We start from the raw sequence: 71,827 nt of genomic DNA on the forward strand, positions 1-71,827 counted from the left end.
AGGAGAAAGAAGAATCGCCTAGTGAGACAAAATTCTTCGTAGGAATTATATTTTCCTTGCTTTCACCCAACATCGCCTATCTCAAAAACAATTTAAAAAAACAGAGCGTGCTGAGTGTATTCTGGATTACTCATAGGACTTTGTTTCCCCCCCCCCCCCTCTGCTCGCAAACCCGTGAGCTGGATTTATAATCGCCCTATAAAGCTCCAGGGGCAGTCAGACACCTGCAAAGGAGCCCCAGCGCTCGGCGGACGAGCGGCCCCCGCGAGCAGCGGCCTCGTGATTCCCCCCGCCGAGCGGGTCCCCGCCTCCCCACTCCGCCCCCGCCTCCCCCAAGCCCAGCGGCCGCCTCTCCTCCCGATCGTTCTCTTCTTCAGGCTCTCGCGTGCCGGACCAGGGATCGTGCAAGCAAGGAAGCAGCCCTGGGGTGACACCCTGCACCTAAGCCTGTGGCAGTGCCGAGACGAGCGGAGGACGCTTCGCGGAGGAGTCGCGGGAGGGTCCAGCTCGCTGTCGCTGAACCGAGGTGGGTAAATACCGGATCGCCCGGACTTGCCAGGGGCCAGCCTTGGCTATTCAGCCCGGTGTCCCCAGTCTGCGTTTTCTTGTCCAACCCTTTACCCCACCCCACCCGCGCGCGCTTGTCGCCCACCGTCCACAGCCGAGGGCTTCCCGCCAGTCCTGTCGCAGCTGTGGTTTGGCGCCCCCTCCCCAGCCCTGGCCCTCCAAGCTCTTGCAAACCTTATCAATTTCATTCGGGAGGACACATAAAGGCTGAAGTGACACCAGAGCCATTTTCACTTGCGCTTCGGGGATCGGAGCTCACGGCTCTCGGAGAAGCGCCTGGGTACAGCGGCAGAAGGTGCGAGGAGCGATAACCTGTTACTTCCCCAGCACCCGCGATCCACCGCCGCCCGCCGAGCTGCGAGAGCGCGCGCGGGGGGACAGATGCTCTGCCCGAGGGACGGCTGGCAGAAGGCGACTGGTGGGCTCGGCTCTGCGGGGTCTTAGATTTACCCAGATTAGCGCTCTCCTCCCGCTCCTCTCATTCTTCTCCCCGTCTCTTCCTCCTCTCTCGACCTCTCTCCCTCAATCTGTCCGCGAACGAACAAGCACCAAATAGGGGAGCCGCGCACTCTCCTATCCTAGATCTCTTGCACCCTAGGCGCAAGTTCGCCAACGGGTGACGTTCTCCTTTTTACCCTCTGCCATCTTCTCTGGCTCAGTGAAACAAACTCTGGGGACTAGGTAGAGTAGAGACAGTGAATCTGGGACGGAGCCTCGCCCTAGGGTTGAAAAAGCTAGAGACGAGGTGGGACTAGAAACTGACCAGGCAGGCTCGACACGCTGCCTTTTGGCTGTCTGGATTGCAAGGTGACTGATTCTTAGAGGGTCAAGTCCTGAGGGGCGGGGGACCTTTTTCTGCTCACCTTGTCTCACCAAAGTCCCTGTCCCCGACGCTGTGAGCCTCCTTCTTTCCAAGGAATTAGCCAGACACAACAACGGGAACCAGACACCGAACCAGACGTGCCCGCCCCGCACGCCCTCCCCCCTCCTCTTCTGCCCGTCCGCCAGGCTGCTGGGAGCCCAATGGGGCTTGTCACGGCTGGGCTGGAATTCGCTCGAGGAGTGCTCCCTAGTGCTCCTAGCCCTATCCTCAGCCCATCCCTCGCGTCCTGCACCCGCCTCCGGCGCCCCTTAGCTGTAAGCCTCACTCGGGGCACCCCGTTGCGCCTGTAGACTTGAGAGTCGCCCGGGGCTACTGTGCCTGCGCCCCAGTCCCGGAGCTAGCGAGCGCCTCCCCACCCCCTCCCACCGACCGCGCACCAGGACCTAGCCAGCTCGCTGCCCTTGGTCTCCCTTCTGTCTCGGAGACTTCGGTGCCCCGGGCCGCAGGACCTAGAAGCTCTCCCGGCACAGCTCTCCCTTCTGTTTGCAGCCTGTTTCTGCGCCCAGTCCGCGGGGGACCCTTGAACAGTAGAGACCCCAAGACCACCGAGCTGATGGCATCTTCCACTCCTTCGCCTGCAACCTCCTCGAACGCGGGAGCGGATCCTAATACTACCAACCTGCGCCCTACAAGTAGGTCCTGCCCCAGTTTCCTATTAAATGGACTGCAGCGAGGGTGGGGGCGCTGGCACTGCGGGAGGCTGCGCTGTCGGAACGCGAAAGGAGAGCGTAGAAATGATGGGGGCTGGGTAACAAATGGAGCCCTACCCCAGGTTCCTGCTTAGAGGTCATTTGGCTGCCAGGTTATTCCCAGGGCCCCGAAGAGCCAGGACTTCACAAGGGCCGAGCAAAAAAGATCTTTGGGGTCTAGAGGGCAGAGACGTGCAAGGCACTGTGTTGTGTTTTCTTCTGACGGGACAACAGGGGTCAGAACAGAGGGGCGGTGTGAAGAACCCGGAGTCTCAGAGTCTCAGCGAGAACGGTTTTCTAGCCCTAGGTTTAAGATGAGACCCGACCTCCTCCTCTCCTTTCCCTCACGCCCCCCCCCGCCCCCAGCGCTGTACTCACAGTCCATAATCAGGGGAAATTTCGACGTTAATTGCAGCTTTTAGAAAACTCTGGGTCCCTAATTGCTCCAAATTTGCGTCTAGCTATTGACGAGTGAGGGCGAAGCCAAGGGCGTGAAAGGTGCACAAAACTGCCTGAGATTCGATTAATTACATCTTAGAGACAAAAAAAGGGCGAGGGAGGGGCACTAGGCATCATCCAGACTGGCAAGGTGGGAGGGGGTGGCAGCTAGCTAGGAGGAGAAGCGGTTTGGCAAACCGGGAGGCAAAAGCATCCCTGTGCTTTTTTTTTTTTTTTCTTTTTTCTAGAGACCTGTCAGCAGGTGACAAGTCTTGGGGAGAATAGGGAGACCAGATAAAAGGGCATTTGTGCTTCCCCATCCATCCGATCTGTCTCTAATTCAGCCTGACTTTCTAACTCTGCACAGAGGACTGGAGTCATGGGATTTGTTTATCTTTTTTTTTTTTCCCATGTCTTTCACCACCCCTCTCCCAAAAATCTGTCAGGTCCAGACAGCTCCGGGCCCCCAGAATCTCTACAGAAGAGAAGCTGAGGGAGATCGATATGGTCGAGGGTGCTTTATTGTTGCGATTTTTATGGCACTTATTGTAAGCCCCGTGGAAACAATAGTTCCCATGAACATAAGTGACAAGAAGAAGGCAGGAAAGCCCTTCCGCCTCAATTTCTTGGTGCAGACTCGTAGGCAAGAGACCCTAAGTCCTCAGGCCACCTTGCAGTTCTCTTAGCAGCCCCGGCTTCCCGCACACAGGCAAGTGACAATTACCCAAAACAATAAAGCTGAGCTCCGAAGAGTCGTCAGTGCCGGCGGCACGTGATCCAGGCCTTGGCGGTGGAGCCAGCGGTGGGAGCTGGCCCCGCCGAACTCGAGGCCTGCGCCCCTTTTGTCTGTAGATTGGGCCTGGATAGATTTATTTTTTCCAGTCCTCCCCACATCCCCCTCCACTCTTTATCCTCCAACACACACTGTTATTTTTTCTGTAAGGTTGGGGGCCTCCCTCCACACTAGACACCCCTACATCTTAGCAGATCACCCCGTAGTCCTCAAATGCCCAACCTCAGCCAAGGCCGAGGCGATGATCTGTGTCCGCCCAAGGCGTGGTGTCTCTGGAAGCCACCTAAACGGAGGCCAGAGATCTAAGCTCCCCTCCCCCCTACTCCACCCCCGCCCAAGCCATGGAAGAACAACCCTTCCCTGGGAACCCCTAACCCTTAACTGATCAGCCTGGGAGCGCTCCTCAACTCTGTCCAATTTCCGTCCTCCCTGGAAGACACACCCCCACCTGCCCAGCTTGCTGTTGGGCTCTGCCTCTGCAGGGTCTCCGGGAAGGCGCCCCTTTCTGCTCCGGTCCACACCCACACCTTACACACCTTATCCCAGCAAGCCCCTGGCAAGCAGGGGCTCTCCTGCCTATCTCCTATAGAAAAAGACATTCTCAACTCCGGCCACAACAAAGGAGCTCTCGACCCAATCTCTCTTCCTTCCTTTTTATTTTATTTTATTTATTTTTTTAAATTAACGCCCAACTTGGGGCGCGGGGCGGGGACGGGGGGATAGCACTGGAATGTTTCTGAACGCCAACCTCAGGCCAAGTGACCTTGAGAAACTGTAGCCTCTGCGCTGAAAAGATTTTGTCACCTGAGTCTTAGACCTACACCCGTTTCCAGGGTTCTTTTGGTGATTAGATGAGATTGGAGTTTAAAGAGAAAGCACCAGATACTGGGTGGAAGTAGCGTACTATTATTACGGGCTTGCGCTTGCACAGATTTCCAGGCTGTCAGTGGAATTCCAACCGTGACATCCTGACTCTCGACGTCAGGCCGGTCCCTCGCCCCTCTGGGGCTCTGTGGTGCCTGAGGTTTAATGGATGTCTCTCTGCTTATCGCACCCAACACTGCCGCGCCGCTGGGGTGGAGGATGGGAGGCGCCTTGCTTGGAGGGCTGGGGAGGGGATTTCTCCTAGGGCCCATCCCAGGAGTCCACCGGAAGGCTTCTCCGGACTGTAGGCTGCCTCTTTGCGTTCTTTGCTGGGAGTTAACGTGAAAGACCGGTAGACCAGAACGCCTTGAGAATGGCCCAGGGAGAAAGGGGAGGAAAGGAAAAAAAGGAAAAAAAAAAAAAAGCCAAGTCCTGCGGTCCGCGTTTCAGACCCGGAGGAAAGGTGCTCACACCAGCGTGCTTTAGACTCTAGAAGTCGGAAGGGTTAATGAGGGGCAGGTTGCGAAGGGGGTTGGGGGAGTGGGCTGAGGCCAGGACGGCTGGCGCACCATTGTCTTCGCGCCTCCCCAGTTTGACTGGAGCAGCCATGCGAGTCCGATCATCTACTCAAATACTATTTTTCACCCAATTAATTCCTGAACTCTTCCGCGACCCCATTTCATGCCAGTTTATTTTAAGCTGCCACTCGGCTGGAGACCCGCCAAGAAATTATGAGACGTTTGGGTCCCAGATGCCTCTGTGTTCCCTATCTGAGTGGTTGTGTTGTCACCCTTCAAGTCCGAGGACTGGGACCTGGGGCTGGGCCTAGCCGGTGGGTACTGGGCCACGCTAGCGCTAAGGTCTGATCTTTGTGCTTTGACGGTAGCCTCTGCTTTGGTTAGGGATCGCTTGGTGGCAAGGTCCGTGGCTGTGAGCCCCAGTTCTCCAAAACATGGTTCGGTACCAGGGATCACTGTCTGAACCTTGCTCCTTCCAGAATAGAGCTTTCCATGTGGTTTTTCATGAAGACCTCCACAGCCCTCACTAATTTCCCTCCTGTCTCTCTGCTCCTAGCATATGATACTTGGTGTGGCGTAGCCCATGGATGCACCAGAAAACTGGGCCTGAAGATCTGTGGTAAGTAACCAGGCCCTCAGAGGATGGGTTTTCGAGGGTGGAGAGACTGAATTTGTAGGAGAGTCCCCCATCCGGAGGGGGACTCAGACCCTTCGGTCTAGTATTCTAACTGCTTTACTGTCCCAGCACGCAGCGGATGCGGCCCCTTGGAGGCTCTGACCCTCCCGCGGCCTCTCTCACTTGGCAGGAGAGGCCTTTTCCTTTGGAGTCCTTATGACCAGAAACCGCATAGTTCTAGGGACTCATTTCACCCAGTATGGCCTCAGAAATTGGGATACAGCACCCCCAAGCGGCAGCCAGGCTCTCCTCTCCGGCGCTGGGCTGCTTGGACTAGTGCGGTCTGCTCTCGAATCTGTAAAATCTCATAAAAAGTGTGAACCGGTCTGACTTTCCCGGCGAACAGAGCAAAGGATCTCTCAAGGCTGGGGCTGACCCTTCGTGATCACTCACTCCATAATCATCCCTCACCTTCATTAGAAATGACTTCCCCAACTTGTGCGGTTTGCACCTAACTGCCACGATAATTCAAATTTCGTTCCTGGGGCTTCGGGGGACCCATGAAAGGAAAAGGGCTGCCTCCAGCTCTGGGTGACCTGTCTAGGGGAGATGCAGGCAGAGCGGGCTAGACCGTTTGCCCTGCAGGTCTTCGACGGCGAAGAACGGAAGGAAGGGGGGCAGGTGCGGAAAGGGGGCTGCAAGGAGGGAGGGAACGTTGGAGAGGGTGATTGTCTGGTACGATTTGCCAGCAGGAAAGAAAAACAGATCCGAAAGCTGGAGAGGAAAAGGAAATCTAAAATGAAAACGCCCAAGGGAAAAAGGGGGGGGGGAGGAGATTTGTTCGAAGGGACACAGATGAGTGGTTCCGGCTGAACAATGAGGACTTGCTTTCCTGACTACATTTCACTGTCTAAAATTCTCTAGCCTTATCGGGCCTGAAAATACGGGTGTCCCCGGGCAGGGGGTGGAGAGGCGGGAGAAGATTAACGAGAGGCTTATTAAAGAGCCATCCGTCAGCTGCTGCGCTCGAGATAGCAGCCGAGCGGACGCGGGGCGCGGAGCCCTCCCCAACCTAGGAAGCTCAGAGAACCCCGAGGGGAGTGGGTGCTGTTGAGGCCTGACCTTCCCGCACCCCCATGCCCCTCCCCCTGCTTCCCGGTCTGTGGCTGTTTCGCATCGCTGGGGAGAGCGGTTATTTAGGGCCTTTGGAAAGCAGCGTCCTTCCTTCCGTGTTTGGGGGTGCAGCGCCCTCCTTGCATCACTGGGGGTCTGGATCCGGGAGTCCAGTAATTGCGAGTGGCGAAGATCTAGTGCATTTGCTCAGTTGCAAGACGTAGTGCATGCATTTTCTGGAAAAGCTTAGCCCTGCGGCCATAGGACCCAGAGCTTTGGGGACGTGACCCAATCCCTGGCGCTCAAAACTGGTGGGCAACACCAGAAGCGTCTCTACGTCGTCGACAGCCCCGAGCTTTGTTCTATTAATAGCCTCTTCCCACTCCCACCCAGCCATTCCTGGCTTAATGGTCCGTTTCCTGCCTAGTCCCTTTCGGCCCTCGCCTTCTGCCTCTGTCGCTGGGAGACCGAGTGGCAAGCAGACCGGAAGGAGCCCGGGGGGGTCTCCAGGTGAAGGCTACTTTTCTTAGAGGCTCCTGGCCTGTGGGAGAGGGTGAGTAGGGACAGTCGGCATCCTCCTGCCTCCTGATGCTCTTGCTACTGGTTCTTGGAAGACAAGGTCCAACCGGTCCTGTTGGGAACAAACCGGATGTCCTGAAAGGAAAGGGGGCCAGGATAAAGTTAGAGTGGTCGAGACAGGAGTGGAGGCTCATTTTTGGTCTCTTCTGACAACCAGTGTCATGAGGCAGTGGACAAGTGGACATGCAGGTGGGGACTGTCATCCTTAAAGAGATTCCTCTCTGTAACACACACACACACACACACACACACACACACACACATGAAGACAGAGAGGGAAGCAGAGGATGGGACTTTCCAACAAAATAACCTAAGGATTCATTTCCCATGCTTTGGGCCAACCCTGGCTTTCCATTTTAAGCCAGTGGAAGCCAAGTGTACTAATCAACTAATATTGACCCTGACTCTACAGCCTCTGTTCCAGCCCCTTCCCAAACTCACTTAATCCCAGACCTTTCGGTGTTTCACCTTCTAGGCCTTGACAGCCAAGGATCTAGTAGTCTCTTTCTACCCTGGAATCCATCACCCTGGAAGGCCCCCTAAGCATCCGAATACCTTGCTAAGATGCAGTTCTCACCCATGCCCTACCCTGCTTCTTCTTACCCCAGGAAATGAAGCTGCAAGGATGGCCATGGGGGATCACTCACTACTCATGCTCTCAACTCTAGAGGCTGAACCCCAGGGAGTAATCAGTGGGTTCTGTGGAGATCCAGCTGCAGGCACAGCGGCATGACCTAGATAGAGTAAGCAGCAAGTGTGTGGCAAGAACGGGGCTCTGCCCTGGGTCTCCCATCACTTTCCTCTGTAGAGGCCCAGAACTTGCTCCGACCCTCCACATGTGCGTCTAGGTTTTTAATCATTTGCCTATTTTAAAGAGAGAGATATCTCAGGTACTCCGTATCCCTGGTTTCTTAGAAGAAGAAGAAGAAGAAGAAGAAGAAGAAGAAGAAGAAGAAGAAGAAGAAGAAGAAGAAGAAGAAGAGGAGGAAGAGGAAGAGGAGGAGGAGGAGGAGGAGGAGGAGGAGGAGGAGGAGGAGGAAAGTGTAGACAATCTGTAAATACGCTGTGTGCCCATTTAAAAGAGAAGAAGAAGCTCCTTTCTCTAAGTGCTTTGGTGGGGACTTCAGTGTCCCCTCTGCCCAGGGCCATGTGTCTTTAGGCCACACCAAGCTTGGAGCTCCACTTGCAAACAGCTGTCTGGAGCACGCTGCTCTCGGGTCCCACAGGGCTCACTGGGAGAAAGTATGAGGAACAACCATCAGCAGAGGGGAAGTCCTTTGGGGATGGCTCGGCATCTGTGACTTGAACCAATACAACTTCAAGCTCTCTCTCTCCTGGGACAGTTGCAGGCTAGCCCTAAATGCTGGTGGCTGGAGTATAGAACAACAGAGAATATAGGGTGTTCCTGGGAAGTCCCAGGGACCCCTAGCTAGGACCCCTTGCTAGTCAGACCGTTGTGAAAACAGTCATGTAGCGTGTGGTGGCACACGCCTGTAATCCCAGCACTTGGGAGGCCAGAGGCAGGCGGATTTCTGAGTTTGAGGCCAGCCTGGTCTACAGAGTGAATTCCAGGACAGCCAGGGCTACACAGAGAAACCCTGTCTTGAAAAAACAGGCAAAAAAACAAAACAAAACAAAACAAAAACCCAACCCCCCCTCAGTCACTAGTGTTCCCTATTCAGCTTCCTCCCCCTTGGAGAAGTGAATAGTTCTTGGCAGGGCCCCTCTGAGCCAAGAGGAGTTTGGATCATTTTAAAAGATCTCAATAATTAACAACAAAACAATACTTTCCTACATAAGGTGAAAGAAGCAACATTATATATTAAATGTTCACATCAGCAATCTCTAGTATTAAAAGGGGGGGGAAGGGCACAGTTAACATGATCACACCAGTGTTTTAAACACAATTTACAATGTGTTTCACACAGTAGGAATGTGCTGTGTGAAAAATAAAACTGGGATCTAGAGAAAATTCGGATTCTTGCATTACAGGAAAGAGAGCCCCAAATGGCACACAGACCTAAAGTTATGTCTCCCTGTCTCATCAGCACATCTCTGGGTGAGCCTGTATGGAAACCATCTTGGGAGAGGATATCTAAGGCCTAATCTCCCTGCCTCTGGCTTCCAAAGGGGTGCAAGGTAGGAAGATGTGGGGCTCTCAGGAATGAGCCAGAGGCCTGGGTAGACGACAGAGGCCCCAGAGTAGGTCTTAGATGGGCAGGACCACCTTTCACTGGGTTTGGTTTGGTTTCTCCAGCCAGACATACTCTCTAACCATTGTAACGGACAAAGGGAAGCAGTGCCAGGGGCCAGGACCCCGCATCCCTCTAGTAGATGCGTGAGAACTGCCTCCTGCATCTGGACTCCAGAATCTTCACTTCCACGTCTCAAGAATCTTGGTTTCTACAAAGACAGCTTTGGAGTCAGCAAGAAAGTTCATGTTTTCCCTCTTCATCATGCTGCCTCTGGAGCTACATTCGAGGCTGTGTTGGAGCTCTGTCGAGGAAAGAGCAGGGTACAGGGCTTGGACAGGGAAGGAGAGCATGTCCCAAGTTGGCAGGGAACCCCAAGTCCAGCCCATTGGGGTTCAACCCTGCTTCCTGGAGTACTGCTGAGGGTATTTGCACTGTACACCATGGGTAAGTGAGATTTCTCCGTCTCCTTGAGAGGGCAGTGATGGGGTGCGTGGATCCCAGCCTGAGCTCTGAGCTCGGTTCACTATGCCTCTTGGAGAGCTTTCTATCATGGCCGCAGCAGAGGTGGCCAGCTGCCAGACAAGCTTCTGGATGATGGGAGATTGGGCTCACTTCATCCGTCTCGTTCTGAATAAATAACAAACAGCTCTTCTACAAGTGCTCCATAAAGACTTAGAGCTAGGTCCATGTCAAGGCTGGGAGACATTGAGGCCTTCTCGTCTTTTTCTCTGATGCTTTGATCAATGGAGAGAGGTTCAGGAATATGTGCACTGCATATTTAAGTCAAAAAGTATTACACCTGCGATAATTACCTTATCTTTCCTTCCTCTGCTACCCTCACCCTCCTCCCTCTGCTGCCCCGCCCCCATGCAGCTCCTTCAGATGTCCTCCCCTCCCCCTCCCTGCTGTCTTCACTCTACAGTCCTTTCCCTTCCTCCTGCTATTGGGCTTCAACCTCTTCCTTCTTACGTTCTCATCCCCCTGGGTTCTATAGCCCACAAACCCAATGTTGGCAGCATCCTCTCTGGGTCCTTTCTTTCCAAATCCCATCCTGGGGCGGGTTACTGGAGTGGAAGCTGTCCGATCAACTTAATTCTGAGTTTGCTGTCATGTTCAGAGAGGAGATGGGGCTCACTGGCTGCCTTTCTCTCTTGCATGACTGGGCCTGTGCCACTGATGACACTTGACACAGCCCCTCCCGGCTGCAAGGCAAGTCGTGCACAGTCACTGTATATAAAACATAGATACTCGGTGGTTTCTTTTCTCAGCAAAAGCGAAAGCCTTGCTTGAAGGGTTAGGCTGGTTGGCCAGCCTGGTCAGGAAGCCAGCCTTTTGTGGCTGGGTACTTCCCAGTTTCTCTGACCTAGCTTTTTGCACTTTAGGCTTCTTGCAAAGGACCAATAGCTTGGAAGAGAAGAGTCGTCTCGTGAGTGCCTTCAGGGAGAGGCAGTCCTCCAAGAACTTGCTTTCCTGTGAAAACAGTGACCCGGGTGCCCGCTTCCGGCGCACAGAGACCGACTTCTCCAACCTGTTTGCTCAAGGTGGTTCCTCCCCAGGCCCCACCCAGCTCTGCCAGTTTGTCTTGATTTTTCTCCCCCAGAAATTTTGCTTCTTTCTCCAACCAATGCCGTTAGTCCCCGTGAGCCCTCCTGAAACTGCTCCTCTGACGTTTGTGTTTGTAGAGAACAGATTCCCTCCTTTCCTTCTGCCCAGGTCCCTGCTGTTTTGGAAAGTAGTTGAAAGATATCTGTAAATTATTCAATTCTAAAGACACTCCCAGAGGCAAATAGGGACTCACAGAATCTCAGGAGCTAAAGGAATCTTACAATCAGAGGATGGAATAGTTCCTTTATTAGCCTTTATCCTCCAAGATTACCAGCCCAAACCCCAAGGCCCAAACCCCACACCTGCTCCTGGGAAGCTGTGCATCTGAGTCTCATGACTAAACTTGGGAGACTCTGAAGAGATTTCTCGAGATTCTAATGGCTCTGCAATGCAAGCCTTGGGAAGTGTTTTACCAATCTTTCCTTGGTGGCTCTGGGAACTCCCACTTCCCTTAGCTCCCACAGAACCACGGAAGCCACAGCCTCACTGAACCTCTGAGACAGCCATGCGTGAATGGCCACACAGCTTATTCTTGTACACTCCTGGAAACTTCACTCAGGAGACCCAACAGTTCTTCTTCCTGCTCGTCCCCCTTTCTAATTCTGCTCGACAGAGCCTAGAACCCAGGTTATTTCCAGATGCCTTAAAAAAAAAAAAAAATTAAGGCCCCAAAGGATGACGCCAACAGGAAGACAGTGGCCCCTCTGGCACCTTTTGGAGCCCATACCTGTATTAGCCCCAACCTCTGCCATCCACAGATCAAGTAAATCATTAACACCAAGCCAGATGCACAGGGACACCTGGTCCCCAGGAGACCAACAAATGTACTTTACATCGTGTTCCTCCCAGGTGTCCATTCAGCAGATGGACAGCTGCCAGGGTCAGCTGCTCAAGGTTTCCACTCCTCCCCCATCTGAGCAGTCCTGACTATTAGGAAGTATCCGAAGCCCTAGGAATGTTTCAGATATCTGTGGGCATAGTGCATCCTTCTGGGGACTAGCTGTCCAAATCTCAGTGTAGACCCACCTCCTGGAAAGCAACTGAGCCCTCAGCAGGCTGCTGTCCCAGGAAACCCTTGAGCCTCTCTGCAGGCTGACCCAGGAAACCCCTGAGCCCTCTGTAGGCTGACCCAGGAAACCCCTGAGCCCTCTGCATGCTGACCTAGGAAACCCCTGAGCCCTCTGCATGCTGACCTAGGAAAACCCTGAACCCTCCGTAGGCTGACCCAGGAAACCCAAGCAGGTCGTAATCACTGTTTGGCTTCCTCTCTCTGCTTAGATCTGCTTCCGGCTAAGAACGGGGAGGAGCAAACCGTGCAGTTCTTGCTGGAAGTGGTGGACATACTCCTCAACTATGTCCGCAAGACGTTTGATCGCTCCACCAAGGTTTTGGACTTCCACCACCCACACCAGTTGCTGGAAGGCATGGAAGGCTTTAATTTGGAGCTGTCTGACCACCCCGAGTCTCTGGAGCAGATCCTGGTTGACTGTAGAGACACTCTGAAGTACGGGGTTCGTACAGGTAAGAGTAAAAGACGGGTTGACCATCTGCTAGCTGGTTGGGAGCATAGCCAATTCATTTTGAAGAGGTCTCAACCTGGTGATGGAGGGAACCAGGTGGCCAGTGACCACAAGGTCACCATGGGCCACAATGGCTGAAGCAGGTCTGGCAAAAAGTCATCATTTCTTTTATAACTAAAAAAGGTACAGCTATAGGGTGACAGGTTATTTGTTTGTTTGTTTGCTTGCTTGAGTTTTGTTTTAGGCCGTTTGTAACCCAAACAGAGCAGAGTGACCTGTTCCTTTGTCCTTTCTCTGGTCTACCTCATTCTGTTTCATTCTAAAGACCTCTACCTCTATCACCCCTCTGCACTGGGGAACTAATTGCACTTTTCCCTCTGTTTTGGAGTCATTTTCTAAGGGTTGTCATACAAACTACCATAATGGGGATTGGTCCTTTTACAGTTTTGGAGGCCAAGCATTCAAAGGTGTCAGCAGGACCATGCTTTCTTTGAAGGCTCTCAGAGAAGATGCAACCTTGATGTTGTGGCTTCTGATCCCTGTGGGCATTTCCCTTGGCATTACTCAGCATGTGGGTGCCTCACTTCAACCTCTACCTTTCCCACCACATGGCCTCTTCCTTGTGAATGTATGTCCATATTTTCTCTTAGAAAAAGGACACCTCCTCCTTCAGATTAAGGACTACCCCAATCCAGAATAACCTTGCCTAACTTGTTTATATCTGAGAAAAACTCTATTACCAAGTACAGTCATGTTCTACAGGAACAAGAGATTGAGACTTGAGTTCATCTTTTTAAGGAATACAGTTCAATCCAGAACACCCAAAAGAACAGGTCTCTGCCTGCCTGCCTGTCTCTCTCTCCCTCTCTTCCTCCCCTCCCCCTTCTGCTCTTCCCCATCTCTCCCCTTATATTGTATTCCAGATGAGTCACAGTCCTCTGCCCCTCTGTGCCTTTCCCAAGTCCTCTCTAATCAGCAATCCTGGCTTAAGTGGCTACTTTGCAATCACCCAAGTTCAAAGACATTTAAAATCTCTGTCTGAGCTGTTTCTTAGCACCAAAATAAAGATTTGCTGATCAATCTCTTCCCCTCCCAGCCTGGCTTTCCAGGGCCCTTACAGACAGGTCTTCAGGGATTGGATGGTCCTCAGACATCACAATTGCTATCATGGGAGCGGGGAGGAAGCCCCAAGGCAAGGAATGACAACTTACTGTTCTTTTCACTTGTTTCTCTCTCCACTTTTATTTCCCTTCATCCAAACCCCTAGAAGATGATAGATAGATAGATAGATAGATAGATAGATAGATAGATAGAGATCAGAGAGGCTGGTGGCAATAAAGTTGAGCAAGGTAACTGGATGTCAGAAACAAACTGCTATAGAAAACTAATGAAGTTAGCCAAAGAAGCTATTTAAATAAAGAATTCCAAGTAGCTTTTGAGGTTAGCCAACACCGCTGGCCTAAATATAGTTTGATCTTTAAAATTATTTCATAAACCAGACTCACTCGCATGCACAAAGTCTGTTTATTAAAGAATCACTCATCAGTACAGCTCCACTAGCACCACCCGGATCAGATGGCTAACCCATTCCTGAGAAGCAGTGTTCTCCTGGCTTAGAGGAGAATCACAATTCTGTGTTCCAGCTTGATTCGCTTTGGTCAATGTTTTGTGTCCACACACTTTCTCCATGTTAGGAGGCCTATCTTTCATCTATCTATCTTTATATCTTTCTTTCTTTCTATCTATCTTTTTATCTATCTATCTATCTATCTATCTATCTATCTATCTATCTATCTCCTATCCATCCATGCACTAAAGGCCAGAATGCCTATCAAAGAAAACACAGAATTTGGTCACAATAGCATCTCAGCCTGTGGTCAGAGAACACAGACCATTAGCTCCTTGTAGGAACCCACTTCGATGTTTAGTCTGGGGCCATCCGCCTCTGATTAGCACAGCTGCTTCCGGAGGCAGACATTCGCATTTACAGAGTACATAATCTTACATACCACGTGGACCTTTCTGCTGCCCTTCACAGGGTTGGCACTGTCTAAAGGACACCATTGCTGCCCTGTCAAAGCCAGCTCCTGCTTGCTGGTCTGTCATTTGGAGTATACATCCAAACAATAGACTAAGCCCCCAACACACATTTTTGAAAGCCTCCATCAGAAACATTTTGGAGGCTATTAGTGCATTAACAGCCAAAATAATGAATTGGGTTTTAATAAGGAAAGCAGTGTTCCAGCACAGTCTAAGAAGGGAAGCAGTGGCATTTGCGATTGCTCTATGAATGAACAAAGGACCCAGCACACACAGATTTTCCATGGGCCGATGCAGAGATGAGGCAGCCTTCAATCACAGCAGCCATGCATTTCTGGGCTTGTTCTTTTTTTAACTTCTCATTATGGAAAATTTGAACTTACACCAAAGTAGAATTATATAATGAACCCGTGCACCCAACACCATCACTCGGCTCTAACTCTCACCAAAGCCAGCTGACCCCTTCTCTGCACAGAATATTAGTGCGTCAACACATATCTGCACCTTCACGAATTTCCTTTAAAAATCATGTCAGTGTTCTAGATGAAAAAGAACCCACCTAAGTTCCTTGATACTATGAAATATTCAACTGCCTCCTGAATTAAGTGCTTTTGTTGCATACTCTTTTGATTCAGTTGAGTCAGGATCCATTAGTTTATTTGTGAGGAAACCGTACTTTAAAATGACTTTCTCCCCTTACTTGACATTAAACCATGTATTACTCTGTGTCCTGTCGGTCAGAATTAAAACCAAATCTGGCTTTGGACCTGGTGGTACCTGCCTATAAAGCCAACACTTAGATGAGGTCGAGAAGATCTCCAGTTTGAGGACAGTCTGGGCTACATAATTAGACCTTTCTTTTGAAAAACAACAGAAAAAGCAAAATATGAGAAGGGGGACAGAAGGAGAGAGGGGGGGGGAGGGGAGAGGGAGAAAGAGAGAGAGAAGAAATAACCGACATCTAAACTACGTTGCTACACAGTAGACACTCTGTTAGAGCACCCTGGAGGTAGACACTGTAGTCATGTGATAAAGGGTGTTGGGAACCTTTGTGCTTTATCTCCTGTGCAGACTGTTTCACTTTGTTTCAGTTTGTCTCTGTCCTTTGTTCTGCTATGCTGTGAGACTCTAATGCAATATCAAATAAAATAAAATGTGATTGTGCTTATTTATAATCCAATACTAGCTCAGAATGAAAGAATTGTTGTTACTGTTGTTTTAAGTTTTCAAATGGGTGCAGTATATTCAATGGATTTCAACAGAAGTATTTAGGATATCTTATTGTTTGACAATTTCATATGTGTATATAATATATCTTGAATACAGCTGCCCTAATTTGCCCCTCCCACTCTCCCTGGCTCCCCTAAAAATCTCTCCCTGTACCTTCATGTTGTCTTTTTATTTTTTAATAATCTACTGAGTCCAGTTAGTGTTGCCTGAATATTCCTAAGTGGGGGCCTTCCACCCAACTGTGGCACCTACCAGCGGCTATGCTCCGAAGAAAAGCAACTCCTCCTCTCCCAGAACATTGACAGAAGAGCAGATTCTCAGGGAGGGAACTTAGACTAAGGACACTCAAACACTAGGTCTTTGACAGTTATGCACAGACAACAGCAGTTTCTGCTGGAAACACAGCAGTCAGCAAATCTCTGCAACATTGCCCTCTGTCACATATTCCCTGGATAATCTATTGTGGGACTTCCTTCATGACAGTTGAGCCCAGCCTGCTGATGTGGGGTTGAGTCTTTAGTGAACATCAAGTTAGCAAAAACTTAGCAATAGTTGTAAGTTTGCCGAGGGCAGAGCCAGTTAAAATGCACTGTGGGCTGCACTGGACTTTTGAGTCCCAAGACCTAAGTGGTTCTGTGATCAGTAACTGAGAGAGGGATGGTCTGCCTACTCACAGAGAAGACGCTGGGTCAGCTAGCTCTTAATCTGCTTTGCTCCATTACTTTAATGAGCACCTAACTCTAGATGGGCAAAAAACACTGATGCTTGACATCACATTTGCCCCAGAGACTCAGAGAGTGATGGTTGGTCTCCACATCAGGTCTGAGCGGAAACTTCCCCTAGGCTTGGTTTGAGCCACAAAACTCGGAGGACTATAGCCTCTCTCCACTAGCCAATCTCAGCCTGGCACTTAAAGTCCTTGGAATATTGAAGTAAAAGTTGCAATAGATATAAACCAAATAAGAGCTACCACATTCCTCAATAGGGAGTTAAGAAAAGGTCTTACTTTGTAATCCGGGCTGGCCTTGAACTCACAATCCTGTTGCCTCTGCCCTCCCGAAGTGCCAAGATCACAAGCATGCATCACCACACAGGACATTGCCACATCCTTTCTCATAACGGAAGAAATAAGTTTGACAGAGGAGCTCACCTGAAAGTCAACAAATAAGATACTGGAAAGCACGGTTCATTTTACCATTCTCAACTTTGTGTGTATGTTTTTATTTTTAATTTGTATGGATAGATGTTTTGCCTGCAAATGGCACACTGGGTATGCCCATGTACCATGCACATGCAATGTTCTCAGAAGCCAGAAAAGGGCATCAGATCACCTGGGATTGGAGTTGCAGATAGTTATAAGCTACCATGTGAGTGCTTGGGATGGAACCTGGAAGAACAGCCAGCGTTCTTAACCACGGATCCATTGTTCCAGCCCCAATTTCCAATTTTTTCATGTAAATGGATGCTGCCTTAGAAACAGACGTCTGAGGGCACCGTGGTTGTTAATGGTTGGTCAGCTTCCTCCTTCTCCAGGACCCCAGGAGAGTTCTATTGAACTGTAGGATGGAGCTTGTGCTCCAGCCCTTTGCTCTGAAGATAGCTTGAAAAATCCGGCTTTGCGTTAACGCTTGCCTGTTATCTTTCTAGGTCACCCTCGATTTTTCAACCAGCTCTCTACTGGTTTGGATATCATCGGTTTAGCTGGTGAATGGCTGACATCAACTGCCAATACCAACATGTAAGTCTCATGTGCTTGTTTCCTATGCGCACCCATGATATATGTGTAAGTCTCATGTGCTCGTTTCCTATGTGCACCCATGATTATATATAAGTCTCATGTGCTCGTTTCCTATGTGCACACATGATATATGTGTAAGTCTCATGTGCTCGTTTCCTATGTGCACACATGATATATGTGTAAGTCTCATGTGCTCGTTTCCTATGTGCACACATGATATATGTGTAAGTCTCATGTGCTCGTTTCCTATGTGCACACATGATATATGTGGCTTGTGGTTTGAAGGTTTCACTCTAGTGGGTCTGTTCTCTCGGAGTTCACTTTTCTCATAAACTCTTCTAGATTTGCCACAAGGTGAGAAACTATTTTTGAATAATGTAAGAAGAGCATGCGCGTGAGAAATGGTGACTAGCTTTGAAATCTCCAAGTGAAATTGCACAGCAGACTCTTTCTCTGAATGAGCATCTTAAAAGGTCATTCACTGGGCTGTGATTTTGTTTTCATCGTTACTTAACACTTAGGCTGTGGTTTCGTAATGAAGCTAGTATTGGCCATGAATCAGTTTGATCAACCTGTTGTTTAACTAAAATTTTTACAGCAGCTCTCTACTGCAGATGTAGCATGTATTCATTCCAAAATAATTGACAGTTTTTTGCTGAGTTTAACACTTTGGGAAACACAGCCTGATTATGCAGACAGGGCTCTCATTTATTTCTGCTATCTTTTAAATTTACATGGAAGTTATCCCAAGATTTTCAAGGTCCAAGTACACCTGAGCAGTCTAAGCAGTCACCCAATATGTGTCCTCTCTGGAGGTAAGAATATACTACAAGATATGGAGGGTCACCATAGCTTCAGGATGATTATTTTTTCCCTCAACACTAATGACAGTGTTTCACTATCAATGCATCCAGACAGTGGCATAACATTCAATTAAAGTATCCAAAGGAAATTAATGAAGCAAATGTATTACAATAATGTAATGACGACTGCATAAGAACCACAGGGATTCTGTGACTGCTGCCACACTGAAAAGCTATTTATTTATTATGTATTTAGTATTCTGTGGCACCAGGCACCAAACCCAGGCCTAGGACACACTAAGCATGCTAACTCAGGCCTAGGACACATAAACATGCTAACCTAGGCCTAGGACACATAAGCATGCTAACCCAGGCCTAGGGCACATTAAACTTGCTAACCCAAGCCTAGGGCACATAAGCATGCTAACACAGGCCTAGGGCACACTAAACATGCTAACCCAGGCCTAGGGCATGCTAAGCATGCGTTCTGCCATTGTGCTCCACTTTAGCCCCACTCACTCAGGTTTGTTGCCATCAATAGATTCTGAAAAGTGAACTTAGGTGAATGAATGGGTTTGTGAGAAGTCTCACGTGACAGCCGACAGAATGCTGGTTATTAAAGTTCAAGGCAAACTGCTTTTCTTGAGTCGTGGCCAGCCACAAAGTCAAAAGGGCATCTCGAAACTACAAATTGCTCCTGTGTATCCCAAGGCCACCTAACACTGTGACTCGAATACTAAAACTGCATTCGGAAACTCAGACAAATCTTTAAAAGTGAACAGGGTGTCTGGAGCCTTTTGTGCTAAAATATATAAAAATTGAGCTGATAAGAGAATAAATGTGGTTTCATCATACTTCCCAATCATGAGTCATGACATCTCATGGCGTGTCTGTGTCGGACTACTGAGACTTCTAGAGTCAGGAACTCGGGTCAGGGATGCAATAGATCTGTGACCTCTTCAAACACAAAGCTCCGCCCCCTTCCCAACCCCACCATCTTTATTATAGTTTGAAAAATAAAATATTTCTCACCAAACACGAGCACCATAACATACTAATTAGAACTTGGAGAAAGCACACTAATGCTTAATTGTAGCATCTAACAGGAAGGAAGAACTTAAATTAGAAAGTGCAGTCTGTTTGTTTTAACCCAGCAATTTAGGAAATGAGTGGGAACAGCAAAGTAAAGGCTAGGCTGGGGCTCTATGGTACATCACTTGCTAAGTATCTCCAAGGCTATAGGTTTGACCTTTTCTGACCCCCAAAATAACACATGCTCAGCAAGACTCAAATACCATAGGCACTGTGTTCACCCAGCATCTTTATACGTGTTCTATAGGCTTCTGAGTATCACTTTTAACATGCAGCCAATATCAAGGTAAATAAAGAGTTCTCCCCCTTTAACCAGTTATGACCAGATCTTCTAAAAGCTTTTCTTGAATTAGAAAACTATCTATTACAGGTTCTCCCCCTGACCGCTTTTTGGTCTCTATTAATAAAATCAAAATTCTTCTCCCTCAGCTATGAAACACTAAATATGTCCCAGCCATCTGAGGTCAAGGCCAAGCTAGCTAAATGACGCATAATGATTGCCTCTCCACTGAACAGGAGGTATTTGTAAAATATGATTCAATTCCAACAGATCGATAGAGAAGGTTATTTAAAATAGTGAGAGAGTTCCTGTCAGCTCCTGAGACAGGCGTTGTGCGAGGAAGTGAGAACTGTTCTCTAGACAGTCTCCTCAGCCAGAAGCCCTGGAAGATCATAGCCTGAGGCAGTATCACAGGCACGCAGGTAGCATCTGCTCCCTTGTGACGATTCCTTCTTCAGCTAGAAACACCGGTCAGATTAAGCCTGGGAGAGACTGGCAGGAGAGCGTCCTTTATTCTGGCCAATTGTGATTTAATTACCGATGTGTTCATACCTCTCCTCCAGCTCCACATCTGTTGGGTTTGGGTAGCACTGGTAAAAGAGTGTAAGTATTATCTTCTGAAAAGTCCTTTCAGAGAAGGATCTAATATTCTCTTTCAGGTGGATTTGAAAGGTCAGGGAGGCCATCTGACTGGTTAGCAGAGAAAAAACGTTCATGTCCGTGTTTTTCGGTCAGTTTGCACATGCAGCTCTGAGACCTGTTCTCCCCAGGCAAGGTTCGAGGAGAATAGAGCAAAACCTTGGCAAACGTGGAGCTGTTCTTGGCATGCACTCCTCTTCCCTTCCAAGGCAGGCCCACCAAGAACAACTGTGTGAGCAGGCTGTGTAAGCAAGGGCGCCTGGTATAATATGTAATTGCGACAGCAAGATCTGTCTTGCCTCTCACCGTGAGCTTAAGGGTCTCGCACATGCATCGCTCTATTTTCCTGGAAGTCACACTGGAGAAATTTCCTGTGGAGTCATCAGTCATGAGGCACTGAGGGCCAAGCTGTTAGAGCAGAGCCTGCACCAGGCAGTTCCCATTTGTCCTGGAGAAACAGCCACGACTGGGATTGCTGACCCTGAAACAGACAGCCGAGATCTCACACAAATCAGTGTCCCTCTTGAGTTTTTAATCCTTTCGTCGAGAAAAGAGGGGGTAATGGCATCTTCCCTCCAGAGGGATCCTGAAGACTTAACTATAGCTCAGTCCTAAGACACCCATACCCCAGGATAGGTACCATACCCCAGGATAGGTACCATACCCCGGGATAGGTACCATACCCCGGGATAGGTACCATACCCCAGGATAGGTACCATACCCCGGGATAGGTACCATACCCCAGGATAGGTAGTCATACACAGCTTCCTTGTTCTTGTTTCTAATTCTTGCTATCTCTGTGTTCTATGTTCCCGTTAAATATCTTACTTATGTCCCCTACCACATCTATAGAGAGAGGATGCCTTAGGATCTCGAGAGCAGGTAGTATGGAAGAGTCTTTCATTAAAGTTCTTAGCTTGGAAGTCACCAAAACTCCAGGTTCTTTTGTGCCTTTCTGGTTCATGGTATGCCACGAAGCTCTCAGCTACAAAGTTCCTTCATATTGCTTGCCAACAGCTGGAGTGCTGGCCCTTACCCTCTTTTTCTAAACTCTGGAAAACAAGACGGCACGAAGGACTGAGGGACTGAGGGGGTAAGGAAGAGAGGAAGGGAAGGAAGCAGGGCCTGCGAAGCAGGAATGTAGCATTACCTCTAGGAAATGTCAGAGCCACATGAAACACTTTCCACAGACATTGTTCGGCCATAGACAGGCCCATGGTTGTGGTAAGGAAGCCAGGAGAGATGGTCTCTGGTCTTGGTGAACTACACTTTAAACAGACTGTAGTGAAGGAAGACAACCAATCGATACTGTGAATGACTGGCTACAACAACATAGCAACAGCGTCTTGACAATCGATCCACTCTAATTCTGAGTAGGCCTCACAGACAAGCCGAGGTGCACTGTCAAGGGGCCGACTTACTTCCCCACTGCGTCCTCTCTTAACATCCCCTCATCTTGCTGTTTTAAATCCTTATTTCCATTCCACATTTTACGCTGTGTGCCAAGGCCCTTTGAGGGATTCTTCACTGATCTTCAATCCTGAACTGCACCCGTGTGCTTTCACCTCAGCACCCCACCAGCTTCTTCCAGATCTGCATTGACCTTCCGTCTCTTGATGTCATCTCCCACCTGTTATTTAGAGAAGGGTTTCCTAATCTGGGGTCCAAATTGTAGGGAGAGGAATCTCTTACAAGTGAACACAAAACAATGTGTATATCCACACCTTTTCACCTGTAGTGTCCCCAGGATTCCTAGAGGGTCAGTGATCCAATTAAATCAAGAGCTTCTGTGCTAGAGTAAACTTCAAAGCCTTTCACAAGAATATGAATGCGGGGAAAACACCTGCATTCATATTTTAATTACAAATATGACCCACAGTGGACAGGCAGGGTCAGAAGTATCTGGAACAAAACATCTCATTGGCCCGTTCATCAGATTATGAATCAACAGTCAATACCAGTAAGTATCCCGAGGAAAGTGCAAATGTGTAGTTGTCCTAGACACACACAGCTCTCTCTTGCAAAGGTTTCTCTAAGCTTCTAGGAGAAGAAGGATGTAAGGACTAAATTCAGGAGTCACTATAGTACTAGTCATGAGATATCTGGTCCCTCAGACCAAGGCAGAGACCCTCAAACAAGATGTACCTCAGGTCATGGACCAAATGCTGATTTACCCTACTAAGTTTCCATCTCAAGCTTGGGAATGATGTCTCATAACATCTGTCTCCACAAAACACAGGGGACCGTGAGGTACCTAACAGCCACTCTGTACCTGGTGAATAGAACTGAAAGAAGGTTTAGGACCCACATACCCAACATAGATAAAGCCTCAGAAATCCGTGAGACTAGATAGTCTCCTGAGGGAGTTCTAGACTCTTCTTGCCTCTCCCGAAGGCATGGCTATGTTCCTGGTCCTTAACAAGGATGACCGATTTATGCAAATGTAAGAGCTAAGTTGATTCTATCCTGCAACACACATCAAACCAACTCCTTGATTTCTGGTTCCACACATCCTCCCTCCTCACATGGGTCCTACCTGGCGTCTAATACTGATTCACCTCTAAACTCAACTTCATCCTTGAGCTAGTTCTGATATTGCAGTGTGTGTTTTCATTGTTCCTTTCCTTGACCTCAAAAGATTTCTTATTGCTATTTGATATTGTGAGATCCAAGCGCACAAACTGCCATCAGTCCCTCTTCTTCATGCAAACATTTCGGCCATTTCAATGTTTCCAAAAGTCAGTGGAACCGTAGATCATACATTTGCTCAACGATGTGGAGATGCGAACCGTGAGTTTGCCTCTTGCTGCACTTGGCATCCCAGGCTAAACCAGGAACCCTTCTCTTCTTCTTCCTTTATCAGGCCATCAGACATGAGGGAGTGTTGGTTGCTACGGTGATGGGGCTCAGAGCAGAACCAAAGCATGAGTGTGACCTCCAGAGGTGATGGTAACTGAACACATGTTCTCCCAGGGTCTTGCTTCCAAAATTTCAGGGGACCTCCAAGGAAAATGGACATGTTCCTTTTGAAACAAAATTCTTCTCCTTTTCCCCACCAGACATATCCTGAGGATCCTCTTGGGTCTTCTGTTGTCCTCCTGTACAGCTACGTAATCAATGTGACTGTTTTTTCCTTCCTGATTAAAGCTTATTGGCATCACCTGTGTTTTACTTAAAGCCATAGTTATCTCATTCTTGCAAGTAGCTGTTCTAAATCGTTAAGCAAGATTCCCATTTGGCTTTGGCTTTAGCATTCAACCTCCAAACCCCTAAATGATGACGATGCCTCCTGTATCACTTGGCTGGGTTGGTCTAGGCATCTCTTTCCAGCTAGGATGGTCTTGGCTCAGCCTACAGACACTGATGTTAAGAAGCCCAAGGCAAAGCAAGAAAAAGAGCCTTTGCATTTAGTAAACTGATTCTGTCTTCAGGCTCTATTTTCTGTGAGTGGTCTTCCTTGACTTCTCTTGGACCCTGTTTAGTACCCCATCTTGCCTCGATGACCGTCCTACCAGTCAGTGCCACCACTTTGAACTTCTTCTAAAAAAAAAAAAAAAGTGGCTTGCTTCATTTTCATCTGTTCGTTGGGAGACACGTGCAACCTGCCAGGAGATCTGACGCTCACAGTCAGATATGTATGCAAGTTGAACGTCTTCTTGTTGTTCATAATTTGTAATTAGAAAATCATCACTTCTAATTATTTTTGACAGATATCGACTCCAGAGAATTATAGATACATAGTTTTCCTTAGGGATTATTAGAAGAAAGGACATGGAGATAATTACATTGAGATCTTTAAAACATGGGTCAATATTCCCAATTATCTTCACAGTCAGCTTTCAGATGTTTACAATGTTTCTGAAAGATAGAAGTTAGCCCTGCCTGCAAGCATGAAACTGGCAGTCCTTCTTTTAAAATGAAAATGGTTCAACCAATTGTAAGTAGAAGCCAAACTGCAGTTTTTCAAGTTAACACTTGCACTCACCTACAATAATAACGGTGAATCCTCTCCTCCGGGTGAACCTCACCTGAACCATGTGAGGCTCTCTTTTGCTGGTGAACTATCTCATAGCAGACTTTCCACTAGCTCTCTTGGTAACCCAGGCTGGGTTTTGATTCTTTAGGACTGACAGACATATGGATTCAGGAGAAAAAAAATCATTTTAGTGGTTTTGAGTATCCATTTTTAGTACCCAACCACAATTGCTGAACCAATGGTCTGTGTTCATCAAAAAAGGAGGCTTATTTCTTTATTTCCCTTCTTCCTTTCATGACCACTCCAGGTTCACATATGAAATTGCACCCGTGTTTGTTCTTATGGAACAGATTACACTTAAGAAGATGAGAGAGATCATTGGATGGTCAAATAAAGACGGTGATGGAATATTTTCTCCTGGTAGGTTTCTTTTCTGTAACTGCCCCCAATACTGTCAATGTGGATCCTTTTGTTCTTTTTTTATTAAAATTACTAACATGTCAATTACAGAAATTAATGGGTTTCATTGTGACATTTGCATATATGTGCATATATATTCATACACATATACATCATATGCACGTATGCATACCCATACACATATGCATTTACATATACACAGAGTCTTAGTATTCTGTCTCCCTGTCTTTATCAGGATGAGGGCTATCTTGAAAGTTACCACCCTATGAACTAACTAACCAAGGTTGTGTCTGGATCATACAAAATGGTGCTGCTCTGACAACAGCAAAACTAGGGATCAGTGAGTCAGATTATTGATGAGCTGAGTTCAGTCCAAATATCGTATCTACTTTAGTCCCTAACTGAAAGTAGATACAATGAAAATCTTTACAATGAAGACTGCCATCCTTGCAGTAAGAAGCAGTTACAGATGATGTTAGCCGCAGTGGGACTGCATACAGGGGAAAAAAAGAAATAGGAATACAATCGTCCAGGCAATTCAAGCAGACCACAGACTTGCCTATTTCATTCTAAGGCAACTAATGCAAAAGTGACTAGTTTGTATTGGCTAGACTTGGATTGTTATCTCCTTACCTTTTGTATCTTTATTTAGAGGGACTTGAGAGAATTTGTATCCATTTAAATAAGCTTAGACCACTCCTAGACTCAGGAACTCAGCTGGGCTATTCATCAAAAAAGAGTAGCCAAGCCAGTAACCAAGAAATGCACTATTTCTTTCTGAGAGCTCCATTACTCTCTTTCCCTGTCTCTCTGAACTCAGGGAACAGACTCATCTTTGTTCAGTAAACAGATTACTCAGAGGATGGAAGCCGGGAGGCTGTAGCTAACCATGTCTTTGCAGCTGCTCCCACCGCTTCTTATATTGCGTATAGGCTTTGGGTAGGCACCGCAATGCATGAATCACTTCCAGCAGAATTGCCTACATAGCTCTAGAGATAAAGTGCAAGGGTCCAGAGGGAAGTCCTTAGGAGTAAAGAAACCAGCAAAGCTTTCAGGATACTGTCCTTTCCCTTCCCAATGTGGTGAAACACCAGCTCAACCTTTGCGTGAAAGACCCAGTAGAACCCCACCGACCTCCCGCCATGTTTGCTTGCTGACAGGGGGAGCCATATCCAACATGTACAGCATCATGGCGGCTCGGTACAAGTACTTTCCAGAAGTGAAGACAAAAGGCATGGCGGCTGTGCCCAAACTGGTCCTCTTTACCTCCGAACACGTGAGTTGGAGGCTCTGGCTTGTGGCTTGTGATGGTTTCCAAGGGACTATGCAACTTTTAACCACAAGCATCTCTTTATTGCAGAGTCACTATTCCATAAAGAAAGCCGGGGCCGCGCTTGGCTTTGGAACTGACAATGTGATTTTGATAAAGTGCAATGAAAGGTAGGCAGGGTGGAGCGAGCATTAGGGTCCTGGTGTATTAAATGTGTTCATCTGTTAAACCTGCCTTATTGTGGTTAAGCACTGGCTCCGTACAGTGTGCCAGGCTGCTAAGAGTCTGTTGAAAATATCCATTTAAATTCCTTTTTGCTGCTGATGAAAAAGGTTTTGTTCCCCCCTTGTATGATCTTGTTGATTCTTTATTTTAACTTCTCTCTTTTTATAATAATTACAGGGGGAAGATAATTCCAGCTGATTTAGAGGCAAAAATTCTTGATGCCAAACAAAAGGTATGTATGTTTTTGTATATCTGAAACGTCAGTGAATACTTTAAAAAAAAAGACTGTTTCTTACCTACATGATGAAATATTTTGATAATTGTATTACATTTCCAAGATTCCCGTCTGAGACATTCACTTATTTCCAACTTATGAAAGGATTTGGCCCCAAAGCTGAGTCTACAAGTCATACAGTGTATGTGTGTGTGTGTGTGTGTGTGTGTGTGTGAGAGAGAGAGAGAGAGAGAGAGAGAGAGAGAGAGAGAGAGAGAGAGAGAGAATCAGAGGATAGAAGATGCTTCTGTTCTACCAAGTGTGTTCTAAGGATTGGACTAGGTTATGAGACTTACTGGCAAAGTCCTATGTCCACCGAGCCCCCTCACCAGCCACATTTATCTTCCCTGTTGATTTTGTCCCTTTCGTGTTTTGCCCGTGCTAAAGGGTTCTCTCTAGAAGGACTGCGATTCTTCGCTTGGCCCAGCTTAGTGAGTAGACAGTGCACTGAGTGAGAGTGACCAGAGCGCGTGTGTGTGACCACTCACAGAGGGCGCATCCGTGGCACTCACCCAACCTGCAGGACATGTGGTGGCTCTGTCTCCTCACCCCAGCAGTTGGCCTTTGTTTCTTGTTAGATATAGTCTAGTTTTAATAAGTACCATTTTATTGTGGGACTCTGTTTAGGAAAGCTTTTCTGTGCCCCAGCAGATGGCTTACAGTACTTGGCAAATCCAACTCAATAAACTCTACTCTACAAAGCAGTTCCATAAAACAGATGGACCCCATGGCCCTGCCCTGTAGCTTCTGCCATTTACCACCACACTCTTGTTTAGTTACCTCCGGCGCCTTCTTTTCTGATTGTGGCCGTTTGCTGAGGCCAGGGTGGTTAGAGTTTTGCTGGCCAAGGGCTGAGCTCTCAAACTCTCTGAGACTCATGGGCCTCCTCGACTTGTCCTAGCTCCTTTTGTTCATTTCCTTGCTTTTCTCTTTTCTGTGTCAACATCTTAGCATGAATTGGTGTTTCAGCATTCCCACTTACAGATCTACTACTATTATTATGTGGGTGCACATGTTCATGTGTGTGTAGGTGTGATGGTGTACAGGTGTGCAGATGTATGTATGTGTGTGTGTATACGCGTGTGTACAGGTATGCAGGTATGCAGGTGTGTGTGCAGGTTTGTGGGTGGGTGCACAGGTGTGAGTGTGCAGGTATGTGTGCAGGTATGCATGTGCAGGTGTGTGTGCACAGATATGTGTGTGTGCAACTGTGTGTGTGTGTATGTGTGTGTGTGTGTGTGTGCAAATGTGTGTGAAAGCCAGAGGACGTGAAGCATAGGCACTGCATCATTTATTGGGACAAGATCTCTCCCAGGGCTGAAACTCACAAGGCAGGCTAGGTGGGCTTGAGCAGCAAGCCTCAAGGACCCATCTCCATTTACCCATCCCCAGGTCTGAGATTACAAGCATGCATCAATGTGCTTGGCTTTTTAATTGTGAATTCTGAGGTCCTTAAGTTTTCAAAGCAAGCACTTTACCAACTGAACTAATTCCCCAGTCCTTGTATTTACCTCTTTAAAAATACATTTGAGTTTAATTGTGTTATTAGAACACTTAGAACAACATGGCTCCTGCAGAAAACAGTATCCAGATGAGGTTCAAAGTGCCCACCACTCCTAATACTTATTATTTTTTCTTTAGTTTCGGTCATATAACTTACCATTGTGATGTATTTTATATATTTTGCTGATCTAATTTTAAGTCTGTCATGTTAGAGTTCTTTATCTGTTTGCTCCCTGTGCTGTTCCCAGCACCAAAAGGAACAAAACCAAAACAACAAAATATCCCTGTTGAATGAATGAATGAATGAATGAATGAACAACAAAGAATACTTCCAGCCATGGTCTCTAATTTCACCAGCTTGGCTCCCAGTTAGAAATAAAGATTGGTGCCTTCTACTTCCCAAAGAAACAAGCAGATGGGGAAGGTTAAAAGCCACACACAAGGGGCCTGGGGAGATGGCTCTGCAGCTAAGAGGGCATACACTCTTCCACTGAACCAGTGTTTGGTTCCCATCATTCTCATCAGGTTTACAACCACCTGTTACTCCATCTCTGGGGCATCTAAAATCCTCTTCTGTGCTCTGAGGGTGCCATTACACACTGGACACATGAGCACGCACACACACACCAAACAAATAAATAAATGAAAATATTTTTTAAAGCACTAATCATCTATCTCTGTCACCTTTAGGGATTTGTACCCCTTTATGTCAATGCGACCGCAGGCACAACTGTTTACGGAGCGTTTGATCCAATACAGGAGATTGCGGACATATGTGAGAAATACAACCTTTGGCTGCACGTGGATGTAAGTGCCCTTGTCCACACACAGCGCGGTCCTGTGAAGGGGCAGGGACAGCTCTGCTGTCAGCCTTGCCTCCAGCTCTTCTGAACACCCTGCCCGGCCCTTCCTACCTCCATCAGCTCCTGCTCTTCCCCACTCCTCAGAGAGCAGAGCTGTTTGTGAACAGTGCCTGCCACAGAACCTGGCCCATAGTTGTCTTGTATGGATCCTTCTAGAGCCTGCTATGACGAGCAGTTGCTTTATTTGGATGAATGGATGTAAAGTAAAATATAGCTGACTTCAGATAATCAGGAAAAAAATCAGAAAGAAATAAGAATCTCAGAAAAGCTGGGAAGTGGTGGCGCATGCCTGTAATCCCAGCACTTGGGAGGCAGAGGCAAGCGGATTTCTGAGTTCGAGGCCAGCCTGGTCTACAGAGTGAGTTCCAGGACAGCCAGGGCTACACAGAGAAACCCTGTCTCAGAAAAAAAAAAAAAAAAAAAAAGAATCTCAGAAAAAAAAGACATAATGTACAGGAAGTGACCATGGGTATGAACACTTAGTCACCTGCCTGCATCCCCCCATCTGTGACACAGAAAGATGCCCAGCTGCTGCATGCGGGGAAGCAAGGCCGTATACAGAAGACATGAGCAGCTATGACAGTAATCCCACAGTTTCCCAGCAGTACAATAGTAAATATGTGCTCTCACATATGTCATTGGAGGCTTTTTAATCTTATTCTCTCTCTCTCTGTATGTGTGTGTGTGTGTGTGTGTGTGTGTGTGTGTGTGTGTCTGTCTGTCTGTCTGTCTGTCTGTCTCTGTCCCTCCTTCCCTCCCTCCCTATCCATTCTCTTACTGGGTGTAATTTCTTAGATATAGACAAAAGGAAACTCTGCCCCACTCTCGGATAAATGACTAACCAAGGCTGTGCTGTATCGCACACTATGCCAGGCTATTCAGTAAACAGGTACCATGGCACCTATGACTGGGGCTTCTGAGTTTCCTGAGACTTTTTTGGAAGAGGCAAGCAGTTGCTCCTGCCTTCTAAGCAGCCTTCAGTGCCTTCATGGCTGTCAGGACGAGGATGAGTCTGTCAGGGTTCAGAGAATCCCTGGCTTGCCAAAGCACTCTGGGCCTTTGGGTTTTGATCCACAGTCACCATAAACTCAACCCACTTTTTCGAGATCAATAAGACATTCTCTGGAGGAAATATATGTAAAGACATGGCAAGCACTGAAGAGCCCGCAGCCTGGGCAACTAGAACTGCGGGCGTGGGCTTATTCTATAGGTCATCCCTTCTGTAACCTTGACTGGCCTGGAACTTGCTACATAGACAAGTATGGTCTCAAATACATAGAAATCTGCTTGTCTATGATCTGCCTGTCTCTGCTTCTCTAGTGCTAGAACCAAAGACAGCCCTATCTTCATTTTAGAGTCTTCAGGGTTACAGCTCCTCTTGTTTCTTTTCTGTCCTTGCAGGCTGCCTGGGGCGGTGGGCTGCTCATGTCCCGGAAGCACCGCCACAAACTCAGCGGCATAGAAAGGTACAGTAAGCTCCGTAGGTCCCTTCATCTTCTGCCTCAGATACACTATACACCTTGGTCTGTCCCTTCCCCTCCCAGCCCCCATGTCAGCAGTGATGGATCTCAATCAGACTAGGCAAACGTTAGCTCACCTGGGTGTCTCTTGAGTGCATGGTTTATTTCTGAATCAAATGCATCCTCAGTGAGTTCACACATCGTGAAGTGAGGCACCCAGTGAGATGCTAGGAAGGAGAAAGATGAAGGAGTCAGGGAGGTCATTGATTCCTTCAGCTCCTCTTCCTCAGTAAGGTAGCTGATGACTAAGACACCAACTCCCCTGACTTATCTCAGTAACTACAGAAAAAGAGAGGCAGGAAGCAAAGATGTAGAAAAGACCATTCCAGGCAGTGAGTATGGTCAGTACAAAGGCCCTGAGACTTGACTCTTGGCCATCTTGAGGACAGTGGACACGGAACAGGTGAAGACCAGGGCAGTAAGAAGGTAGGGCCTGGGAGCTCATGAGGGCACTCTCTTAGCAGGGACACTGGACTCTGTAGGCACAACTGTGCCTGCTCTCTCCTCTGTTTTGAAATACCATTGTCCACACAAAGATTGGCTGGTTGAGGATGAAATATATGACCGTATCATTTGGAGGGAAACATGAACCATCTCAGGAAGCTCTCATCTCCCATCCTAGGACCAGGTGAAGAGTTAACACTACGCTTGGCCTTTATTAACATCACAGCACGTGTGTTTTCTGAAGGGAGCCAACCCGCATCATGCCCTGTTTCCCTCCACCTGCAGTAGCAGAGCATCATTTGGGACATTCAGAAAGCCACTTTAAAGCCATTTTTATCAAGATCTAAATATAATTCTTAATGACTTGACATGCAACAGCAGCGACAAAAGTGGTTAAGTTCATGTCTTCTAAGTGGATTGACATGGACTCTTTTTCTAGGATACCAACACTTAGTCTTCCTGGGAGTCCTCCCAGGCCTCTTTTATCAGGGATTCTTTTTGGGCATGTAGCGGGAGCGTTCTTCAAACTCTGCCCACTTCTTGAAACTCAGTGTGTGAGCACACACACTTGTGCACACACACACATACACACATACACACATACATGACTTAAGGACGAGGCTAAAAGCCCACAGCAAGGGCTTAGTGCTGAGTGAGCACAGACATGTAATTTCAAGGCAATTGCTACATCAGAGGAAACACCCATCTAGGGTGTTAAAATGCAGAGCCCAGCTGTGGCCAAGGCCATCAGAAAAGGGTCTGTAACCCACAGAGGTAAATTTCCCAAGTTTGAATCATTATACGTTACACTCAGTTGTTTCTGTAATGTCCTAGCTAGCGTGCTCCTTAGTCATCTAATTGTGTCTGACAGAGTGATCCAGTTGCTAGGAGACCATGCTTGTTAAGTGAGCATGGCGGCCCAGACTGGCAGAAACCAGGCCGATTTCTCAATCGCAGTTGCTAGGTAGTCAAAGTCTACGGGCAGTGCAGCTGCTCATTGCATTGAGGTGCGCCATCAGCAGGCAGGTCCTCATCGCTAGCCCTTCTTTAAGTCAAAACGGAAAGGCAGGAAGAAGTCAGTCAAGGCTGTTGTCTAGAAAGAGGCAGTCTAGTGTATGGACTGTGAGTGTTGACTCCATAAAGAGAAGCCTGGAGCTGGACCATGACCCAGCATCATCCTGCTGTGTGACTTGGGAGAGTGTGGTTAGCCTATCTACACATCTGCTTCTTTTTCTAAGTGAGAAGCAATAGGAATATCTACATCATAGTGTTGCTGTGAGAATCACATAAGCAAGGCCCTATGATTACATATTCCATGAATTTGTTTTATCTTTTATTCCGTTCTGATGAGATAGATGTGAACTCTGAAGCACAAATGAGTTGTGTAATATGCACAAGCTAGAAATGTCAGGACTAAGGTTAAGATTAGGACTGTATTCCTGCACAGCCCCATTTCCCATCATAGAAAATGTCAGGACTAAGGTTGAGATTAGGACTGTATTCCTGCACAGCCCCATTTCCCCTCATAGACCCCTAAATCCCTGAGAGCAGTAGGATATGTTAATAGCAGCTAGATAGAATTCTACACTTATAAAGAATACCTCGAGAGACTGCCTGAAGCATGTACTTCCCGCTGAGGGTCGATTTAGGAGACTGGGCAAGGAAAGCAGCCATGACATCAGTGGAGATGGGCTGATGGGGGCTTCCTCAAGAGGGTAGGCCCTTCTTTCCCTTCCTCCCATCTTCTCAGAGGTTCCTGTGTGTCTTCCAGGGCCAATTCCGTCACCTGGAACCCTCACAAGATGATGGGTGTGCTGCTCCAGTGCTCTGCCATTCTGGTCAGGGAGAAGGTTTGTATGCCCTCGCTCCGCAGCCCCACCGGGAGCCTGGAGGCTTCTCCCCACCCTCCCAGCTAACACTGAGTTTCCTCTTGGCTCTTGACTGCCTTTTGTCTTTGTGCAGTGCTCAGAACCCTGTTGGTGGTAGACCCTTTAGTGAGCCTCTTTGGGTATTTCTTTATGTGTGGACAGACCTGAGAGTGATTGCTAATCCCAATCCGTGAGAGCAAACCGCGACCGCTGGAGCATACGCTGGGTTCTTAGTGGATATCTCTAGCCTCTGTCTATAGAGCAGAAAAACGTCAGATGGAGCAGGAAGTACAGAGCCCGGTTTAGGGCGGTGGGCACTGTGTTCTTCCATGTGGATCCACATGGAGGAAGGAGGGACTAACTCCCTCAAGTGTCTTTTGATCTCCACATAGATGCCAGTGTACAAGTGTGTGTGTGTGTGTCTGTAACACACTCTCACACACGTGTATGTGCATACACAAAATAAATGTAATTTCTAAAAAGGCTTCTGTAAGTGAGCTGCAGTCAGATTTTTCTCCCCACCTCCTACCCCCAGCCCCACCCCCCATATAGCACCCAGTGCACTGATGTTTCATAGACCTACTGCAGGAGTGGTACCCACCTCAGGGGTCTCTTTTGGGAGTCAGAGCCCACACCGGCTCTCCTCCACCTACCCTAACATTATAGGGGGTCTTGCATAAGTTGGAAAACTTGTGTGTCGGGGGTGGCATCTGGGGATAGGGAGTTCTTCAGAGCACCAGCTTCCTCACCCATTGAGGTTTTTACCCTAAGTCCTGCCCAAAGAATAGCAAAGTAATTCCTCCACTTAAATGTCCAGATGTTCCTTAGAGGAACGGTGAGGCCCTTGTAGGCATCCAATGCAAGAGAACTTTTTCTGACTGGAATGACAGAAGGAAAGCAGGAGTTGGGGGCAGACAGGCAAGAGTGTTCCCAAGAGTGGCATTAAAGGGCATCAGAACCTATGGAAGGCCTCAGAAGAAAGGAGGTGTGGGCTCCCAGTCCATCCGAGAACCCAGATCTCTGACTGGTGAGGGCAGTTGCTCACATCTTGATTTTATGACAGGGTATACTCCAAGGATGCAACCAGATGTGCGCAGGCTACCTTTTCCAGCCAGACAAGCAGTATGATGTCTCCTACGATACGGGGGACAAGGCAATTCAGTGTGGCCGCCATGTGGACATCTTCAAGTTCTGGCTGATGTGGAAAGCAAAGGTATGAAGGGGAAATCCAGGAAACAGAACTATGGCTAGCCTGGGCTAGCTGATGACAGGGAAGCAGTCATGGTTCACAGATCGTACACTGCACAGGTAACTGTATCCAGATAATTGAGTTGACTATCTTCTCTGTGAATGGAATGACTCTCTTTGTATATCAATTTTTTCTTCTTCGGTTCCTTCTCCTTAGTTTGAATCACCATGGAAATTTCTAATTCTTATTCTCTAAAAAAAAAAAATTTGCCAAGAGAAGGAAGGACTTCTACAATTCCTCTTAAATTTTTTAAAAAATTGTTTCTCTGTGTGTGTGTGTGTGTGTGTGTGTGTGTGTGTGTGTAGGGTGTGTGTGTGTGTGTGTGTGTGTGTAGGTGTGTGTGTGTGTGTGTGTGTGTGTGTGTGTGTAGGGGGTGTGTGTGGGGGGTGTGGGTATGGGTGTGCTTAAGTCTGCATGTGGAGGTCAGAGGGAAACTTGCAGAAGTGGGTTCCCTCTTTCCAACATATGGGTTCCCAGATCAAACTCAGACTATAAAGCTTAGCAGCAAGCACCGTTACCCACTGAGCCATCTTGCCTGTCCTCCATAATAATTCTTAAGAACACTAAGTTTATTTAGTACAGATAGAGAAAAGGTTATAAAACTACTGTGTTGGTCTGGGAAGAAGGCAGCCAAGTTAAAGGCCATCTAGATTTCACAGCTTTGCATTGCTTCTGTTGTTTCTAGTTACTTACTACTTGTTAATTTAAATAATTTCCATATTAAAGATTTGGACTAATTTTCCCTCCAGACAATAAGGCTTTCCAGCAATGTCTAGTCTGATATTTTTTTCTTCTATAGAAAAGACCGGCAGATGATTAGTTTCCTTCCTCATTAAGTCATCTTGCCTGAATGAAGAATTTGGATTTGATTTCCCCCACAAAGTAATCACAGGCATTTTGATCATATAAATGCCTTTGCCACAGTAAGAGACAAAGCCCTGTCATCTCGAACTGCTGTAATGATCACATGGCCCGTCTCCATAATTACATCTTCATTTTGTCTTAACAGTGGCCTCCTGAGCTGTCCCCAGGAGGTTTGGCCCCTAGGTTGTGGAGGGAAGACCCTGGAGTGGAAGTCCTTTGCATGGGAGAGCCCCCCAGTACCACCTCTTGTAGAGGTGCATGCTTTGCCGGCTCTGGATTCTGCCCAGGCTTTTCAGCCATCCACAGGCCAGCCTTGCACATCTGTTCTCATCAACACCAACCCAATCAGCAGCCAGAATGCTGCTCTGCTCACCAGCCATGCTGGCTTTTGAAACTCATGCTCAGCCAGTTTGGGAGGAGTTAGAGCTAGTACAGTCTCAGGCATGTGCTGAGAGCCATGGCTTCCACAGTCGCCTGCTGGCCTGTTGCTGGAAGGGCAGACACTGTTCTATGGAAGGAGAATTGCCTGCGAGGACTGGGGACAGGTTTGGCCAGGATATATGGCTGGGGAAGATGCATTCTGTCATAGCATCCTTTAAAGTATCAGTGATGAAAAACTAGATGGTAGTTCCTTCTATCTATTGTGAAAGTGTTTTTAAAAAAGTGAAATGCATAACACAAGCCCAAAGTCACTACTTATTGCTAACATCAATAGGTATATTTGTTTTAAAAGTTTCTTAATGGAACCAGCAATGGAATGACTTAGCAGGTAGAGGTGCTCGCCACCAAGAGTTGGAAACCCAGAACAAATATGGTGAAAAGACAAACTTGATCCCCACTAATTGCCCTCTGACCTTCACTCCCAAGCATCCATAAAGGGGCACACACAGGCAGTGTGAGCATGTGTGTGCAAGAGCACACACACAGAGAGCACACACACAGAGCGCACACACACACAGAGTGCACACACACAGAACGCACACACAGAGCACACACACAGAGCACACACACACAGAGCACACACACAGCATACACACACACAGAGCACACACACAGAGCACACACACAGAGCACACACAGCACACACACACAGAGCATGCATACACACACAGAGCGCACATACACTGAGCACACACACAGAGCGCACACACACACACAGAGCGCACACACACAGAGCACACACACACACACAGAGCACACACACACAGAGCACACACAGTGCACACACACAGCACACATACACAGAGCACACACACAGCACACACACAGAGCACACACACAGAGCACACACAGAGCACACACACAGAGCACACACAGCACACACACAGAGCACACACACAGAGCACACAGACAGCAACACACAGAGCACACACAGAGGACACACACACAGCACACACACAGAGCACACACACAGAGAGCATACACACAGAGCACACACACAGAGCACACACACACACAGCGCTCACACACAGCACACATACACAGAGCACACACACACACAGAGAACACACACAGAGCACACACACAGAGCATACACACACAGCACACACACAGAGCACACACACAGCACACACAGAGAGCACACACACAGCTCACCCACACAGAGCGCACACACACAGAGCGTACACACACAGAGCACACACACACAGTGCATACACAGAGCACACACACACAGAGCAAGGGAGGGAGGGAGAGAGAGAGAGAGAGAGAGAGAGAGAGAGAGAGAGAGAGAGAGAGAGAGAGAGAGAGAGATGATAAATAAATGTTTTTAAAAATTCTTCTATTCACCCTCTCCACTCATTCTAGCCCAACCCGCAACAGTGTGTAGACTGGCCTCGGTCCAGATAGGACACTTTGAGTGGCAAACTAGCTAGTGCCTAGCCTGCAGGAAGCTAAAGCCCTGTGAAAACAACTTCCAAGAGACCAAACGAAGGTCCACAAAGAGAAAGCATTTTCTTGCATTCAGGGTTTTGAAGAAGCTGTGCACATTTAATTAGATGGTCCCTTCCTAGTGGCCTCCAAGACTACACTTCCTTAAATGCCACATAAACCAGGCCAGCATAGCCTTCCCAAATAACCGTCACAGGGAAATGCAACTTGACAGCAACAAACACAGCTCTCTTCTTTGAAACAGGGCACTGTGGGATTTGAAAATCAGATCAACAAATGCCTGGAGTTGGCTGAATACCTCTATGCCAAGATCAAAAACAGAGAAGAGTTTGAGATGGTTTTCGATGGTGAGGTAGGTTGTCACCATGGACCAGACACGTAGTGCTTCCAGAAAAAAACACACAGGAAGTACCTGGCGCTTTAGATCACCAATGTCTCATCATCTCATTAGAAACAGAACTTGAACTTTAACTACTCGTGGTTCCTTTTATCCCTGATATCTTTATATAAAGATATGTGGATACATAAAATAGACTGAGGATGAATAGTAAAGATAATTATTTTAAAGCAATTCTCTGTAAATAGTTTTGCCAGTTACTAAAGACTAAAGCAAATTTGTATGCTAATGAGTCGGGGTGCTACTGTTCATTTGTACACAAAGTATTACATTTTGGTTGAATATGTGATACTGCAAGATTCAGTATAGTGGTTCTCAACCTATGGGCTGTGACCCATGCAGGGACAATTGACCATTTCAAAGGGGTCGCCTAAGACCATCATAAAACACAGACATTTACATTATGATTCATACAGTATCAAAACATACAGTTGTGAAGTAGCAACAAAAATAATTTCATGTTGGGGGGGTCACCACAGCATGAGGAACTGTATTAAAGGGTCACAGCATTTGGTAGGTTGAAGATCATTGATATAGAGGATCCTTAACATTTTTCAGAGCCAAGTGAGATTTTGATTTTATGGTCTTCAATGTAGAGAAGGCTGCTTTGCATTAATATATAGTAAATATAGTACAAAATGGCAGAATGTCAATAGGAAACTATTAAGTCTCTGTTTTCTGTAACGGAGCCATTTTCTACAAACACGGAGCAGTTTGTATGTACAGTGAGAACCCTGTGGTTCACAGCATGCAGCCGTCTGGACTCCTTCCTTGACATTGTGTGGCACTGTAGGGCAGGTATGCATGTTGTATGCTCAAAACCAAGTCTGTAGTGAGGTGACATCATGGAACACAGGCGAGCACTGCCAGCAAGCCCCAGATTCATTACATGTTTGATTTAGACTTAAGCTTTGGTCATTCTATAACCAGAAGCCTTTATAATCTCCCCCGCCCCACTCAGCCTCACAACCCCATATGAAGTAACAACACTAAGTCAGAGACGCTGAGCCCTAAAGCACACGGCTCTCAGCCAGCTCGTTGACCTAGAGTGCTTCCTGTGGCTGGTCCTACCCCTTCATTGTTCTTGGCTCTGCCTTGAGTTGGACTCTATCCATGATAAGTATCTCCCAGGCCCAGGAAGCTTAGAGGTCAGGTATATCCTCATCTCCCAAGACTGGCTCTAAGTGAGGGCTTGCTCTCCATGGGTTCATTATGAAGAGAGCCTGATTATCAGCCTCTGCCTAGGTCCACGCACTCCCCCATTATACACAGTAAAGCACCTGTCAGCCCAGTATTTCCTGAGTGCCAGATACTGGGTTATGTATTACTGGCCAAAACAAATACTGTGTTTGTCCTGGTAGAGTTTACAATTGAATAAAGAAATATGGACTCACTGCCAGTCCTGGTAAAAGAAAGCCTCTTCATACACAAAACAACTGTTCCTAACCTGCTGTCACCGAGCGCCAGCCACAGCCGGCTTGTGTTTATTTACCAGAGCACTTCTCAGACACCCGAGAGTCAGCAAATGAGCACCAGAGTCCTCAGCCGTGTGGACCTTGGGCACCCTGTCTGTGGAAGTTCCCTCTTCGGGATTTACACACTCTAGAACCTTGAAATGAGACCAATGATGTCTCCAGCCACCTAGAGCAGTGGGTTGTGACCTCTTGAGGGGGCAAATGACCCTTTCACAGGGATCAGAAAACACAGATATTTACGAGTCGTAACAGTAGTAAAATTACAGTTATGAAGTAGCAACAAAAGTAAGTTTTTGATTGGGGCTCACCGCCGCATGAGGAACCGTATCAAAGGGTCTGCATTAGGAAGGTTGAGAACACTGCTCAAGTGCAGACACTGTGCTAGCAACATCTAAGGGGATCTGTGAGCCTCCCTCATCAACATCAATAAACACCAACAAACAATAAAGTAAACTGAGCAGCTTCCCTCTGCACGACCTACAAATAGCTAAGTAACACCCTTTACTGAGTTACTAACATCCATCAAGGTACAGAGGCTTGGGGATCTAGAAAATTCATTGGGGGATGGGGAGCCAGCGCTCTTGACAGGAGAGAGTGGATAAGCAGTTCTTTCTGTCTGGTGTATATATGCACCACCACATTGCTTTGGAAACTTTTTTGGACTGGGAAAAATAAAAAACAACTTTCACCAAAAGTGCTTCCAGCTTTTGGTCAAGTTCTAATCGTTTCATTTTTCTTCATTTTATTGTCTCCTGAAATGTCTGCAGCCTGAGCACACAAATGTCTGTTTCTGGTACATTCCACAAAGCCTCCGAGGGGTTCCAGATAGCCCTGAACGGCGAGAAAAACTACACAGGGTAAGGACACGCTCTTTCTGTCTCAGATGCCCCACTGCTGCTGTTTGGCTTGCGGGTCAGGCCATCCTGGTGCCACCGTGCTGTTCTCAAAGGGGAAGGACCTAAAAACAAAATTGCAGGGTGGACTTCTGCGTAATGAGTGTTACAAAGCCATCTTTATTTATTTATTTATTTATTTTGTTTTTCTTTTTGTTTGTTTGTTTTTTTCGAGACAGGATTTCTCTGTGTAGCCCTGGTTGTGTGCCGCTACTGCCCAGCTGCCATCTTGATTTATACGTCTAGGGTCTGCATTGTCCCTGGCTGTGGTTCAGATACAATAGGAATCTCTAAAAAAAAGGGAAAACAAAATGGAGCCAGGTAGTGGTACACACACCTTTAATCCCAGCACTTGGGAGGCAGAGACAGGCAGATTTCTGAGTTCAAGGCCAGCCTGGTCTACAGAGTGAGTTCCAGGATAGCCAGGGCTACAGAGAGAAACCCTGTCTCAAAAAAACAAAACAAAACAAAAAATGGAGTCCCTCTTTGGACTGGTGCTCTTTGTTATGGAGGCTTAGAACATTCTACATTCTACTTTATTGGCTACATTTTACTAAGTGCAAGCCTAGTTGAATTCTGACTCATGTTCTCTGTCGATTTCTACATCTAGTTTATCCATTCAGAGTTGTTATCATATCTATGTAACTTGTTAGGGGTACAACCATGGAATGGGTATTTGATAAACTTAGTCTGTGTGCCAGGCAGTATCCTGGACTTGAGGCTATATACATCCAAATTGAACTGTTTTCTGTCTTTGCTTCTTTTTTTTTTCATTTTATTATCATTGTTCCAAGACTGACTTGTTTGTTTGTTTGTTTGTTTGTTTGTTTTTTGAGACAGGGTTTCTCCTTATAGCCCTAGCTGTCCTGGAACTCACTCTAAACCAGGCTGGCTGGCCAAGACTGACTTTTAAGGTTGATTTGCCCAGTGTTTTCTAAAGGAACTGGTAGATGGGTGGGTTTAGATATTAGCCATGAAAAACACTCGGTCTTAAAAACGTTTTTGTTGTTTTAGACACATAGTAAAAAGTAAGTCAAGCTGATCAGTTAAAAAGAGAGCGTGCCAGCATTGGTGCTGAGTTTGGTCTTCTGTTCTCCATCTCAAGGTGGCTCCCAGGATCAAAGCCCTGATGATGGAGTCAGGAACAACCATGGTGGGCTACCAGCCTCAAGGGGACAAGGCCAACTTCTTCCGGATGGTCATCTCCAACCCAGCCGCCACCCAGTCTGACATCGATTTCCTCATTGAGGAAATAGAGAGGTTGGGTCAGGATCTGTGATGCCCCTTTGCAGAACCAGAATCACCGGCCATGCTCTTGCCCCTCCGGCGCCCTAGAACACAGCTCTGTCAGTAGCTGACACACCTAGGCCATTTCATTGAAGGAAATTATAATCTCTTAAAGAATATTTGTCACATCTCACGTAAGCTTGTTTGTTAGAGTTAGCGGGAAATAATGTCCTTTTAAAAAATTGCACATTAGAAACACAGTATATATGTACAGTTATATATACCTCTCTCTATGTACATGTATGTATAGTGAATGTGGCTTAGTCCTAAACCACAGCATGTTGCTTGTCCCCAGGGAATTAGCCTCACCCCCAGCAATTGCTAGGAGGCTGACCATCTCGCAAGCAACTGCAGGGCAGATGGTAGCCTCACTGCAGCGTCCTAAGGACCCAGGGAAAGGCTGCTGGTGGAGCCTACCTCCCTGCTAGAGCTGTTCCCACGTGAAGGGATGATGGATGGCAGAAAGTACCAGTAGATGACAAATGTCACACCCTCCCTGTTAGTACCTTGCTAGGGGGAACAGTAGCAGAGCCTTTGTCATGATTGTGCTATTGCTGTGCTTTGGAGATTAATCTGTGTAAACTGTGAATATTACCATTGTCTATCTTTGGGCAGGGGGAAGTGCATATGATGATTTAATTGTACGTCACTGAGATATTTGCTTATTTATATTCAAATATATACCATGTTAAAGAGACATCTTGTATTTTCTTCCCATTTGTAATGTATCTTATTTATATATTAATGGAGTAAGTTCTGGATACTGTTTATGGTATTTTCGTGCATTTGTGAGCCAAAGAGAAAAGATGAAAATTAGTGAGACTTGCATTTATATTAGAGTGCCCTTAACATAACGATTTGAACATATGTGTACTGTCTGGAAAGGAATTCTGATACTGTACATAGAGTCATGTTATGGAAATCTTGCTTCAGTAGCCTTCACTCTTCTCTTTCCCGCCTCAGGCTGTATGTCAGGTGTTCTCAAAGCTTTTGTAGTAACTGTTGAATAATAATAACTAGATCTCCTGTAATTTTGTAGTAGTACATGACCAATCTCTGTGACTCGCTTAGCTGAAACCTAAGGCAACGTTTCCGAAGATCTCCGATATACTAACCAGTCCCACAAGTGTTTTTGAAGACATGAAACCCACACTGTGCATTTAGAGTATGCAAAAAGAATATAAATAAAATAAAAAATATTCTCCATGAAGAATTTGTACCCATGTTTTCTTCTAGTCTGTGTTTCATGTATAAAGAGAGAGTTCCAGGAACCTTTATTCAGGATTTCCATGGTCCATCCATTTCCCACTAGCTGACTTTAGGTGATGCTCTGTCTCCTGGTTAAGTTGACTGTTCACCAACTGCTGAAAGTTCCTATGCCCTTAGTTAAGTTATATTTGCTCTTCATGCCCAGAAACAAACAAGCAAGCCCTGTTTCTCACCTTCCTGGCTGCATCTTGGAATTGCATGCCTCATCAGCAAACAAATATTTCCATCCCCTACCTTAGGGACAGTTATGGGCTCAGAGGTTGCAGTGGTGAGCGTTGCAGACAAATATCCCTTCTAGTTTGAAACTTAGATCATCTGGCATCTTTGCCTGTCAGTCACACAATAGCAGCTCCTTGTTATGTGTGCTTGTACAGTGGTCCCAACTTAGTTCCTTAAGAAATATATTTAGGTGCTAGATCACCAGGAAGAGGGCTCAATTCCTGCATTATTCAGTTAAGCTATAAACAGGGCCTTATTCATTAGAAGACAAGTCTATCTCCAGCACAGGTAGGGGATAGAGATGTGACCCCTGTACACAGCACTGAGACTGGCTATACAAACTGGACCACAGGAGTGCTTAGAAAGGTACTTTATTCCTTTTTTTCCCCCCTGCTATTCTTCAAAATTCTTCCTGTGGGTTTTTTGTCCCCGTCCTTACCTGAATTCTGGCCATTCCCATAGCTTTTCCAGCCTTTCAGGCACAAGCGCCTTGTGTTTGCAGTCCACCTTCCAGTCCCATGAAATAAGATTGCCTTCTAAGTTTTATGCAGCATAGAATTCCTCTCTGCTCCCTCATTCTGCCGTTGTTTCAGGCTGTAAGCTCCCAGGATGGAGACCAGTGGTGCGCTCCACTTGAAAGCCTGTCTTAGCCCATTTTCCTAGCAACTGTGTTTTCTCCTTCTCTATGGGAAGAAAGGGAAGTAACAAAGGGATAATTTTTAAAGTATTTTTAAATCATTAAAAATTATGTGTAGGTCTCTCTCTCTTTCTCTCTCTCTTGTGTGTGTGTGTGTGTGTGTGTGTGTGTGTGTATGTGTGCACGCGCGCGCTTGAATTTGTGCACATGAGTGCAAATGCCCGAGAGAGTCAAAGGCATAGAATCCTCTAGAACTGGAGTTACAGATAACTGGGAGACTGGGAGATTCCCACCCCCACCATGTGAATGCTGAAAACCCAACTACTCTAAAAAGCAGTATTCACTCTTAACCAATGAGCCACCTCTCCAGCTTCCAAAGCCGTAATTTTACCAAGCTATTAAAGTGACATCTGGTATTAACTCTCCTGGACCATAAAAGGTGGGTTTTGTTTGTTTGTTTTGAATAGGACAATTTAGTGCTACAATTAAGGGGGTATTTTAAAATTAAGATAAAGTCATTCTTTATAGCATTCTATGTGATTTCAATGAATTTTGAAAAACCCATTTTGTCAAGTCAGTGATGGCATGATCAAAGTCTACCCTATAAAGTTCCCTTCGTGACCTTGGCCGGACCACCCCTCTTCTCCTAGCCTCTGGAGCCCTGTTTGTTGGCTCCTTAGGTTCTACCTTCTCGTCTCATATTCATGGCATCCTATGGAGCTGTGGTGGTTTGAATATGTTTGGCCCATGAGAAGTGGCACTATTAGGAGGTGTGGCCTTGTTGGAGGAAGCCCACGGTGTAGGTGGGCTTTGAGGGCTCCCAGTGCTCAAGCTCTGCCTAGTGGGGAAAGAGACCCTCTTCCTGGCTGCCTTTGGCTTGATGTAGACCTCTCAGCTTCTCCTCTAGCACCATGTCTGCCTCTGTGATGCCATGCTTCCCACCATGATGATAGTGGACTGAACTTCTGAAACTGTAAGTCAGTCCTAATTAAATGTTTTCCTTTATGAGAGTTGCCTTGTAGGGGCTATAGAGATGGCTCAATGGTCAAGAGTGCTGTCTGATCTTCTAGAGGACCTGAGTTCAATTCCCAGCACCTACACAGCAGCATACAACTGTCTGAAATTCCAGTTCCAGGGGATCCAACAGCCTCACACAGAAATACATGAAGGCAAAACACTAATATGCATAAACTTAAAATAAATCATAAAAAAAAAAAGAGTTGCCTTGGTCATGGTGTCTCTTCATAGCAATGAAACCATTTTAGTAACTGAACCATTTTAGCAATGAAACCCTTTTAGTACCAATTTCTGTTTTAGTAACTGAAACAGAAGTTGGTACCTGCTGTGATAGGCCTGACCGTTCTTTTGTTTAGAGGAATGTGGATTCGGGGACTTTGGGTTTGGAACTCAGAGAGTGCTTTAAGTAGGGCTTGATGGACCACCCTAGTAGGAATATGAAAGACATTAGTGCTAAGGGTGAGTTGAACTCTGGGGGCCTGAATGAAGAGGTTTCAGATGAGGAAAACTTTAGTATGTTGCCTAGTGAACATTTTTGTGATATATTGGTGAAGAATGTGGCTGCTTTTTGCCCCTGTCTAAAGAGTCTGCCTGAGGCTAAAGTGAAGAGATTCAGATTAATTGCATTGACAAAGGAAGTCTCAAAAAAGCCTAATCTAGACTTCATCTTATGGTTCAATTTTATGAGAAGCATTTTAATCAGGCTTAGCAAGAGTAGAAAGGAAAAATATAAAATGTATGTTTCAAGAAGAAAGGAAGCACCAGGAAGTAGAATGGAGCTAAATCCTGTATTCAAGGATATTAAATGGAATTAAGGGATGGGTGACCCTGAGGCAAGATCCCTCTCAGAAGAGCTTATTGTTTATTCCTTTGCAGTTGAATGAGGGATAGTTATATCATATTAGATGTTATTATAATCTGGTTATTGTTTTCATTTGGACATAAGGAGATATAATTGTGTGTCAGATTGACAAGGGATGGATTGTGATGGAAATTCTCTGTTGTCAACTTGACTATATCTGGAATGAATTACAATCCAGAACTTATAAAGATTTTGTGAAAAGGAACCAAAGAAGGGACCAGGCATAGTAGTACACACCGTTAATCCCAGGAGAGAGAGAGAGAGAGAGAGGCAAGCAGATCTTTGAGTTCAAGGTCAGCCTGGTACAGAGCAAGTTCTTGTCTTAAAGGTTTAGATTCAGGTGTGGTGGTACTTGTATTTAATCCCAGCATTCAGGAGACACAGGCATGCAGATCAGTTTAGAGAGCAAGTTCCAGGACAGCCGAAGTTAGGCAGTGAAGGAGTTGGAAAACAGCTAAAGATAATGTAATAGCATAAGGAGACCATGTTCCAGCCCAACACGCAGAACTCAGTAGCTTTGCCCATGTGGCTCTGGCTTTAGAATCAAGAATAGAAGGGGTTACTGGGACAATTGATGCTGGTTACCTAGAGCTAAGAAATTATCAGTGATTAAAAACAGACCAACATCACTAAGGTGAAATCTTCTGAGAAGTGTTTTCACAAAGCACAAAGAAGAGATATTCCAGAGATAGACATTGGCCCTGCAGCCAAACTTGGTAATATGTAAGAATCACCCAGGTGGTACTGTTTTGAAGGCATAAAGGGGTCATGGAGAGCAGCTGAGGCTTGGCACTATGAGAAATCAAGGTGAGGTATCATCAGGAAAGGCCACTGGTGAAGGTACAGCATCAGTTGCAGTTGATGGGCCAGGCCTTAAGGAGTCATGCAAAGAAGTTGAGGATTGGCACCATGAAAAGAGCCTATGAGAGGCTATTGGTGAAGCCTAGCTGTAGCAGAAGACCCCAGCACATTGGAGATGCCAGTACCATGAAATGATCATCAAAGCAGTGGAACGGAATGAGAGCCTAGTGTGCTACAGAGGGCAGAGCTGGAGAAGTGATGAAAGCCCTTTGGAGGAGTCCAAAGAACATGTGTGGATCCCAGACATTGGAACAAGAAGCTATAAAGTTGAAGTTGCCTTAGATACACCAATATGTTACAGATGCCATGGAATACCTCTCAAGGAAAGCTGCTAACAGTGAGTGGAACCAGACCAAGAGAAAGAATTGTGTCGCAGTCAACAAAGCTATAAGACGTTGGAGATCTGAAGAAAGCTTTGACATCAGACATGGAGATGCTGAGTTTGGAGTTTGACAAGCTGGTTTTTCTGTCTTGCTTTAGTCCAATATTTCCTCACTATGATGTTTTGTGATGTTGGAAGTATGTGGTCTGCTTTTTGATTTTGATTTTATAGGGGATTACAATTAAGAAATTTCATGAATCTCAGAGGAAACTTTGAACTTTGACCTTTTAAACATAGTTGAGATGCGATAGACTATGGGGACTTTTGAACTTTGACTAAATATATTTTGCATTATGCTATGACAAGGTATGGCCCCCATAGACTCATGTGTTTGAACAAGCCTATGCGGCCAGAAAGTGGAATGTGATGTTTTGAATGTGCTTGGCCCATGTAAAGTGGTACTATTAAGAAGCATGGCTTTATTACGATAAGTGTGGCTGTGTTGGAGGAAGTGTGTCACTGAGTAAGTGGGTCTTGGAGGGATTCTATGCTCAAGCTCTGCCCAGTGTGGTGGAGAGCCTCCTCCTGGCTGCTGCCTTTGGAATCAAGATGTAGAACTCTTGGCCCCTCAAGCACCACGTCTGCCTGCATGCTGCCATGCTTCCTGCCAAGGTGATAATGGGCTGAACCTCTAAAACTGTAAGCCAGTCCCCAGGTAAGTGTTATCCATTGTAAGAGCTGCCTTGGTCATGGTGTCTCTTCACAGCAATGGAACCCCAAGACAGAAGCCTTCAAGTGTGTTTGTCTTGACCTACCTAAAGCATTTGAGACCCATCCATGTTGTCTGTATAAGTGCTCATTTTCCACCCCTGCATTTCCAGTTTGGGGCAATTAAATTGTTATCAACATTAGCATGCAGATGTAGGTATGATCACATATTTCATTTGATTTGAGTAAATAGCCATGTAGGTGTAGGATTCCCAGGTTGGATGGTAAGAGCATACTTAACTGTAAAAGAAAGTATTTAACTAATTAAATAAAATCTGCTTAGCCCATGGATGTGCAAACTCATTTTCTGTGGAAACCTCATATGTTTGATGTTTACCTCTGGTGGAAAGGTAACTTTTATTCACCTAGTGTATTGTCATCTCAGAGGCTTTCTGCTGAAAACGCCCATCCTCTCTAGTTCTTTCTGAAGGCCGATGACTGGTTCAACTCAGCTGTTCTGGCTCAAACTCCTCTCCAAGCTGACTGCTTTGATCTGTCTTCTCTCTAAATTGCTCTGCTTGGTCTCAATCTAACTATGGCAATCTGTTCTAACCTTCTGACTCATTTTCTGGCTTCAACTGCCTCTGAAAGGACTCAGGAATGAACTGCACTGCCCTGCACTGCACTGCACTGCACTCGCTCAACTTGACTCCACTCAACTGAGCTGACACAACTCTCAACTGACCCTCTCTCCCTGCACTGCTCTTAAATAATTTCTCTTTCCTGTGTCATGAGAATTGTGTGTATCCTATCTTTGACTCGTTCTGTCAAATCTTTTACTGATTTGTCACTTTGTCTGCCCCTCAATTAGACATCATTATTTAGGATTTAAAGTGTGTACTAAGGACATGCCTGCATTGCAGAGGGATCACACAGACCTAGAAGGTCTTCAGATGTGATCCCTTGCCAGAGCAGCCATGTGGCTGGATTAAAATTCCTCTACACTCCGATAGTTCTTGTTAGATCTATTTTACTATTTTTTATTTAGGTGAATGTGTATAGCCAGAAGAGGTGTCAGATTCCCCTGAGCTGGAGTCACAGGTGGTTGTGAGCCACCCAACATGGGTCCTAGGAACTGAACTCAGGTCTTCTGCAAGAGTCTTACATGGTCCCAAGCACTGGGCCATCTCTCTAGCTCCTGCTAACCAACCTTCTAAAAGATGAATTTATTTTTAATTTTATGCATGTGGGTACTTTGCCTCCATGCATGTCTTTGAACCATGTGCAGGATACCTAGTGCCCTCAGAAACCAGAGTTCCTAGAACTGGAGTTACAGATAGTTGTAAGTGGTCATATGGGTGCTGTGAATCAAACCTGGGTCCCCTGAAAGAGCAGCAAGTACTCTTAACTACTGAGCCACCCCTCTGGCCCTGATAACTCATTTCCATGGCTCCACTACTGTTTGCATTATAGCACATACTTCAGTTGGCTTGAGCATGCTTTTGGAGTAAATACCATTAGTTCTTCCAGATTTCTTTGATTAGTTTAGTTCTGTCTTGTTTTATTTTTGCCGCCAGGCAGATGTTGTTCTGAGTACTTGTGTTTCCCTAGAGCACCTGTACAGAGGTTTTTCTAAGATCAATCTAGAAAGGAAAGCAGTAGTCAAACTGGAGTGGCAGGTCCAGCTCCTGTGGGCCTCACTGCACAACCTCAACATCACTTGACCTAAAATGTCGCACTCTTGAGACAGAATATACATTACACCCATCAGTTGTTGTGTGTTATTCAAGCTTCTCAAAAGTGAACTCAGAGAGCCAGGGGGCTCTCTCTCATTCCAGGCTCAGGCATGATCATCATAAATGCCCTCTCAAACCCTCTGCTCTGGAGCAGTGTGGACCCCCCAAGTCCTAAAACAGGGAAAGAGGAAAGTCGCACAGAACATCACATCCTTGGGAAGAGCTAGAAAGCAAACCGTTTCCAAGAGAGGTGACTATTGTCTGTTCCAGTATAAAAAGGCTGCTCTTGGGTGTGCATGAGAAAGCTGAAAAGTGTGCATGAGAAAACACTCATCAACCAAGACCCAGTCCGGAGCTCCAGCTAACTGCTTCAGAGGTCTACCTCCGTAGATGTCTGTGAGATGTTGCCCGTGCCCCGTTTGATGTCATCATCCGATGCTTCTTATCTTTCACTTTTACTGTTTACTTATATGAGTGTCTTAGTTGTGGTTATTGTTACTGTGTTGCAACAAGACCAAAAGCAGCTTAGAGTGGAAATGTTTTATTTGGTTCACAAATCATAGGTCATAGTCCATTGGCGGAGGCCAAGGCAGGAACTCAAATAGGTCAGGACCCTAGAAGCAGCAGATGATGTAGAAGTCATGGAGGAGTGCTGCTAACTGGCTTGCTCAGCCTGCTTTCTCATAGCACCCATGACCACCAGCCCAGGGATGGCTCCACTTACATGGGGCTGGGATTTTCCCCATCAATCACTAATTAACATAATTACTATTTTGTCAAGGGCCAGCTTTGACATCCAGGATGAACTGAGGCTGGGCATAGAGTCAGCAATTGGCTGGGGCCAATGAAATGCTTGGGGGCGGGGATAGCAAAAAATTCTTTGTGGCCAGTGAACAAAAAAACTCCTTGGGGTCCGACAAAAGAGAGGGAAAATAATCACACACACACACACACACACACACACACACACACGCACACACACCCCCACACACACACAGAATGGGAAGCTTCAACAAGTTCCAACAGCTTCATACACATGCATACATAGGTACATACATACAAACACACATACATACATACATATACACATACATACATACATACATACATATTCACACATTTGGTGGGTAAAGCAAAGCTCTACCCACTTTGTCTTAGTCAGGGTCTCTATTCCTGCACAAACATCATGACCAAGAAGCAAGTTGGGGAGGAAAGGGTTTATTCAGCTTACAGTTCTGCATTGCTGTTCATCACAAAAGGAAGTCAGGACTGGAACTCAAGCAGGTCAGGAAGCAGGAGCTGATGCAGAGCCCATGGAGGGATGTTCCTTACTGGCTTGCTTCCCCTGGCTTGCTCAGCCTGCTCTCTTATAGAACCCAAGAATACCAGCCCAGAGATGGTACCACCCACAAGGGCCCCCCCCCTTGATCACTAATTGAGAAAATTCCCCACAGATGGATCACATGGCATTTCCCCAACTGAAACTCCTTTCTCTGTGATAACTTCAACCTGTGGCAAGTTGACACACAAAACCAGTCAGTACAATTGACCCCTTGTCAACTTGACACACAAACACATCACTATTAAGCCTCAGCCCTTACTTTCTTATTCATCCCCAAGATCTAAATAACTTTAAAAGTCCCACAGTCTTTACATATTAAGACTTCAATCCCTTTAAAATGTCCAATATCTTTTAAAATTCAAAGTCTTTTAAAAATCCGAAGTTCTCTTAACTGTGGGCTCCACTAAAATACTTTCTTCCATCAAGATGGAAAAATATCAGGGCACAGTCACAATCAAAAGCAAAACTCAAGCTCCAATGGTTCAATGTCTGGGATTCAACTCATGATCTTCTGGGCTCCTTCAAGGGCTTGGGTCACTTCTCCAGCTCTGCCCTTTGTAGCACACACTTATTCCACTGCTGCTGCTGTTCTTGGTGGTCATCGCATGGCACTGGCATCTCCAAAACACTTCTGTCTTCTGCTATAACTAGGTTTCACCAATAGCCTCTCATAGGCTCTCTTCATGGTGCCAAGCCCCAACTCCTATGCATGAACCTTTCAGTCCTGAACCATCAATTGCCACTGAGGTTGCACCTTCACCAATGACTTTCCACAGCCTCTCACTGTGCTTCATGCTTCTCTCAGCTGCTCTTCATGACCCCTTCATGCCTTCAAAACCAGGACCACCTGGGTGACTCTTACACAGTACCAAGTCCAGCCACAGCACAAAATACAACTGTGGCTATGTCTAGAACACACTCTTTGTGCTCTAAGAAAACACTTCCCAGAAGATTTCACCTCAGTGATGCTGGTCTCTTCTTAATCACCACTAATTTCTTAGCTCCCGCTAACCAGCATCAATAGTCCCAGTAACACAAAGGTTTGCTTTAGTGGTTCTGGTATCTTGTTAATCACAGCTGATTCTTCAGCCCCAGCTAACCAAAACCACAGAATCTTCATAGTCGAAACATGACCCCGATAAGATTCTTTCTAAGGGCGGTGAGTCATGGCTGACAATCTATACTTCCAAGTTCTTCCCAAGGGCAGTGATTATTAATCTGATCCAGCGGCAATGCTTGAAAAAGATCAAGCACTATTATTGTGAGTGCCGGAGATACTGCCCAGTGAGCGGCTGTAAACCCTGTAGAGTTTTCGTATAACTCATAGATTATGAGGGATGTGGTTACCATGAAGACACTTAGCAGAGCAAACCTCCACAACAGCGTGAAGTCCCCAGGACACAGTCCTTGGGGCTCTGCCTCTCCACCCACCATGATTGTGCTAACCCGGGAGATGCATTCCATGAGTTCTAAAGTGTTTGCCCTTCCTCCTGCATAGCCCCAACACTATTTATTGCTTTACTTGTGTTTGCCACACACTTAATAAACCCACTCCTCTGAAACCAAAGGTTTTGCTCTTGTAGAAAATCCCCTGGACAGTACAAGTGAGTCTGAGGTACTGTCTCGCTGTGGATTTAAATCTTCCCTGACTACAAATAGAGGTGGACATCTTTCCCTATTATTATTGATAGATACTTGTGATCTAGAAGACTCCAGTCTTGACCATTGCCCAGTTTTCAATTGAGATGTCCTTCTCTGTATATTTTAGGTGGTCTTTATATCTTCCCAATACTCATTTTGTTTTATTTTGTTTTGAGACAAAATCTTTCAGCGAAGTCCAGGTTGGCCTGAAACACAAGAACTGCCTCCAAATCCAGAGTATTGGGGTGGCAGGCGTGAACCACACTAGGCCTTGCCTCTGACTCTTTTCTAAATTATGTTTGGCAAACATCTTCTCCTAAGCTGGGGTTTGCTGTTCACTCAGCTAATACCCTTTTGAGAAGCCTACATTCTCGAATTTAATGTAATAAAGTTCCAATGCTTTCGTTGGTGGTTTATTTTTTTTGCACATCATCTTTAAGGAACTCTTTCCTGTCTCAAAGTCACAAAGACATTCCCAGGTATTGACTTCTTAGCTTTGAGGATTTAATGCCTCCTTGCGTTTGAATCTTTAGTCTACCTTGATACCATAAATTGATTTTTGTGTTTGGTTCTTCTTTGAGAGTGAAAGGCTTATGATTATCCCTTTAGTCCTTCATATAAATTTTAGGACCAATTCATCAAGTTGCACAAAATGATTCCTGCTAAGATTTTTATTGGGATTTCACTGACTCTGTGGATCAATTAAAAGAATACTAATACCTTTTCAATATTGCATGAAGCAACGATTATAGTAGGTTCTCTAAAGGAACAAAATACTTGGAGGCATGTGTACACCTGTACAAACTCACTCACACACATACACACACACACACACACATACACACAAATTTTTTAGTTGACTTAACATTAAAACAGTAATGACAGTTGCCTTACCCCTAAGCAGCCAAGCCTGTGATGTTGGGTGGCTCAGCAGTTGGAGTCATCCCTCTGCGGCTGTCTCTCACTGAGGAGGATGACAACACAATAGTTGTTCCATCCACAAGACTGGGTTCCTCAGCAGGCCCAATCTGGTGACAAAGACCTGGTGGGCTCTAAGAGAGCTACTGGTCCTTAGCTCATGATGGAGCCTGAAACACTGGTTCTGGTGTCAGCAAAGGACTCGGCAAGGTGAGTGAACTTGGCAGGCCAGGGGAAGGCCAAGTGGGCAGAACAGAACCGGAACAAGCCTCCTTCTGCCCACCCTGTCTGTCTGGACTGCTCTACCTGTGGGACCACCGGTCTTCCCCCATCAATCTAGGAAATCAGGACAGTCCTTCAGTTACAGTTCCCTACTAGGGCTGTTCAAATTTGAGTCAAGGTGACTAAAATCAGCCGGAACAGTAACATAAATGCAGAGTATAGATCTTCATTGAACTAGGTTGATTTTAATATTTTTTCATTGAAATTCCATAACAAACATGCCCTACTTCTGGTGTATCTTTCCTAGGCACCTTATATTGTCCTAGGTTAAACACCATCATTTAAAGGTCATACTTCCTAGCTGATCGTGGTTGATACAAACTGAATTGCAATTGGGATATTCTTCAAACCAAAGTTCTGTAATACTCAAATGCCTTGGTTCCACCTAGACATGGCAACACTTCGATTTATCTCTGAGCATTATATTTGCTTTCTTCTTTTACTGTGTATGTGTGTACGCGCGCACGCACACACACACACACACACACACACACACACACATGCATATATTCCTACCAGGACCACAACCTTTAAATATTACAAGTTTAGCTTGTACCATTCTGTTACTATCTTATTCTAAATAGGATGAATTTGCCCAATTTCCCTCGCAGTTTCTTAATTTTGCTCCATTATCTGTTATAAGTTGATTTCTAATCTTTACCTTTTTTCTAGTGAGTTAAAACTTTATCACAGTTGAGTGTGGTGGCACATGTCTTTAATCCCAACCGTCTTTTTTTTTTAAAGATTTATTTATTTATTATATGTAAGTACACTGTAGCTATCTTCAGACACTCCCAGAAGGGGGTATTAGATCTCATTACAAGATGGTTGTGAGCCACCCTGTAGTTGCTGGGATTTGAACTCAGGACCTTCAGAAGAGCAGTCAGTGCTCTTAACGTTGAGCCATCTCTCCAGCCCTAATCCCAACCTTCCGGGAAACAAGACAGACAGACAGATCTCTGGGAGTACAAGGCCAGCCTACAGGATATGCTCCAAGCTAGTCAAGGCCACTTAATGAGACCCAATCTAAAAACAAACCAAAAACCAACCCTTATCACTATGTAGTAAACAATGTTTTTTAAATTTTCTGTTCAGTTTGATTTTGCTATAGCTATACAATATTTCTTCACACCAGTGTTTGCCTGATATGTTTTCTTTATAGGAACGTTAACTTCTATGACCTTGGTTTTCAGTTTGCTCTGCATGCATGGCTTATAACTGGATATGTTTAGTGTTCCCGTCACGTGGTCTCCTATCTGAAGGGTGTCTGTCACTCACATCACCTGCTATAATCTCTGATACATCCATTCTTATTTTGTACCATATCCTTTACTTTCCACTGGTCCTTTTTTATTACATTGTTTAAATGTGGTCCTCTAGTGTGCAGGGCAGGTGTGTGCAGGGCAGGTGTGTGCAGGGTGGAGGAGGCAAGTGCACACACCACAGCTTACAAGTGCAGATCATTAAGAGTCAGTTCCCTCTTCTACCCTGTGGGTCCTGGGGCTGTCAGGCAAGGAGAAAGGTCACGGCATCTCATTGACTACACTTTTAATACTATTTTTCCCCTTCTCCTTTCTTGTCCAAAGATTTAGATAAGTCGCTATTTATCTTGTGGCTGTTGTTTTGCTGGCCCCACATCCTCACAGTTGTACCCTGCCTTTCTCTGGTTACCTGAGACCCGATAGCCTATGTCCCTTACTGGTTCACAGGTTCGTAGGGTTTTGTTATCTTCTCACAGACAGATGAGGGCCTGAAAATTTTTTCTGCCTTATCATCTGCCTCCCATCTACATCCAAACCCATCCTGTATTTTAAGTCTCTTTTAACCCACAGTTTGTACATTAATAATTCTGTTTAGCCAGTTTTTGCTTAGATACACCACACATTCTCCATTACCTTTGATTGGGTAGTTCCTCTTAGATCTCAGGCCTTTCATGTGGGGTGTTTTCTTTTTCCTTGATCTTTGTGTGTCTGAACTTGGCTCTATTGAAGCCTGTTAGCAGCCCCTACCTTAGGGCGGGCCTCTGAATGTGCGTCCCAACTTACATGTGTGGCTTGAAACAGTCATCTGGGTCAGACTGGCCACAGACAGATGGAGGAGGACTTGCTAGCTAATGTAGACTGTTCTCAGCAGGGAATATTCTGTCTCACCAAAAGGCTCTGCTTCTAGACACTGAAGGGTTCCGTTATCTTTCACACAGTAAGGAAACCAGGGATGTGCACCTCATTTACATGCAAATGCTAGCTTGCTTTTGTCACAGTAAAGGATGCTTCATACACAAATGAATACAAGGGACCTCACCTTATTGGAAGCTAGTGAATGGGGTTTTATATAATCAATTTAGTATGCAAGCTTCTTCCCTGTTCTAGCAAAAGTCCTTCAAATCTCAGCTTTCCCAGCCCTGCCCCCTCCCCCACCTGTCTGAGTGAGGGTTGTTATTTTTGTTACATTGTTTTCATTTCATTATTTTGCATGAATACCTATTCTTCCTTCTTCTCCAAAAGTAATACGAAAAGGGAAACCTACTCTCTGGTTCTTAGTGTGGTCACTCTGGGCAGTTCACCCCCTAGGCTGTCTGATGACATTCTTGGCCTACAGCCTTAAAGCCTCAGGCTCTGGTGAAGTCCAGGAACAGAGCACCAAGCAGAACTTGAGACCTCGGTGAGCTGGGGCTTGAGATGAAAGTTGGAGCTGTGACACCACACACACACACACACACACACACACACACACACACACACCACATACCTTTGCAGATTCATACCATTCATCCCAGCATTCTCTAACAAGGACTGCATTTATCTGGAAGGCTCTTGTGTAACTAATCACCAGAAATTTATTCGCTTAAACAAGTGGTGGCTCACACCTTAAATCCCAGCACTCTGGAGGGAGAGGCAGGTGGGTCTCTGAGTTTGAGCCTCCCCCCACACACACACACACAAAACCACAACAGCAATAATAAACAAACAAAAATACAAATCTATTTTCTTATGATTTTCGTAAGGAAACCTAAAGCCAGTCCCCAAGGACTAAAATCACCATATTGAAAGAGCTATGCTCCTTCTGGAGGCTTTGGGGAGGGTCTGTTTCTTTGTTCATTGCAGCTTGCAGAAGCAAGGGTGCACCTTTAGCTCAGGGTGCTGTCCCTGCATCCCTTCCCTGTTTTCATTATAAGGACTCAGGTGGTCAGGTTAGGATCACCTAGAAACTCTGGGATCATCTTGCTGACTCTAAATCCTTACCTTAACCACCCCTGCACAGTGGTATCTTCTGGAAGTCACAGCTTCCAGGGATAATGCTGTAGTTCCTTTGTGTTCATTACTCAGTCTGCTGACCCGTTGACAGCAAGCAGAGGGTCACAGCACCGTCTGATGGGAAACTCCTCTGAGGAAAATGTAGTTAGTCAGTTACCTGGTGGTCCAGGGATGATGAGTCAGAAGGAATGGAATCTGTTATAATCAACTGCAAACACCCTGCTGAGATTTTTTTTTTTAAGAGGAAGAGAGATTATTCCTAAGAATTAATGCCAGAAATCTGTGAAAGCCTAGATATCTGGTGAGAAGGGGCATCATTTTCCTAATATCTGAGAAATGTGGGGTGCAGGCTGGCTGACTTTAGAGCCACAGTGGGGGTAAAGGCCATAGTGAGGGGTCTTAGACAGCAGAGTCCAATGGTTCTGTGGATAAAGGCACATTTTCTTGCTTAGAACTTGCCTTATTAAATCAAGATTCATTTTTTAAAAACTTTAATAATTGCTTCCTAGCAGTTTACTTTGAGGGTGTATTTTTCCCACCCATATATATAATTCCTGTGGAGAAGAGAACCAGTTGGAAAGGATACGGTCTCCCGGCTCAACTGCAGGACAGCATGGCTACTGTAGCATCCTCCTCACCACCCCAGCAGGTATGAGCAGAGGTCATAGCCGACAGGAGGAGGATGTGGTGGTACCAGCAGTCAGAATCTAGGTTGGGTCTTCCCAGGTTCTTCGTCTCTTAATCAAGGACCTGAAGTAAGTAATGAGGTAACTTTATTCACAGTGAAGCCATAGCTCTGATTGGAAAGAATTACCATCAAGATTGACAGCAGGCCACATAAGTGGTACTCATGATGGTTCAAATGAAAATGGCCCCCCAACAGCTTCATGTATTTGAATGCTTAATCCCCAGTTGGTGGGTGCAACTGCTTCGGAAGGGGTAGGAAGTGTGGCCTTGTTGGAGGAGGTATGTCCCTGGGGGACAGCTTTGAGGTTTTTAAAACTCATACTATTTCTAGTTAGCTTTCTCTGATTCCTACTTATAGACCAAGATGTAAACTCTCGGAGGCTGGAGAGATGTTTCAGTGGTTAAGAGCACTGGCTGCTCTTCCGAAGGTCCTGAGTTCAATTCCCAGCAACCACATGGTGGCTCACAACCATCCATAAAGAGATCTGACGTCCTCTTCTGGTGTCTGAAGACACCTACAGTGTACTTACATATAATAAATAAATGCTTTTAAAAAAAAAATGTAAGTTCTCAGCTACTGCCCCAGTGCCAAATGTTATCCCAAATGCCTGCTGCCATGTTCCCTGGACCGATGGTCACGGACTCCTCCCTTCTGAAATGGTAAGCTCCAAATTTAACAATTTCTTTTATAAGTTGCCTTGGTCACGGTGTTTTATCAAGAACCCTAATTATTATTTGGGGGCTAATTTTTCTGAGGTTCAAGAGGAGGAGTTTGGTTGCTGAGGGGCGTGATGTGGGTGCTTCTTCATTTTAATTGACAAATTAAGATACTTAAGCTCTTTTCTACTGCCAATGTTTCCTCTCACAGTGCATCCAGCCTTAATCACTTATACTCCCAATCGTGAATAGGTAAAAGGAGATAAATAAGAATTCTCCTTAATAGTTCACTTTGAGGACATGATTTGCTGAATTGAGCACCTAAAACCAGTTTGGGCCAGATCAGCCTCCCTGCTTTCACGCCCATCTACCCTACCTTTTACTCTTCTCTGACTGAGTAAAGTCAGATGATTATTAAGGAGAGGAGAGACTTATTTCATTGTTTTCAGGGGGGGTGCCTATGGTTTAATGCAGTTGGGGGTCCTAGGGTGCTCTGTGCCTTGTTCAGGAAGGGTAAGCACATGAGGCAGGAGGTTGTCTTGAACATTGTTAGAAAAGAGGCATGTGTGAAGCCCAAGCCAAGTGGAGTCCCAGGTTACAAAACTGTTCCCTGTGCCTGCCTGTTTCCATGTTATGCTGAGCCATCTCAGCAAGGCCCCAGGTTTCCCTGTAATCCTAGTCCTCCAAGCATAGGCGTGGTAAATGGAAAGGCTTGTTTCATACTCAGGAACTTGTTAGCAAGGGAGCTGCTCTCTGTGCCTCCATATTGGTGTTTTGAATCCAGCACCAGAGACCAAAAGGTGGTCAGCGCCCCACATTCTAAAAAGCACAGCCTGACCATTCACACCACAACCAGGGCCTTGAACTTAACCACCTTCTGACGTCACCATCTTCATGGAGAGATCATGCTTATAAGCTAGGATCCAACACCCTGGAGCAGCTAGAGTCTGCAAGCTGAGGGAGGAGACCCCAGGAGAGACACGTGCCTTCACTCTGAGGTGAGGAGCAAGAGGAGAGGAACAGATGTCTCATGCCTTTGCCCTTCTGACTTCCTGTGCCTTGAGTCATGAACCTGGCAGGACAGACACACAGACAGCGTTAATAAGATGGAACATCTGTAACAGTGGAGAGTAAACAGGCATTATGGAGTCTAAGTCATCACCAGAGGGCCTGCTTACTAGAGAAGGACTCAGTAACTCCAGAGGCTGGGAGACAAAGCCACTTTGCCTTTGATTCCACTCCGTTAAGATTGTTCAACAGGTTCATGACTAATTTGCAACCATGGTAGAATCAGCTGGTATCTTTGTTCCCGGTGGTATTGGTCAATCTGCCTAACAGCTGGAGGGATTCCCCCAACCTATGGAGAACAAAGGCACACAAAAAGAGACAAAGGCTCCATCACTTTGTTAACCAATGAAGAGAACCGGCCTTGACTTAGGCGGTTACCCTGGAAGAAAGAGCAAAAGGAAATTGGCGGGGTCCCCTCGTGCCTTTCTCTGTGTGAATAAAAGGTTCCTTGGGCACTGTAAACTCCAAAACTATGTTCAACCGCAAAAGGTTGGAAGCACCAAGTGCGCCTTAGCCTATCAGGGGATCTGCGCAGCCTGCCTGGAGAAGAGAATGAATCTTTACCCGGGGCTTTTGAGCTAACTACAGAGAATTTAAAGGGACCTAGAGTTCCCAGGGTGACCGGTAGAGGGAGCCCTAGAGAAACGGGGCTCTACTGCTAAGGGTCTGGCTCTAGTTTTGCTCCCAGGCCGACTTTGGCTGCGGAAAGATGCTGCATTATATAAAATCATTTTTGGGAACTCAGAGGCAAAATTTGAGACCCCTGTCTCCCTTCTCCAACATTTAAAACATCTTCTAAAGTATAAACGTCTTTGAACTCTCTGAAAATGGCTGTGTCCCTTACTGGCGCGCTTCTGTTCTCATTCAGTAGGAACAACGGAACTAAGTTCCCACTCGGGCCAAGCAGCCCAGCCGCTTATGCGCTGTGCTGTCCCCGCAGGGAAATCACGCTTAATCGACAGTAGACATTTTCTTCTCCCACTGTTCCTCCTTCCAAGGTAAATTGAGAATGGGGAGAGCTGGAAGAGACAGAGAAGGGGGCATAGAACGAAAAAGAAAGGAGATCCCCGTCTAAGCTTCTGAATCGCCTGTTCTTACAGAAAATCAGCTGAAAGGAGGCGATGGACCGAGGTGCCCTGTGAGCTTCAATTGCAGCCCCAGAGCCAATGAAACTGGTTTCAGGCTCTGAGGCAAAATTTCAGCCTCCTGCTTTACTGTAGGCGTGACAGTCCCCTGGGAGGAAGAATAGAAAGGTGCCTTGTTTCAATGCTACTTTCAGGATTGTGGGTGGGGGAGGCGGTGAAGTTAGAGGGTGAAATAAACAGGGAAAGCAAAAAGAACCCTCCCTTTGTGCCTTGATAGAAAAGCTCCCCCACCCCCACCCCTACTTCCATTCTCTTCCTTGGGTTCCAATGGCGCCACCTAGTGGGCAAACAAGCCATCCACGGGCAGTCTGAACAAGCCCTCTTGTGATTGACAGGGCAAGTCACATCTTCCACAGGCAGGAGTGGAGACATGATTTAGTGCATCAAAGGCTGCCTATCGCATATGGTCGGGATTGATGGTAGAAACCCAGGAGTGCCAGGGAACCTGAGAGGTGGGAGACAGCAAAGACTCAAGTCTGGGGCTACAGCTGTCTGTGGGTGATGACCTGGGAGTGTGAGGAGAAAGGTGCTCACTCAATGGTGCTCAGGAGAGAAGCTTGATTTTTAGACGGCCATTGTTATTCAAGGTAGGCGTTATCAGCATTGAAACCGACTCTAAGCTCTGTCTGCCCTGGACCCAGACAGTACTGCATGGACAATGTGTGTATTCTGGGCCTGGGGAAGACCTCAGAGGTTCATTAGAGTCTATACATACTATGTCCTGAGTCCAAAGTAAGTTTACAATAAAATGTACAAAAATACAGTTGCTACTTCCTTTGCAAAGGATTAGGGAGCACAACAGCTTGGAACTATAAACAGTATCACACCACCAACCTCCTCCAGCCCTTTCTGAAAGATTCATTGTTCTAGGAATGTATCGATGAAGGTGTCACTCAGGGGAAACACAATTGCAATCCTTTCAGTACCACAGGCAGCCAGTCCTCAGGCAAGCAGGGAAGCCCTGAGATATGCATTTGCAGTGATTTCGGAAATGACAGCTGCATTCAGGGTCCTAGTCTCCTCCGGTGCAATTCCTTCATCACCTCCTATGGCCTAGCAGGACTAACAGGGAAACAAAAGGCAGAAATGTGAGGGATGGGGGGGGGGGGGGGCGACACTCCTTAAGGTCTTTAGCTTGTGCTTTTGCCTCTTTGCAAGGTAGACTAGGAAATACAGTTCCCGGCTGGGCAGCTACTTTCTGTGCCTGTTGGAGTTACCAAGAAATATCTTTCTCTTGAGAATTTCAGCCAGGAAACACTAAAGGAATTTGTAGTTTGTGACCCAGGGGACATACCCGTTAGCATTGGGTTGAGGTGCAGGAGTGGAGAGAGTTGGGGTGTAAGAAAGAGAAAATGCAAAAAGAAGTGTTTCTTATATGTGCAAATGTCTAAAACTGAGCAGTCCAGCGTTGCTTGGCTTCACAGCCTCCCCTAAGATCCAAGCTGCCTCTATTTTGTTACAACAGCACAACCTCCATTCTCAGGAGCGGTGGTGACCTTCTGTTCACCTGTGAGTAGTCCACCTGTCCATATTCTAACCAGCAAATTAAATGATCAATTTACCTTAAAACAGAGACTAGGGGCTAAAGATGGCTCCATGGGTAAAATGTTTGCTGTGCGTGCATGAGGCCCTAAGTTCAAATCCCCCAGCACCCACATAAAAAGCTAGACGTGGCTGCACATATCAGTAACCCTGGTATTGATCAGGCTGAGAAAGATAGATTTCCTGGGGCTTGCTAGCCAGCTAACCTGGACAATGCACGATCTTTGGGTTCAGTGTGAGAACCTGTCTCAAAAAATAAGATAGCAATAGAAGACACGCTGGTGTCGACCTCTGGCCTCCATGCACGTGTGTGTGTGTGTGTGTGTGTGTGTGTGTGTACACACACATAAATACATAAAAATAAAAAGACTAGTTTGGATTATCCAGATGAACCTGTTGTAGTTACCTGAATCCTCAAAAGCAGAAGAATTTGTGGAGATGCAGGTGAGGGAGACGTCGGGGCACAGTGACTCTTTTGCACATGGAGGGGACTGGACTAGAAGAATGCTCATGGACTCAATAGCCAAAGACATCCCTAGACTAACAGCAGCAAGAAAACAGAGGCCTTAGACTTCAGACTGCAAGGGACTGGATTCTGTCAACAGCCGGAACAAACAGGAAGGGAATGGCCAAGGCCAAGAGCATCCAAACGGGAAGCCAGCCCAGATGTGGTCTCAGGTGTGAGAATGAAACTGGGTAATCTGGTCAAGCCCACCCGGACTTCTGACCTACAAAACTATCAGAGGATGAAGGGGTGGGCTGTGAGTTGCTATGGTTACCAGAGTCTACTATGCAGCAATAGGAAGCTAAAACCAGCACCAAGCTGAACATCACAAGGGGTGTCCTGAAAGTCACATGGTGTAATCATTTTATGAGGAAGTTTCAAGTCAATTCATACAACCCTGGAATGGTTGGTTCTCCTTTCCTCCACCTGTTAAGATTTATCTCACTGCCCACGGGGTAGCAGGTGTCCTAATGATACTGTGGGCAGTTTCTTGAACCTCCAGGTCACTTCACCTTACTAAAAGTCCAACATCGGAAGTTCCAGCATCATGTTGGGTTGAAAGCGTCACCCATCTCCTAGCAGTTCTGAATCCAGCAAACCGAAGAGGCAGTGGAGTGAAGGGCACGGCTGCTTCTCTGCCCATCCTCATGTCTCCTAGCGTGGAAGGCTAGACCACTGTCTATCCTCTGGTACCATCCTCCCCATTTCCCTGTACTTACGTAGGTGCTGTGGTGGCTTTCCCTCTGCTGGCCCTGACCCCGGTAGAATACATGTGTTCAAAGCAAGGACCAGCCCCTGTCTTGTGCAACTGCCCACACTGACTCAGTTTCCCCAGCTCCTAACAGCCCTTTGTCTAACCACATTTTACCCTCATCAGAGTGGATGTGACCTGTTAGATCCTGGTCACAGTGACCAGTGGCAGTGACTCCTCCACAGTCATCCCCTTCTTTTGACCCTGCTGACAGTGCTGTTCTCATCCCCCCTGCTTGGAACTAACAGGACTAAGCACCCACTTAGCTGAGCTAATGGTTAATGGTTAAGTTTCCCCAGTGTGTATGAGTGGATGTCTTAGAATTCTTCTCCATCATTTAGCTTAGAAAAAGAAGGTTTTTTTAAAAAAAAAATTATCTGATCTTGATTTAACTTTGGTAAGTGGTATCTGCTACAAAAATTATCCATTTCTTTTAGATTTTTCCAAATTTTGTGGAGTACAGGCTTTTAAAGTATGACCTAATGGTTCTTTGTATTTCCTTGGTGTCTGTTGCTATTCTCCCCTTTACATTTCTGGTTTTGTTAATTTGGATATGTCCTCTTGCTCTTTTAGTTGGTTTGGCTAAGGGTTTGTCTGTCTTGTTGATTTTCTCAAAGAACCAGTCCTTTGTTTCATTGATTCTTTGTATCATTCTCTTTGTTTCTATCTTATTGACTTCAGCCCTCAGTTTGATTACTCCAAAATCTCTCTGGAAAGAGGAAAGAGATTTTGCAGGTGGACTAGGGGCAGGTGGAAATGGGAACAGGAGGGATTAATTAGGTGGGGGATGGGAGAGACAATGGGAGGGTGTACTGGGAAAGATGACTAGAATTAAGGGGTACTTGGGGGGTGATATGGAAACTTAGCGCAGTGGCATCTCCCTAGAGTCCACAAGAGGGACCCTAGCAAAGTCTCCTAGTTATGGAGAATACAGAGCAGGAACTGACCATCCTCTAAAGCCAGGCAAGAGAAACTGGGTCATCAACGCAGTTAGTAAGCCTTCTACTTACAATCTGTCCTACCCTCAAGTGGTTCTGGGGCAATAGGGGTGAGAGCTTGTGGGAGTGGCCAACCCATGACTGGTTCCTTGAGAGGGAGCCATGCCTGATGCTCCCTGGATGGCCCAGAGACCCAAGATAAGACATGGCTAGTTCAGGAAAAAAAAAAAAAGAATCAATGAAATGGTCCTAGTGGTATTCTGCTATACTCGTACGTAGCTCAGTGTCTACCCCAATTGGCATCAGAGGAGCATCATCCAGCAGCCAATGGGAGCAGAGGCAGAGACCTGTGGCCAAACACTAAGTGAAGGCAGAGGAACCCCACAGAATAGGATGAAGAAGGACCATAGGAGCCAGAGGGGTCTGGGACACCCTGGGAACACAGGCCACTGAATCAACTAAGCAGGGCTCATAGGGGCTCACGGAGACTGAGGCAACCAACAAGAGTCCTATATGGGTCTGAGCTAGGTCCTCTGCATATTCCTTATGGCTGTGTAGATTGGTGTGGGACTCCCAACAATGGGAGGAGTACGGGGGAGGGGTGCCTCTGAATCTTTTGCCTGCACTGGGGACCCCCCTCCTCCTGAGTTGCCTCATCTGACCGTGATATGAGGGTCCGTGCCCAGTCTTATTGTATCTTGTTAGGCCATGTCTAGTGAATATCCAAGGAGAGTTAATATTTATTTATTTATTTATTTCATAAGGAAGATAGAGGGAATTGATCTGGGGGAGAGGGGAGGGGTGGAGGGAGAGAAAACTGTTGTTGGGATGTAATGTGTGAGAGAAGAATAAAAGTTAAAAGGAGGAGGAGGAAGAGGAAGAAGAAGAGGAGAAGGAAGACTCCCTCTGCTCCCTGTGGCTAGTGCAGTAACCAGGAGTTGAAACAGACAGGGATGGTGGCTTGAATGAAACACAGGAGCCAGGCACCCACAGCTTCATTTCCAAAGGAAAGCTCTAACCCAATGGCTGATGGCTCTCCTTACGATGTAAAGTAACCAGTGCATCTTTGTGCCCGATCACCAACTCCTGGACACCACAAGTCCTCTCAGCCAACATCTCGACTTCAATGGTGTTTTAAAAAGGAGAGAAAGCTGGGTGTGGTGGCACACACCTTTATCTCCAGCACTTGGGAGGCAGAGGCAAGCAGATCTCTGTGAGTTTGAGGCTAGCCTGCTTTACATTCGAGTTAAGGTAGCCAAGACTACAAAGTGAGATACAAATACAAATTCACTCATTCATCCATCCATCCATCCACACTTCAGTAAGCTCTCTCATCTGTTCCCTAATGGGATGGGATGCTAATGGAATTAATGCCAACAAGGCACATTGAAGTATATCACATCCACTAACATAGTAGAAAGCTTAAAGACGCTCAAGCAGTAAAAAAAAAAAAACAAAAAAAAACAAAAACAAAAAACAAAACAAAAAAACAAAAAACAAACAAACAAAAAAACAACAAAAACACAAGATATCGAGGGCACAGTGACTGAACCTGAACTTGGCCATTGTGTCTTGGCTGACACAGCACTCAGAGAAACGTCTCGCCAGTGCCTCAGAGTACACTGTCCAGCACAGAATGACACTAGCCTCATTGTCCTTCGCCCTGTGGGAACCATGTGTGGGCCTGGGAGCCACCTGGAGAGGAAGGAATGGCCAGGCATTTGAAACGGTTTGACAACCAGCCCAGATGGAGGGTGCTTGCATAAGCCACCACGTGGGAGCTTTCAAAGAGACCAAATGTTTTATTTGGACGCATCTTGAGGACGGGAAGAAGACAATGGCTGCCTTTTAACGGTGTTGGTGGTTTCAGGGAGCAGGATGGAAACCATGAAAACAAGTTACAGGAAGGAAGTTAGAAACCGCATACAAGCAAAAACTCGACAGTTATCACCAATCACTCACTGGGAGCCCTGCGTTTGACGCATGAGCAGTCCATTCCTCCACATCACAAACCCCGCCCGCGCTTGACACTTGAGTACATCCTATCATTTTACATCTGAGGTGCCTCCCTTTCTATTTTGCCTACTCTCAGCCAAGCCCAGAAAGGGAATTCCCTGGAGGGTGTTCCTTGCTGCGGGATGAAGCAGTGGTGGTGAAGATTTTTTGGGCTCCTCACTTCTGCTGGGGTTGGCTGTGAGTTCCTCGCTGCTGCCTCCAGTCACCTGTCCATAGCCAAGTGAGTTATCCACATCCTCATCTTCAGACCTCACTTCCTCATCCCAAGTCTCTCCTGATGCTTCTGAAATCATCTCTCCTATAAGCTACTTGTGGTCAAACCTAGTCTCGAGTTTGCTACTGGGCAACCTTAAATGGGGACAATGACCAAACATCTGCAAATTAAAACTGAAACCTAAGAGTTTTCTTATGTTAGCAGGAGTGAGGAGTGTGTCGATCCGCATATAGTTAGTCTGTCATCTTTGATACCCCTCTGCCCAAGAAAACCCACACTTCAGTAAGCCCTCTCATTCTCTCAGCTGTCAGGAGTGCTTTTCTTGCCTCTGTGATGAAAACACCCGAGAGTACTCCAAAGGAAGAGTTCTTATTCTGCTCACTGTTTCAAAGGGTCCAGTCCATCATGGTGGGGAGGGCAAAGCGGTTCATGTCACAGGAAGCAGAGAATAGGGGACACAAGAAGAAATCGGTAAGATATAGAACCCTCCCAGGACACCCCATCACCAATGACTTGCTTCCTCAGCTGAGACACATATTCCTAATTTTCATTACCTCCTGAAAACACCATATTATGATCTTATCAAAGGGTTAATCAATTCACTATGTCAGAGCCCTCAGGGTGTAATCACTTACCAGAAACCAGAGAGCTTCCATCCAAGCCTTCAGTACATGGAGCCATGGGGAACAATTCATATCAAACCACAAGTTATTTTAAAACAACAAAAAATGTACTTTTGGAAGTTTTGTTTCACTATACCCCACAATAGCACCTCAAAACAGATGGCATCCATTCCAATGAGAAAAGAGTCTAGAAGTAGTGTTAATTTAGATTGGCATCAGTGTAGGGTTTGTATCTCCCAGCATACCACTGTGGTGGTTTGAATAATAATGACTACAGAGTGAGTTCCAGGACAGCCAGGGCCACACAGAGAAACTCTGTCTTGGGGGCGGGGGGGGGGGGGGGGGGGGAAGCAATGGCTCCCATAGGCTCATATATTTGAATGTTTAGTCATCAGGGGATAGCACTACTTGAGAAGGTTCAGGAGGTGTGGCCTTGTTGGAGTAAGTGTGCCACTGGTTGTGGGCTTTGAGGTTTCAAAAGCCCAAGTCAGACCAAGTGTCTCTCTCTTCCTGCTGCCTGTGGATCAAGTTGCAGAACTCTCAGCAATTTCTCTAGTACCATGTCTGCCTGGATGCTGCCATAGTCCCTACCATGATGATAATGAACTAAACCTTTGAAACTGAAAGCAAGCCAGTAAGCAGCACCTCTCCATGGCCTCTGCAGTTCCCGCCTCCAGGTTCTGGCTCTGTTTGAGTTCCTGTCCTGGCTTCCTTCAATGATGGACTACAATGTGGAAGTGTAAACCAAATAAACCCTTTCCTCCCCAATTTGCTTTTTGGTCATGGTGTTTCATCACAGCCATAGAAACCCTAACTAAGACAACCATACATAACTGTGTAAGTTTCTTGTAAATAGATTGTGTGTATGTGTGCCACAATTCATAGTTATTCATTCTCTACCAATTACATTGAAATTATGACTGGAGTTACATAGAACCATTGCTCTGTTATTTGCAGTTTTCTGGATTGGGAAACTCTTCAGATGCTTCGAGTAACTATCCAGTTGTTTGCAGAGAGTACAGTAATGACTGTTATTACCAAGGAGCTGAATGAAGCTCCTTTTTATGCCCTGAAGATTACTTGATAATTACACTTGATGGTATCATTAAAAGAAAAAGTAACCAACAGATAAATAGACAGAAAACTAAGTATGTAACAGTCTGATAATGTGGGCTGGTATTGTTGTCTGTGAAAATTAACACAATCTTCCATTGATTTTTATTTCTCTAATGGGAACACCTGCCTATACAAGTACACTTAATTAGATGGGTTGCCTCGGCTCATGATGCTATTAGAACAACTAGTGAAATTAAAGGGACAATTTCTGAGATTCAGTTTATTCTGTAAAAACCCAGTGGTCTGCAAGGATGGCCCTAAGTCAGTACTCAGCAGCTACACGGGAACAAACCCAGCTCTGTCTTCCCACCAAAGCCACTCCCCCTCAGCAACCTGATCCTGGATCAGAATTTGTTGCTCTAGCCTGGTTACAAGAAAATCTTTATATTCTGTAGATGAAGCCCATGAACAGTTTCTTACTTTTAGCAACAGGAAGTGGGGAGTGTGGTGTGGAACACTGACGTCCAGGTATGTTCTGGCAGCTGCATTCTGAACGCAGAACAGCTGTGATTACCTGACTGGATTCATTAACACCATATCTTGGAAGAGCAGAATCTCATTGGGCCACACCTCTCCTTGAGGATTCATATGCAGTTAACAGTTGATTCAGGGTGGGGAGACATTTTCTTCAGTGGTATAACCATTGGGAAAGTACTATGCTCCTACGTGTAAGTTCCTGTCTGTGATCTTATAAGCAACTTCAATGAAACTCATTGGGTTCCCCCACACTAAAGAAGAAAAGGAGGAGAAAGAGAGGGAAGAGAAGGAAGAGAAGGTGGAGGGAAAAGAAAGAAGAAAAAAAGAAGGAAAGAAGGAAGGGAGGAGAGAGAAGAAAAGAAAAAAGATGGATGGAAGGAAGGAAAGAAGGAAGGAAGGAAGGAAGGAAGGAAGGAAGGAAGGAAGGAAGGGACAGACAAACTAGAAGGGGAAGTACTTAGGAAGAGAAAATGGAATTAGTGAATGGTGTAAGAGGGAAGGGAACGAGAGAGAGTGTAAGGGGTAATAACACTTATATACTATATACATGTACAAAATAGTCACAATGATACAATTATTATATAATTAACATATGCTCATGCAAACTTATTATAAATTAAGGGCCAGGTAGATGGCTTAGCACTTGTCACCAAGACTGACATCCTTAGTTTGCTCCCTGGGACCCACATACTGAACAAACCCCAGAAAGTTAATCTCTGCCCTCTGAACATGTGTCATGGCATGTGCCCGCACACGTATGTGATCTAACAGGCAAACTTTAGTAACTTTACATTTTCATAACATTTAAAAACTCAAAGGAAATATTATCCCTCTGTTGCTTTTCTTCTTCAAACTCAACCATAGAAGACTTTCTCCAGACATTTTTGTGCTGAGAAGATACATATTTCCTTATTCAAAAATGGCTACTCAAAGACCACTCTGGTCCAGGGAGGCTCCTTCTCCCCACTTCCTCCTCCCCACCCCGCCTTTAGACTGAGCACAGGTGAGAAAAGCCTGCCTTTACTGTAGGATCTCCAGTCATCATAGGATATCTGTCTCTCAAAATCCCTCCACAGGGGCTGGGAGAAGACACGGGGAGGGCCATGTGGCTTCAGAGATGGATGTCACAGGCGGTCCCTTCCCACAGGTTACCTCCCTGCAGTTGTGTGTGTAATCAAATTAGCCACTCTCTGTCTCTGTCCTGACTCCCCCACCAGAAAACCACAAGTCCCTCTCTAAATGCACATGTCACAGTATCAGGATATGGTTCTCCTGCTCTTTACTCCATTGTAGCTACTCCAAAATAAAAGCTCCTACCTTTCACTGGCAGGTTGCCCTGAGAAACCAATGTACTGTGCTCACTGAAATCTTTGTCGCAGCTCCAGCTGGCGGCTGGTTTCTAATTTGTCAGGCTCCTATTTCTAATTTGAATAGGACGGAGACTTGCTGCCTCACCTAAACAGCCCTCATATTTTTATTCCACTGATTAACTCCAACTGTTTTATGACTAAGCCATTTTATTTAACAGTCTCCAAAAAGCGCCCCAATAAAATGCAGCATGAGTCCTTTCTTGGGGCTATTTTAACAAGCAAGACCTACTTCCCTTTCAAAATCCCCATGAGCAAAATCTCATTTCACTTCAGTTGATGGAAAACCCACCTGTAGAAACTCCCCGCCTGTGAGGGGTGGAATGACAAAATCGCAATACCAATAGGAGAAAGGTGAAAATAGACTCTGATTCTCCTGAGCCTTCTTCACTCATTCCCATGGGGCAGGCTGTGGGCAGCCATGTTTACATCCTGCATCCCCACTGCCTTGGCCTCTGCAGACTGGACCAGAGGGGACACCTAGCTAATGTCTCCCCAGGCCAGTTCTTGATCTCAGGAATTTGGAAGTGAGAATAAGAACTTGGTCTCTGTGTGGCAAGCTCAGAAGCAGAGAAGTCAGGGTGTCACATGCAGCCACATGGACAAGGGAATCAAGAAAGAATCTGAAGTCAGCTGAGAAAGAAAGCCACAGCTAGAGGACAAGTGTCTGTCCCTGTCCCCTCTTAACCAAGCAGGAGCTCAGCCTTATCTGGGTTGGTGCTTGCTTGAGCCCTATGAGTTCCCAGAAGCATGACAGCTGTGCCCTCAGTTCTATCCAAAAGGCTTCTTCTCAAGGCCTACCTTGTACTCTTCAAATATATTTATACTCTTTGACCCTCTTCCCTTCAAATGGTGAAAGGTGACAATTTCTACCCCCTTGAATGTGACTTGAGTCACACCTAGAACAGGCTGGAATGGAGTGTGATTCCTGGTGCCTCTTCATAAAAATGGGGGACACAGCCATCTACCACTCCACCTTGCTCTCCTGCATGTCCCTGGTCTAGAGCAATCCAGACTCAGCAGCCTCATGACACTTACCCAGTCTGTGGAGATGCCCAGCCTGAAAGGCACTGAGGCCTCCCCAACAGACTGCTCCTCTGGGCAAGCATCCAAGGAGCCTCCTCAGAAGGTAGCCTTCCTGCCAGCCACACCTTTAGATGGCTGCAGGCCTCGTGTTGAGTTCAGGCACTATTCTAAGTTACTTCATATTGTAAAAGCATTTTTCCCAGCTTGTGCATTGCCCAAAAAGATATTAAGTCTCAAAGCTGGGACTAGGCTGTTGGGAACCAGAGAGCTTGGATCAACATCCCCAACTGAGCTGTTTGCACAGCTTTCTTGAGAGCAAAACATTCTGTGGCTTAGCTTGATTCCTGCCTTCCTGCTTGGTATGGTACGGACTTCCCAGGTGCCTGACCTATGACTATAATTGATTTTTTCTGTTCCCTTCCCTGGCCTCTAGTATATATATTGCAGGTCTCTCAGTAAAGCTTTGGCATTCTCCTTGCAGAATGACCCGTGTCTGTGTTTTTTGTTAATCCCCCAGGCCTCTGTACCATGGCAGCACCGGTGCTGTCGAATGGTGGTCCCACCGAGATCGGGAGAGAGGGGAGCACCTGATGGGATCGTTCCAAGGAAAGCCAGCCGGCGAAAGGAAGAGGAACGTATTGGGAAATATATGTTGCAAGAAACAAAGTAAAAGTGAGTACAGGATGGTGCCCTGGGGATAACAAGTTCCACCTTAAAATTGGTGGATCAACTGGTGGTTCTGCTTACGTAACAGGTATTTGGGTTCAAGGTTAAAACAGCTAGGGTGTAACAGCAAATTGGGATGGAGAATTTTATTAGGCAAATTGTCAGCAGTCTAAAACTGCATCAGGCAAGAGGAATGGGGCATAAAATAAAATAAAAAGAGTAAAAGACAAAAACAGATTTTAGAAACATGGAAGAGAAAGAGAAGGAAAATGGACTCAAAACTCTCTTAGGGACAAGGGGAAACATGGAGACGTCCTGTTTCCTCTATGGACCCTACTGGAGATATTATTAGTACTGGTTACAAGTGCTCTTTCCTCTCTATGTATTGTCTTTGGTGCACCAATTTGTCCACATGTGTCTGTCCTTGTTTCGTTGTTTGAATGATTGTCCTATGTTTCATGTTGAAAAGAAAAAAACGGTACAAACTTTATTTCATGTTGAAAAGAAAAATTGGTAAAAACTTTATCTACTGGAGGTCCATCTCTTGATCCAGTTTCAATTTACCCAGCAGAGGCTGATTTAAGCTGCCCTGCATTTAGCTAGGAGTCAAGCACAGCTAGAGAAAAGCTGCTTTTAAAAGGGCCAGCAGCTTCTCAAGTTCTAGGGCAAGTAGGCTGATGGTTATTTCTCCTATTGGGTACAAAGTGTTTTTTCTCTTGAAATTGCAGCTAGAAAAAAAAGTTTGGTTTAAATTTATAAGATTCATGTAGTTGCTTCACTTTTGTTTCTGATTGGTCTTAAAGGTATAAGTATGTTTTGCATGTCTTGACTATAGAGTATTGGCTTATAAGGAAAGTATTGGGCATGCTTAAAAATTATTACATTGGTAACAAAAAGTTAGTTTAAAACTGGTAACTCGGGGTTGGAGTTATATTAAACAACAACACATGGCATGACCCAACCCAGGAAAAACAGGCCTCTAAGATACTTCTAATCTAAATTGGCATAATATTTTATGTAATTCTTAGAAATGAGACTTATAAGGGATAAGATTGAAAACAATGTCTTTTTAATAAGTTGTACTGTCATCCATTCAAACATAAGAACTTGCAGACAAACTTTATGATTTCAAGAATGATAAACGTTAACAGCTCTGGTTGGTATAGGCCTGTTGCCACTTTTTCACAAGCTTTGTTTTAGAACAAACAGTGGTAGAAGCAAAATTCCAAGTTAAAAGAGACTTGCAAAGGACAGTTCAGAAAGAGGGGCCAGAAAGCATTCCTGTGACTGTTTTCGCCCTATGGAGACTAGTCAGGGATGTTCTCTTGAATACCGATGCTA

General features: G+C 46.0%; 1 protein-coding gene across 2 annotated transcripts; it reads left to right on the plus strand.

The window, feature by feature from the left end:
* The first annotated feature begins 336 nt into the window (after positions 1 to 336).
* Gad1 (glutamate decarboxylase 1) lies at positions 337 to 41,782 on the plus strand. 2 transcript variants are annotated; one of them, XM_052182660.1, is made up of 17 exons: positions 337 to 526; positions 1,940 to 2,082; positions 5,309 to 5,371; positions 10,638 to 10,796; positions 12,139 to 12,381; positions 17,298 to 17,388; positions 24,486 to 24,598; positions 25,759 to 25,874; positions 25,959 to 26,038; positions 26,271 to 26,325; positions 28,561 to 28,677; positions 30,135 to 30,199; positions 32,469 to 32,547; positions 33,629 to 33,778; positions 36,813 to 36,920; positions 39,208 to 39,297; positions 40,439 to 41,782. In XM_052182660.1, exons 2-17 carry the CDS (start codon positions 2,004 to 2,006, stop codon positions 40,610 to 40,612), a joined length of 1,782 nt encoding a protein of 593 aa, XP_052038620.1. In that variant the 5' UTR covers positions 337 to 526; positions 1,940 to 2,003; the 3' UTR covers positions 40,613 to 41,782. The 2 variants fall into 2 exon arrangements, with proteins under 2 accessions (XP_052038620.1, XP_052038621.1); XM_052182661.1 differs by lacking the exons at positions 24,486 to 24,598; positions 25,759 to 25,874; positions 25,959 to 26,038; ... (6 more) ...; positions 39,208 to 39,297; positions 40,439 to 41,782 and adding an exon at positions 23,066 to 23,168.
* The last annotated feature ends 30,045 nt before the right edge of the window (positions 41,783 to 71,827 follow it).

Source organism: Apodemus sylvaticus, chromosome 5 (genome assembly GCF_947179515.1).
Source record: "Apodemus sylvaticus chromosome 5, mApoSyl1.1, whole genome shotgun sequence".
Lineage (NCBI taxonomy): Eukaryota > Metazoa > Chordata > Mammalia > Rodentia > Muridae > Apodemus > Apodemus sylvaticus.

Coding starts and splice junctions, on each gene's coding strand:
- Gad1 (XM_052182660.1), top strand. CDS start 2,004: ATGGCATCTTCCACTCCTTCGCCTGCAACCTCCTCGAACGCGGGAGCG. Junction 28,678..30,134: donor ACCTTTGGCTGCACGTGGAT/GTAAGTGCCCTT, acceptor CTGTCCTTGCAG/GCTGCCTGGGGCGGTGGGCT. Junction 36,921..39,207: donor AGATGGTTTTCGATGGTGAG/GTAGGTTGTCAC, acceptor AAATGTCTGCAG/CCTGAGCACACAAATGTCTG.